General features: G+C 36.8%; 5 protein-coding genes across 6 annotated transcripts; 2 read left to right on the forward strand and 3 right to left on the reverse strand.

The window, feature by feature from the left end:
* Positions 1 to 6,509: 6,509 nt before the first annotated feature.
* Positions 6,510 to 13,884, reverse strand: LOC115435430 (E3 ubiquitin-protein ligase TRIM39-like). Its single transcript, XM_030157844.1, has 2 exons — positions 13,819 to 13,884; positions 6,510 to 10,402 (listed from the first exon to the last, which is right to left on the reverse strand). Exon 2 carries the CDS (start codon positions 10,398 to 10,400, stop codon positions 8,775 to 8,777), a length of 1,626 nt encoding a protein of 541 aa, XP_030013704.1. The 5' UTR covers positions 10,401 to 10,402; positions 13,819 to 13,884; the 3' UTR covers positions 6,510 to 8,774.
* A 1,169-nt stretch (positions 13,885 to 15,053) lies between these two features.
* Positions 15,054 to 19,815, reverse strand: LOC115435428 (E3 ubiquitin-protein ligase TRIM21-like). Of its 2 annotated transcripts, none has more exons than XM_030157842.1 (2): positions 19,709 to 19,815; positions 15,054 to 17,917 (listed from the first exon to the last, which is right to left on the reverse strand). In XM_030157842.1, the coding sequence occupies exon 2, from the start codon at positions 17,906 to 17,908 to the stop codon at positions 16,277 to 16,279; it is 1,632 nt and encodes a 543-aa protein (XP_030013702.1). In that variant the 5' UTR covers positions 17,909 to 17,917; positions 19,709 to 19,815; the 3' UTR covers positions 15,054 to 16,276. The 2 variants fall into 2 exon arrangements, with proteins under 2 accessions (XP_030013702.1, XP_030013703.1); XM_030157843.1 differs by having other exon boundaries at positions 15,054 to 17,935; positions 19,709 to 19,781.
* A 5,082-nt stretch (positions 19,816 to 24,897) lies between these two features.
* On the reverse strand, positions 24,898 to 30,050 carry LOC115435336 (E3 ubiquitin-protein ligase TRIM21-like). The gene is made up of 2 exons (XM_030157663.1): positions 29,960 to 30,050; positions 24,898 to 26,603 (listed from the first exon to the last, which is right to left on the reverse strand). The coding sequence occupies exon 2, from the start codon at positions 26,599 to 26,601 to the stop codon at positions 24,970 to 24,972; it is 1,632 nt and encodes a 543-aa protein (XP_030013523.1). The 5' UTR covers positions 26,602 to 26,603; positions 29,960 to 30,050; the 3' UTR covers positions 24,898 to 24,969.
* A 1,323-nt stretch (positions 30,051 to 31,373) lies between these two features.
* On the forward strand, positions 31,374 to 44,046 carry creb3l4 (cAMP responsive element binding protein 3-like 4). The gene is made up of 10 exons (XM_030157849.1): positions 31,374 to 31,548; positions 32,920 to 33,084; positions 35,270 to 35,531; positions 36,339 to 36,463; positions 37,126 to 37,215; positions 37,334 to 37,440; positions 39,246 to 39,314; positions 40,245 to 40,329; positions 41,118 to 41,211; positions 41,618 to 44,046. The coding sequence occupies exons 2-10, from the start codon at positions 32,923 to 32,925 to the stop codon at positions 41,926 to 41,928; spliced, it is 1,305 nt and encodes a 434-aa protein (XP_030013709.1). The 5' UTR covers positions 31,374 to 31,548; positions 32,920 to 32,922; the 3' UTR covers positions 41,929 to 44,046.
* Positions 44,047 to 50,632: 6,586 nt separating this feature from the next.
* On the forward strand, positions 50,633 to 60,475 carry slc39a3 (solute carrier family 39 member 3). Its single transcript, XM_030157858.1, has 4 exons — positions 50,633 to 50,791; positions 53,678 to 53,890; positions 55,226 to 55,356; positions 59,007 to 60,475. The coding sequence occupies exons 2-4, from the start codon at positions 53,707 to 53,709 to the stop codon at positions 59,688 to 59,690; spliced, it is 999 nt and encodes a 332-aa protein (XP_030013718.1). The 5' UTR covers positions 50,633 to 50,791; positions 53,678 to 53,706; the 3' UTR covers positions 59,691 to 60,475.
* Positions 60,476 to 60,948: the final 473 nt, after the last annotated feature.

Here is a 60,948-nt window from a genome sequence, read left to right on the forward strand (position 1 = left end):
AAAGTCTACAATCAATAGATGTAAATACAGAGGGTTAACAACAAGCTGGAAACCACTGGTAACACTCAACAACAGGGAAGACACATTTATCTATTTAACAGAAAACATGTAAAGGAAAAAAGCTGCCCCTTTCTGGAAAAACATAGGACAGATAGACAGATGAAACCAAGATGAGCTTATACCAGAATGATACACAAACAGAAACAGGTGATGAGCCATGGGAGAGCACATCATGTGTCCACCATGGTGGATCAGTGCTGAGGTATGGACATGTACGGCTGCAGTGGAACTGGGTCACTGATGTTTATTGATTTGGTGATGATAGAAGGAACAGAATGCATTTGGAAGTATACAGAACTAGAAGCACTCGGAGAGCGCAGACCTCCGCCAAGGCTGATCAGTGCCCCCCCCCCCCGTGGGCCCCCCCCCCCCCGATCACCACCAAAATTTAATCATTTCTTCCTCATCCCATTTCCAACAAACCCTGAAAATTTCATCCAAATCTGTCCATAACTTTTTGAGTTATGTTGCACACTAACGATCAGTGCCCCCCCCCGTGGGCCCCCCCACCCCCGATCACCACCAAAATTTAATCATTTCTTCCTCATCCCATTTCCAACAAACCCTGAAAATTTCATCCAAATCTGTCCATAACTTTTTGAGTTATGTTGCACACTAACGGACAGACAAACAAACAGACAGACAGACAAACAAACAAACAAACCCTGGCAAAAACATAACCTCCTTGGCGGAGGTAACTATCCTCTGCCCAGACTGGGACAAATACTGCAAAACTGATGGGATGATACTTTGCAGTGCTGATCAATAATGACCTAAAATATACTGCAAAAGTAACCCAAGAGCTTTAGAGGTAAAGAAAAGTCCTTCACAAGCACCAGCCGAAGGAAAAGCATCTCCAGGGGCAAACTCAGTACTTGGTGATGTCCATGTGTTAAGGACTTTAGGACATCATTAATCGGTTTTCCATTGGACATCTACGCAAAACTTTACCGATATTTACTAAATGTCGAAAAAACAGAAGTGCGTAATGTCGATTTTTCCATTGAATCACAAATGCGATGATTTGTTTATTATCACAAGATGACACGAGAGGTCATTCCATAAACATGGCGATGAACATAAATATGGTGTTGATTTATAGATATATTCATTATTATTATATATTACCCCTCTATCTCAAACTAAATTAAAAAATGATTGGGTTTCCTGGTGTGTCCACACATGACATGCTTCTTCTTCTTCTTCGCTTGTTGTAACATACGCCAACATCCGGTTCTTTAATTCACCTGACTCTAGTTGCGAAAAAAGGTTGTTCCATTGCAGTTTTGCGTGATATACCATTTGTGCTACGCCTGAAAACCACCTCTTGCCAGCGCAGAAACTTTTAATTGAAAAATGAGACTTTTGGCTAAGTTGTCGTTTTCCATTGGGTAAATTTTTATGTGCAAGTTATATTTGCGCAATTTGAGGGTCAGTGGAAAAGGAAAAATGGACCTTTGACAGACAAGGATTTTCCTCCAAGTAATAAACATAACGTGGATGCAGTTGAAAATTGCCTTCAGGCAGCACCAAAGTTTTTGCACATATAGACGGACCCCCCCTCCCACTCACGGCCAGTGTGGCTGAGGGTAAACACTGCCACAGTTTGCTTGGCTGCCGTCTCCTCCCTCACCTTGCCACACTTCATCAGCCACATCACTTTCACCTGGAGCTCCTAACTGCTGTCCTCTCCCTCACCTTACTTCACCTCATCAGCCATAATCAGTTGCACCTGTTTCTCCCAGCTGTACCTAATTAGTTGGCCAGAATATAAACTGTGCTGGTTCATTCAACCAGCGCCAGATTGGTAATGCACCAGTAAGATGGATGCCAACTGCTGTAAAACACAAAGTAGAGCCAGCGCCAGATTGGTCTTGCTTTATGCCTGACTGTCCAGTGTTGTTGTCTGACCTGACTCCTCGGTTCCAACCTCACCAGTGCTTGACCACGTTTCTTCGTCTCCGCCCTGGAAACCCAACCAGCCTTGTGCCTTGGATTAAGAGATCTGTTTTTGGCTTCACCGAGGTCTGTTTGAGGTCTGTCTGCGTTCTTGTCCATGTTGGGGTCTGTTTCCAGTCCACGTGTCAAATCCACTTGTGTCTCTGGCCCTGAGGTTTCCATCCTGCCTACCACATCAGAGACCCAGGTTTGAATCTGGCTCACACATCTAATCATCTGGATTTATCTCAACCCAGCAAATAACAGAAAGAACTGTCACTGTAACTCTGTTAGTCCTGCCTTCCTCTTACTGCCAACACATGCTCAGATCTAATAGACTGTTTCTGACGTCTTCCTGCGTGTCTGTGTTTGCACTTGGGTCCTCCCTTTACATTACCTGTTACAAAAAAGAATCTTCATCTTTGTATGACCTTCTGGAAATGGAGGACTTCACCCGAAATGGAATGTGATTCCTAAACATTTAACACAGTATTTTTTTGGTTAATCCCCTAAAATATAGCTTCAAGTCTGCACTTGATCACGTCTTTTGTTATTTATTCATCTATTGTTTCATTTCAGAGCCACTGTGGTGGTGTGCAGAGGCGAAATCACACAATTTTGGTCACTGTCCAAATACATGTATGGCTTTGACTGTAAATGTAGTTGAATGGACTACTCCAGTTTCTACTTTTGCTCATAATCTGTATGACAGTGTATGGTAGGATTTCAGCACGTTTCACTGCAAAATTTTCTCATGACACCCAGGAAAAGGTCTGAGGTTAGCATTGCTTTTACAGTGCAGTATGCTGTCATTTCTCCCTCAGTTTCACATCAGATGCCATCATCTTCAGAAACATGACAGTTTTGGAAGAGGTTGGAAGCATAGTGATTATGATGTTTCCCTCAAACACACATCATCATTTTAGCTCTGTTGCATTTCTCTGGTAAACCTCATAGCTGCTGCTGAAGCTGTAAAATGTCTGGAGCCCTATTAAGCATCCTTTCTTTGCCTGAAAGCAAGTCCAAAATAAGTGTAATTCATTCTTCTACAAATGTTAATATCACCAACTCATTTTTGTTTCATTTAGGGATTTTCCTCTTGCTTAATGTGATGAATGAGTACGTTCAGGTGGGATTTCATGTTTCCTGGCCCTGCAGCTCTACTTTCTGTTTTACATGCTGTTTTTAGATCCAGGAGAGGTGCCGTAGTGAGTGTTACATTGTTTATAAAAGGTGTTATTTTAACACAGTGTAGGTGTCATTGTTGCCTGTATACAGTACATCCTTCATCAACCTTCCTCTTATCTGCTATTACCAACAGCTCTGGTCTCTAATGTTCTGTGGAGGTTTTTGAAATGACCAATTGTTTGTTTTGTGATAAACGGAAGAATGAAGTGTTTCTCTTATGTGCATGTACCATCCAACCACTACTACTTCAACTAAAAATAAGATGATTGCTTGATTAAGTAACATGTTAATGGAGTATAGGCATAGCGTAAGTGATTTTTCAAGCAAAAATACATAAGTTGCAGATGTTTCTTCTCAAATATAAAGACTTCTGACTTTTCCTCAACAAATCTCAGAAAAATTAATAATAATAGGGATGTTTGACAAATGGCTTTATAAAATGGGTTACATAAATAGACATATTTCAGCTGTGGAGGATTAGAAACAAACTTTTCCCTATTAAAGTACATGTTAACTGATTCAACAAATGAGCTCAGTCTTCAACATGCACAGTGTAATTAAATATACTATACAGTATACAGTGTTGTATAATTAATCCAAAACTGCACATAACAGGAATCATTTTACTTAGTTTATTGTTCAGTTGTTCAATATAATAACTGGGGGGGGGGGGGTGTATGTAGTATACCCATTCCTCTGAGTATATGCTGAGATGTGTAGTATTTTTACTTTTAAAAAATTCATGTAATTTTTTATTAAATTAACATTAGGGCTTAGAATAAGGAGTTCTGAAGTTCTGCCAAAGACGCCAGAGGTATGAACTGAATTTATTTCAACCTCTGGGTTGGTGGATTTATGTGACCACTAGTAGTGAGTCACTGTGCCGGCCTCCCATTGTGGTGGTGTTTTCACCACTGCACACTGCTCTAAATGAAAAGAGTGGAATTTGATGCTGAAATGGCAGTGTTTATCCTACATAGGTGAGCTTGATTAGGAGGCTTATTGACTGTTGATCCATTGGTGGTTTTGGTAGTCTAAAGTGTGTTCTGGTAGGTGTTTGGCTTTACTTGATCAAACCTGACAGAAAACCAAATATTTTGGGTGTTTTGGACTGATGGTTGAATGGAAAAAGGGTTGAGGAATGGGGAATTACTAAGAATTTTCAGCATTTTATACCATTCGTCTCAAACATTCACAGCAGTAAAATATATAATATGCACAAAAATGTAGTAGTAAAAGGCATCGGAAACATCAGATATAGATTTAAACGCACACCAAAAAGAAAAGTCACTTTGATTCTTCTCAATTTAACCACATTTGGTCATGATATTTTCATTGAAAGATTTAAATGCAATTCTTGTTTTAGTTGTACAGTATTTTCACAGTGTATATGACTACCTTTTACTCAAGGAAATGATCTAATGGTGGGAATTGGCTGCATAGTAAAAAAAAACAAACAAAAAACACATCTTCAGTGGGAATGAAACATGAAAAATTAATGAGTCTAAAGACCTGCTGTCCTCTCAAGCTTCGGGGGAATCCGAAAAGAGGTAAAGCTATGATGTAAAAGAAACAGCAAGAGAGGAAGAACATAATCAATTATAGATTTCCTGCCAGACGGCTGGCGTTTCAACCTACTGGAAATGAACAGAAATAACATTCATTATGTTTATTTGGAAGTTATATAAGATATTTAAACACATATGGATGCTACGAGACAATGCAAAATGGCACATCAGATACAAAATAAGAGACAAATAGATTAATGAGCAGGGCTTCTCTCCTTTACTTTACCTGGAGCTCAGTTGCACATTTGAAGAAGTAACTCTCCTGTTGAGTAAATTCAGCATGTAGCCGTATTTGATCTTTTGTCACATTTGTAAGGATGTAAATATCAGGTGATAAGCCCAGAGTTTTGGTAAAGCACTTCACAGCAAAAGAATGATGGAAAGGTCAAAATCAACAGAGTAGACTGTAGATACATATAATTAGGTGAAATACGGTAGCTCCACACATGCATGTTTGATGAGCTTTATACAAAGTTTGTTGACAAAGGAGACACTGAACATTCTTTTCCATCTAACCCTGTTTTTTGCACATGGAGTACACTTATGGCTGAATTAATGTCCACTTGAGTCCAAATGACGCATCACTGAGTTTCCAAATGTCCTCCTGTCGATAAACTATCCAAGGTTTTCCAAAATCAAAACCTGCAGAATAAGTGACTTCCATATGGAAATAGATTGACCATTGTAATTTCACCAACATTAAAAGCATTTGTGTGATTTCTACAAGTTTGCAACATTCCTATATTAATACATTTTTTGATCCCTGTTTACATAGCTTTATTAATGTTAATGCAGACTCCCTCCCAGAACATCTGAATTATGTTGCATTTGCACAGGTAGTGAAACGCAATACCTACGTAAATTTTATATTCAGACAATTTGTAAAAATTCTTTCTTTTTTTATACTTACTGTAAAAATGAAATATAAATCAGGCCTGGGACTACAGCAGGATACCAGCCATGTTGACTAAAGCTGCCCTTTTTACTGTTATTGGTACAGTTAATTAATTGAGATTGTCCATGATATAATAAACCCCATGTGGGGTCGACTGGAATTCAAATGGGGTCGCCTGAAATTTCTAGTAATTGATAAAAATAAAACTTAAATAAAACTTACTTTTAAAAAATATATGGTGGGTCAGAGACAATGCCAATTCATAAAAGACATGACAAACTCTGAAACTGCAGCACTGTGGTACTGTTTATCTGTCAAATGTTCATTGTGGTCGGTTTCAGATTCTGCAGCTCTTTCATAATTCATAGTTTGAGTTATTGTTTGTTCAGTATTAATTGTCAGCCTTGTAAAACCAAGCTGGACTGACTGTACATGTCCTAACCAAGGAAAATCCAATTCTCCCTTTATGCAGTAATCTACACCTGGCTTTACTGCCTCTGTCCATAATAATATTCATTATATAGACTAAATGTCCTCTAAAATGAACGTTTATTTGCAACATAGTATAGCAAACTATTACATGATCAAAAACAAATTAATTTTGGCAAAAAAAATAAAAAGTCTCCATTTGGAATGTCTGCGGTCGCCAGAAATTTGATGTTAAAATGGGGTCACGAGTCAAAAAAGGTTGGGAACCACTGTAAAGACTAATAAACTAAAACTAAACATTATGCACAAGACTGTATTGTAAATCTGTAGTATTTCATTTTGAAATTCTGGAAGGCAACAGCACCATACTATCCTAAATAGAATAATCTATTACACATCTGAGCCATGTATGAGTCATTTTCTTCACCATGTTTTTTTTTTTTTTTTTTTTTTTTTCTGAACTCAAACAATGCATTGCAGAATAAAATGTTGCTATAAAGTGTATAAAATGCTCTCTATGGGCCAGAAAATGGATTGGTCATATTATGTTTCCTCTTTCCACATCTTTTCATCCAGCTCTTTAAATCACACACTTGTCACTGAATGAGTTTAATAAAGCACCTGCATAAATCACCTGCTCATTTATGTATCTCATTTCCACATATCGGTCATCCATCTTTAATCAGCTCTAGTGTGGAGTCTTTGCTGTATTTCGCTCTCCTGTGAACAGCTGCCATTTCAACAGGAAGGTGAAGAGCCCCCCCTTCAGGCTGTCAATAATTCATCACAAAAGGTTCTAAATATTCAGAACACACCACTGTCCCATTGATTAACTGCTGCACAGGCAAATACACTTCATTTTTCTGAGGTTTATGATTAAAGTTCACGTTGAAGTGGTTTGTGAAGCTGCAGAGTGAAAGTAGACTCATTAGATAACTTTAATAAAGAGGAGAGTCTGTCAACACCCAGAGCTCATTAACTATAAAACCACAACAGACTAAACAGGAACACATCATCTGCTGCAAAATGTCACAGCATCAAAACAATTTGTCACTCAATAACTTTGCTAATTTAATATCAATTGTGTCCGTCTTCTCAGTTCAGAGCCAACACAATCATTTATTTAACAAGAAAAGGTGAGAACAGATCATTTTGGCAACAGATAATGTACATGTATGGTATGTATAACTACACCATTTAATTAATAATAAACAATACATTTACTTTAATACACCAAAAAAAAACAAAACAACTTTATTAGACTTCAAAAATGACTAAAGACAATCATTTGTTTTGTTTTCTATAAGTAACTAAATTCACTCAGTCACTTTTTATTGTTAAGTTTATTTTATGCTTAATTTTGATGGTTTTACTTGCTGTATTAATAGACTCAATTTAACCATCACAAAACATGGACAAGTAAATCAGCTCCATTCATTGAGATGTGTGGGTGGGATTTCATAAGTTTTCTTCTACCCACTCCTTTTTGAGCAGTACATATTGAATTTATTTTGTTATTGCTAGTGTACATGGCAATTGCTATTTTGTCTTGATCATCTTTGTTTGTTAATGTATTTGCTCTGCTATTAGTTCCTTGTACACAAAGATGCTTGATTTTTTTTTTTTTTTTTTTTTTTTTTTTTTTTTCTTCTGCTCAAAACAAATGAATGAATGAATGAATTAATTAATTAAATGGGGTCTTTTTTTAGGTACAAATATTTGGCTTTTATTCATCCCCAAGAGCTTTTTTTCTATCACTGTCACTGTTTCACAATTGCAGATTCTGTATCTGTCATTAATTACTATTATGACATTACATCAAACTACTTCAAAACCAGCAATACCTACATTATTACATCAGATTTTACTAATGGGCAAAGACCTCAGCTCAAAACTGAAGCCAATGCAGAAGTATATTACACTGTAATACAGCTACAGTTGTGGTAATAGGTTCCTATAACAATACATTATTGGTACACTTTACCCCACCACCCTTAATGTTCCTGTAGTTTCACCTTTTTTTGCCCAAAAATGATCACTTCCGGCTCCATAAAGCCAATATAGTGATGTCCAAATCCCATATTACTGGCTTCAAAGTGACAGCTCAGAAACCAACGGGTGATGCCATGGTATCTTCATTAATTCCATGCAGTGTATGGATTTTCCCCTAAAGTGAAACTGGAAAAAAAAGTGGCAGCTAAAATTAGATTTTATAGTCATGTAAGCTATTGAAGTGCTTGCACATCATGATAAGATAACTAAATAACTATCAAGACCTGGTAATTAACATAATTAAAAGAACTGAGTTTAAAGAATAGAGAAATATAGATTTTTTTTTTTTTGTTATTTTTAATTAATTTTCTAATTTTTAAAGTTCTCATTGGTTTATAATGGGAAAAATTTCAAAGTGCTATAACTTCAAAACAGTTGAAGATATTGATATAATTACTATTGGCAATAGATAAGAAGTCACATATGGGCTTTCATTTGGTGCCATGACCTTTGACCTTTAAAAGTCACATGAATGTCAATTGTCTTTAGGACCCTTGGTCCAATTTTTACAAGTTTAGGTGCATAGAACAGAGATTCTGCCTCTCTAATGACATTTAAAGTATGCATCATCTAATGAAGCTTAAATTAAACCATTATTTATTCCTCTGTAAAGGTACTCTTATGGCAGAATGGTACCAAATTATCTACTCAGTGCTTCCAACAGGAGTGATAATCAGAGGAGCAGCATTTTTTCCTCCATCATTTAAACTAGGACCAAGGTATGGGAGGAGCTTCTCAGTGAAGCAGCAGCCCTTTAAGATATAGATTTGATCTGCAGTATCGACATCATAAAAGGAGACCAGACCCTCCGCATAATCCACAAACACCCCCACCTTCTGAGGCTGGGATTTCAGAGAAAGACTGAAAGCAGATGGTCCAAACACATTTCCGTTTCTCAAACAAATGGTCCAGTTTCCATACTGAGGACTCAAAAAGGTTGGTCCCTTCCTGATGATTGACTCTCCGGCCACTCCTACAACCCAGCCGGTCTTATCTCTGACCTGAACCTCGAAGTAAAATTTGCCTGAAGAGAAACTCTGCTTTCCTAAGACACAAATTACATTAGAAAATCTCTCTGGGTTGTTTGGAAGACTCTTCCATAGGTTGCTGTGATGTACCTGTTTATTATCATCAGACAGGATGAGAGTAGGATGTGCTGTATCAGGATCTAGAGTCACGTCCACTGCATACTGCTGGACTCGCTTCAGCTCAGAATGATACAGCTTCTGTATTTCTTTACTGAGTTTTACCTCCAGCTGAGACACAATTCTCACCGCAGTCCCTTCATACGATGGTGGACAGACGCTGACCTTTTCCCAGCTCTTCATGGCTGGAGCAGATTTAACAGATGAGAATCTCTGGACAAAGTGGAGGTGGTCTTCAGAGTGTGAGAGCTGCTCCACCTCAGTGCTTCTCTTCTTCAGCTCAGAGATTTCCTGTTCCAGCTCTTTGATGAAGTCTTCACCCTGTTTCTCTGTCCTTCTCTGTTTTTCTTCAATCTCCTCTTTCAGCTGGTTCAGACTTCTCTGAACAGACTCCATCACAGCAGTGAAGACCTGGACACCTTCTGCTGTCTCTCTATCTGCAGCTTTCTTACTGAGGTCCACTACATGTTTGATCTCCTGGATCTTCAGTTGTCTTTCCTGGATCTTCTGCTGAATTTCAGCATCTGTCTTCTTCAACTCTAAATTCTGTCCTTGATGTTCCTCCTTCAGATGAACAATATCATGTCTCTTGTGGTCTAAAATAGGACAGAGCATGCAGACACATGTCTGGTCGGTCTTACAGAATAGCTTCAGAGGTTTATCATGTTTCTCACACATCCTGTTTTCCAGGTTCTCCACAGCATCGATCAGCTGATGTCTTTTTAAAGGTGCTTTAGTCAGATGAGGCTTCAGGTGAGTGTCGCAGTAGGAGGTCAGACACACCAGGCAGGACTTCAGGGCCTTCAGTTTGCTTTCAGTGCAGATGTCACATGGAACTTCTCCTGGTTTGGCAGCTTGTTGTTCTGAGCTGCTGCTGTTCGCTTCCTGTCTGAACTGGGTGACCATCTCTGAGATAAAAGAGTTGATCTTTGACTTAGGTTTTGTTTGGAAAACTTCTTTACACAGGGGACATCGACAAGGGGTGTTAACCCTCCAGTGTTCAGTGATGCAGGTTTTGCAGAAGTTGTGTCCACATGGTGTGCTGACTGGATCAGTGAACACATCCAGACAGATGGAGCACAGAAACTGATCTTCAGACAGCAGACACGTGGCAGCAGCAGCCATATCTGTGTATTGAGAACAGAGGTCAAAGTGTAAACAGCAAAGCTGAAATCAGATCAAGAAACAACAGCCGATAAGACAGAAGAAGTGACAAATATTGTCAAGAATCCTGAGATGACACCATGCTATGCAACGATAGAAAGACTAAGTGGAATTTATACTGAAGGAGAAATAATCTGTGTGGTTGTTTCCATTCAGTTCCATGTATATAAGACAAGTGATCCAGAGAGTCTGTACCAACCCATGCTATTTACACCCGGTGTACAACCAACTACTGCTATATGTGCCCAAGTGTAAAGCCACTTTGTATTAATTTTTTCTAATACATAGTTAATGTTTACCCAGTCCTGAGACTAGAGAACATTTCTCTTTAGGTTCTTTTGTATTTTAGACCACATTATAATATTGCTGTTACTGTATTTAGCTATAATTTTTTACTATGTGGCAAACTTCAAACTCAAAAGTCACATCCCATGATTTCTTCTAAAGTTTCATGTACAGAACTGACATATACAACTGAAGTTACATCCAGTGTGTTCATATATAGCACTGCTGTGCCAGTACACCATTGATATAGTTGAAGGAGCATTAACTCCATCCTTAAATGACTGAAAATAAATGTATGCACAGCATTTTATTTACCTGTACAGAATTTTTGTGAAGCATTAAATTTTATATTTCATCTTTCCTAAATGATTTATTGCCATTTGTCATCTGTTACCCTATGTCTTTTCTGTTTTTCTGTGAAAATCCGGTATTTTCCTAGATTTGATCCACAGATCATGTAGATGTTTATAAAATATCAGATGCAACAGTTATTAAATTAGAAGAGGAAACTGAAAAAGTGAGTTTTTCAGCAAAAAATATCATTAAGTGACCATAAAAACAAGCATCTACAATCAGTCATATATCAAACTATATGGATATTACTGGTGAATCAGCAGAAGATGATGGCTTTCCATGTTTACAGAGTCTCTGAACATTGAAAAAAGACACATCTGATGGGGCTGAAAAGCTGAGAAATTCCATGTTACCTGAATTATTTAAACATATTGATAGGATTAGTGGTTCAAAAGTTGTGGTTCTGACTGGAGCTGGGAAATTTGATCATATTACCCCAGTGTTGGCCTCTCTTCACTGGCTTCCATGTCAGGTTCATGCTGATTTTAAGGTGCTTTTATTGACTTATAAAATTTTAAATGGAACGGCACCTTCTTACTTGACAGAGCTGGTTAGACTGTATGCACCTTCTCGTGCCCTTCGCTCTCAAGGATCTGGCCTCCTGACTGTGCCTAAAGTCAGGAAAAAGACTGTCGGTGAGCGAGCCTTTTCTTTCCGTGCACCAACACTTTGGAACAGTCTTCCTCTGGACATAAGGCAGGCATGCTCTGTGGATGTTTTTAAAGCAAAGCTCAAGACCCACTTGTTTACTCTGTGTTATAAGTCGTGATGGGCTTTTACTGTTAATGTTTTTAGCTTTAATGTTTTATTGTTTTATTGTGATTGATTTTATATCTGTACAGCACTTTGATTGAAAGCGCTTTACAAATAAATTTTTATTATTATTATTATTATTATTATTATTATTATTATTATTATTAAGACTAAACTTTTATGGAGTCTAGACTCATTTTAACTGGTTGATCTACATTCCTACCCTCATCTACGAGAATGGATGGATGGATGGATGGATGGATGGATGGATGGATGGATGGATGGATGGATGGATGGACCCTCATTTCAGACCAATAAATGTTGATGATAACCAGACAATTTAAATTGCTCCATTAGTAGCAGGTAAACATACATTAAGTGACCAGTATACATAGTAAAGATTATCATATAGGAATAACAACATTATAAATTAATACCTAATATAAATGTGTAAGACAAGTGACAGTAGTGTAGAAGTGAAGAAATAATCAGAAAATAAATGGCTGAAAAATCCCTGTCTCCAATTAATATTCAGTGTTTCCCTTGATACCAAGTGGGATACTTTTTTTATCTACAGTTGTATCGTGAATTTTTAGTTCGATTTTTGGTTTTGTTGATTCCATCCCCAGCCCCTGACATCAGTGGTTGTTGGTTGTAAACACTCTGGAACCAGATGAAAAGGCCAAGAGTCCATTCAATGTTGATTAAAAGGCTCTATTTCAACTAAAATGATCTTTTCTTTAACCAAACTGAGTAGTTTTTGACTGAAATAAAATTCCTCTGCAACTGGAAAATGGGGAAAAACATGTTGCACCTAAAATATACAATTATGACAAACCAAATATACTGAAGTATGTAGTGAAATTTATGCAACAAATCCATTCACACATCACATTTTGATCTTCTGGAGATTTCCATGGATATATAAATTTGTGTTCAATATTTTCCTGCTTAGATGTAAGTGGCCAAATCACTGTCATATGACTCACATGGCTGAATGACAGATTATCTCGTGAGGATGAAGTGCATTCTATACAAAAAAGAAAAAAAGATGTGGTTGAAGCTGACGTCTTTTCCCAGTTTGAGTTTATCTTGTGTTGCAAATTTTTGCTTGTTCCTTATGTAAAGAGAGAAGCCAAAAACAAACTTAAAAAATGACACGATAAATTTGTGGAGTAAAAATGGTACTTTTGATAGCTGATTTGTTTGTGTTATAAATCAAATTGTGCTGAATCAAATCACACTGAATTGAACTGTCCCATTAGAGGTGAATCATCTGATATTTACATGCTTTTTTTCCTTCAGTGCAATAATGTCCAATTCAGTTTTGTCCCAGTTCAAGAAGCCCATCAAAACAAATATCTACACCAAAGTTTGAGCCACAGAACTATTTACAATGTTACATAAACTGGCTTCTCTGACAATAGTAAATGGGTATTTAGTACTTCAGCAATGTTTCAGACAGTAGAGGCAGACTTTTTGTAGGTTTTACACAATTTATATGTGGAGCAAAACCATCTATGATCATACAACACCATGTACTATTTAACTTACAAGAATCAAAACATGGATTTTATTGAAACCAAAACTTAAAGTTCACTTTGAATACAGTGAAACTGGAATAGCTTCATCTTTCAAAGATTTGTAGAATGGACATGTACATATTTTTTGTCTTTTTGTCAAAGTAAAATTATTATATTTCAGACTAAAAATTATCATTTATCACATGTAGGGTGTTTTTACTGCTGTCAAAATGGGTTAAATTTGAGCTGAATATCTTAAAAGTTAAGGTGAATACAGTTATAAAATTATGTAATTATAATTCTAACTAACATTAAATTAACAAATCTACAAAACTGCACTTCACTAAGTAGTTCTTTTGACAAATTTGATGAAACTATAATACTAGCCCATGTTCTTTCTGAGTACAGCTGAAGTTTTGTGTTAAATCTTGCTGAAACCCAGTAAATGTGTCCTCTGTACTCACCACTGTTTGCAAAGATCCTGCTGAGTTGAGAAACATGGACTCAGGACGTTTTCTTTATAGTTCAACTGTCACATTCATCATGACTCAGCTCTTATGTGTCTTTGAATAACTTTTAGTTTCATTTCAGTTATATGACGTAAAATGATTCCAGTTCTTCCAGTTCTGTCCCGAATCATACGGGGCTAGAAAAAAGTTTTCAGACACCATGTATTTATGATATAATGAATTGAGTATCACTCTTAAGTCGTTAAACTTTGCCAAGTTTTGTTCCACTCTCCAAAGCAACATGCTCCCTTCTGCACATGCTCTGTTCCATCGAGGTCAAAATGATGTTTCAGCAGATAATAAAACACATCCACAGTCTGACATGTTGAAATTGTAAAGAGTTGTTTTTAGTTGTTTTTTTTTTCTTGTTGACAATAAACAAAACAAATGCATTTGCCTGTGTCTGTCTGATGCAGCCACACCTTTTGAAACACAGAAAAAACTTATCTGCAAATATGTCACAATAATATTTAGGCTTGTGTAAAATTTTAAGGATGCCTGAAAACTTTTTTTCCACCACTATACTTTAGATCTACTGGAGAAATTTAGACATGAATTATATTCTTAACAGTTCACTGAATTTAAAAGGGCTCTATATGTAGTATTGATATTCCAAACTCTCAACAGCAGGTGGAAATCAGCAGAACACAAAGATAATATCACATAACTTTATATCTTCATAAGCCTCATAATCAAACTCACCTGTGTAGAAGAAACGCTGTGATTTCATCATCAAAACTCTATTCTTTTCATTTAGTGTCCAGTGGAGAAAACAACAGTGCTTCTAATTTTTAATACTTTGTCATGTTCTTTGACTCTAAAAAGTGCACTTATTGATGCTTTGGTCAAAGGTCCTGTGGTGTTCGTTTTCTTCACCATGGGACACCAGCAGAGTGACTCACTACTCCCTCTAGTGGTCGTTGATATGAATAGATCTAGTTCAGATCTCTATGATCCAATACATTGTTTTTTTGGTGTAACTTGAGAGTACTTTATTCTAAATCCTCTGATGACAATTTCATATTTTTTATGTTTATTATATATTAATATTGTAATAACTCATGCTTGTAGCTTGTTCAGCTTTACATGATGTCAGCGGTACTTTTTGATACTATAGTGGTTTATTAAGAAAAAGCATCACACCACTTCAATATTTTGATGTTTTATTTAAACCATTTCTTGTTCTTGATAGCCCAACTCATACTTTTACTACTTTCATTACATTTTAGATTACATTTTCCTCAGAGTCTGACATTAATACAAGTAGTTATAACCACATACCCTGTGTAAATAACAATGTCAATTTAGTGAACAGTGTATGATTATGCTCATTATTTCATTATCACACTATTATAACACACTGAAAATTACTAACATATCCCCATGAATAGTCTGAGAATTATACATTGTATTGTATTTATAAAGTTTATTTGATAAGGACAATGTAAATACATAGTATAACTTCTACCTGTTACATACAAGCTGTAGAAACTGATGATTCACATAAAGAGATTATTGATAGTGTTAGTTTCCATCTCCAGTCCCTAGTCAGGCTTTTAGTAGAGAAAAAAAGAGTAAGAAAGAAAGAAAAGTAGAAAAAAAAAAGTTTTTACATCTTGTGTTAATTTTATTTCTGTCTGACTGCCCCATGGAGGTCTTTCAATGTGTCATTTTACAATTACCACTGGCTGCACCTCTGGTGTTCCTGCCAGTATTTTGTTTCATGGAAAATTTACATAAAATATCTGCTGCTAAGTTTTGTAAACATTTAAAAATCATTTTCAGGTTTGAGAATTTGATAAAATTATCAACACTGAGCAGATGATACTGCTTCAGTATCTGACAGTGATGCCATCTCCTGGGTTTTTTAGCCATTATTTTTAGGGCTTGGTTATACACAGAAGTGACAGGTTGAACCACAGTCACAGAGGTTTGGCTCCACACTGTGACACAATAAGACATATGTGAAAAAATCATTGCATGCATGTACATCATGTACAATATGCATGTGTAGTATGCGGATGAAAATAAGAACAATGTCTTCGTTGCCTTAGAATAAACTGTTTATATCTACAGAGGAGCAGGTCACCGTGAGTGGGTGAGGACTAGAGTCAATATCCACTCAACAAAAAGGACCAGGATGAACTAAATACACAACAGCATTACAGAGGGACTTCCACATAATTACATCCACCATAGGAGAAGTGGCTGCAATCTGCAACATCAACACTAGATATCACTAAGTATCACACATTGATCCTTTAAATTCAGGTATAATTCAACAACGGAAGTACAATCAGTGAGTACAACACATTGGAAAATTTAAATCCTCCTTTACAATGTTCCTATTGTGTATATTTGTTCCAATATATATTTGTTAAAAAAAAGGAAACCTTTCCATTTAAAATATTCTCTACTGTTTGACAGGAGTAATGATCAGAGGAGCAGAGTTTTTACCTCCATCATTCTTACAAGGACTGATGACTGGGAGGAGTTTCTCAGTGAAGCGGCAGCCCTTAAAGGTGTAGATTAGATCTGCAGTATCTACATCATAAAAGGAGACCAGACCTTCCTCATAATCCACAAACACCCCCACCTTCTGCGGCTGCGACTTCAGAGAGAGACTGGCAGTAGAGACAGAATAAGCTTTGTACTCATTTCTATTTCTCAGCCCAATGGTCCAGTTTTTATACTCAGGACTCAAGTACAGTAGGTCTTTCCTGTTGATTGACTCTCTGGCCACTCCTACAGTCCACGCACTCTTCCCTCTGACCTGAACCTCGAAGTAAACTCTGCCTGAAGAGAAACTCTGCTTTCCTAAGACACAGCGACTACAACTAAATCTCTCTGGGTTGTTTGGAAGACTCTTCAATACATCGCTGTGATGTACCTGTTTCTTATCATCAGACAGGATGAGCTCAGGGTGTGCTGTATCAGGATCTAGAGTCACGTCCACTGCATACTGCTGGACTCTCCTCAGCTTAACCGCCTTGAGCAACATCTTTGTTTCTTCACTGAATTTTACCTCCAGCTGAGACACAATTTTCCCCATAACCTCTCCATACGATGGTGGACGGACGCTGACCTTTTCCCAGCTCTTCATGGCTGGAGCAGATTTAACAGATGAGAATCTCTGGACAAAGTGGAGGTGGTCTTCAGAGTGTGAGAGCTGCTCCACCTCAGTGCTTCTCTTCTTCAGCTCAGAGATTTCCTGTTCCAGCTCTTTGATGAAGTCTTCACCCTGTTTCTCTGTCCTTCTCTGCTTTTCTTCGATCTCCTCTTTCAGTTGGTTCAGACTTCTCTGAACAGACTCCATCACAGCAGTGAAGACCTGGACACCTTCTGCTGTGTCTCTGTCTGCAGCTTTCTTACTGAGGTCCAATGCATGTTTGATCTCCTGGATCTTCAGTTGTCTCTCCTGGATCTTCTGCTGAATTTCAGTGTCTGTCTTCTTCAACTCTTCCTTCTGCCCTTCATATTCATTGATCAGATGAACAATATCATGCATCTTATGGTCTAAAACAGGACAGAGCATGCAGACACATGTCTGGTCGGTCTTACAGAACAGCTCCAGGGGTTTACTGTGTTTCACACACATCCTGTTTTCCAGGTTCTCCACAGCATCGATCAGCTGATGTCTTTTTAAAGGTGCTTTAGTCAGATGAGGCTTCAGGTGAGTGTCGCAGTAGGAGGTCAGACACACCAGGCAGGACTTCAGGGCCTTCAGTTTGCTTTCAGTGCAGATGTCACATGGAACTTCTCCTGGTTTGGCAGCTTGTTGTTCTGAGCTGCTGCTGTTCGTTTCTTGTCTGAACTTGACGACCATCTCTGAGATAAAAATGTTGGTCTTTAACTCAGGTTTTATGGGGAAAACTTCTTTACACATCGGGCATTCGCAAGGATCATTAACCCTCCAGTGTTCAGTGATGCAGGTTTTGCAGAAGTTGTGTCCACACGGTGTGCTGACTGGATCTGTGAACACATCCAGACAGACGGAGCACAGAAACTGATCTTCAGACAGCAGACACGTGGCAGCAGCAGCCATATCTGTGTACTGAGAACAGAGGTCAAACTGTAAACAGTAAAGCTGAAATCAGATTTACATTTATTTACATTTATGCATTTGTCAGATGCTTTTTTCCAAAGCGACTTACAGGGGAAAAACCAAAAAATAAAGAAAAATACAAGAAGAGATTAAAAACATAAAACAGGTGTACAATCAAAACCCTGCCGTACAGAAGAATAAAAAGCAAAATAATAGACTAAAATACAAGAATAAATTAAAAGAGACATAAAAGCAGCTGTACACTTAAAAACATTCATTCATTCATTCATTTATTATCTGAACCCGCTTTATCCTCACTAGGGTCACGGGGGTCGCTTGGAGCCTATCCCAGCTACATAGGGGTGAAGGCGGGGTACACCCTGGACAAGTCGCCAGTTCATCGCAGGGCTGACATGTAGAGACAATCACTCTCACATTTACACCTATGGGCAATTTTTTAGATTAACCAATTAACTTGTCAGTGCATGTCTTTGGATGGTGGGAGGAAGCCGGAGTACCCGGAGAGAACCCATGCAGACACGGGGAGAACATGCAAACTCCACACAGAAAGGTCCCACCCCCCTTCGGCTGGTGTTGAAATCGAACCCAGGACCTTCTTGCTGTGAGGCACAAGTGCTAACCACTGCACCACCGTGTTGCCCCACTTAATAAAAAAAAAAACTAAAACAAAAAAACAGTGAAATAAAAATACCAAGTAAAAACAACAGAATAGACATGATAATACAGATCAGGAAATGTGGCAGCAGCCATATCTGTGTACTGAGAGCAGAGGTCAAACTGTAAACAGTAAAGCTGGAATCAGATCAGGAAACAACAGCAGACATTTCAGATGTTAAAATCTCATTTCAATATCAGCAACAGAACTGGACTCAGTCTCAATTTACTGTCTGTTTCAAATAGATGGTTATGATTTAAGATTTCATTTTTGGGCTTTGTTTGCCTTTAGCTGAAGTGGACACCCTGGTATTCTGCCTTTGACAAATGGATTGAGTTTTAATTTCTCTATACTATGACTTATTTGAGTGACACTGGCTATGCATGAATTCTTCCATATTTCCTTCATTGGGCTTCAGAGTAAAGATTTAAAATCTATCATAAAATGTGACATATCCAGTGTGAGTATGTGTGAGCTGTAAGTTCCAGTTGGTTTACTGTACGACTTAACAGATGACTCATAAATAATGTGGCCTGATCTTAAACCTGAGCTTTTAAGGGGACACCCAGGTCATTTTTTATATTTTGTCAATTTTATGTGCGCCAGACAGTATTATGAAAACACTAGTCTGGAAAAGAACCAGGTGGATTCAGTCAGTCAGTCCCAACCCTACCCAGTGACAGTCCAGTGAGTTTTGTGTTAATATTGTTACGGCTGGGGCCGTTGGCTGTTGTTTTTTTCTTTTCCTTGTCTCCGCCTTCCCATTTCGGCTGACTGGAAACACCGGACTTCAATCACTGGCCTATAAAAGCCTGAACTCCAACCACAATGAGAGAGACGGGGTTCATCGCTGCCGTTCGTGCAGTTCGCTTTTTGTTTAACTGATGTTAATCTCTTTTGTGTTAAGTGACGGTGGCCATGTACTTTTTTTTTTTTTTTTTTTTTGTAATAAATTTTCCGTCTTTTAGTTACAACCGACCTGCTCTCCATGCTTCTCCTTTGCGGTCTCCCGGACCATCTTTTTCTTTTTTTTTTTGTTTTTGTTATGTGTCAGTACCCAAGACCTCCTGGCACGTAACAATATCAATAAACACAGTAGGTTAAAGGTCATTCTCTTTACTCACCAGTGTTGAAAAGATCCTGTTGAGTTGTTGAGAAACTATTTTATATCAAACTTTGCAGAGTTTCGTCTGGGCTGGACCTCCTCTGTGGCTTCAACGAAATGTTTCAGTTTCATTTCAGGGATGAGACGTTCGAGGAACCTCGTATTTCCACAGTCCCTCCCTCCACAGTTCTCTTATCATATCCTCCTCAGGCCCAGCAATGCATTTTTGTCTTCTGTAGAGGACAAGAGTTTCACAGCTTCACTTAACCCATAAAGACCCAAACATCCACAGAAGACCAAAACCATCTGCTGATCTAAACTGTCTATTTGTTTGTGTTCAGTTAATGATATATTTTACTGTAAAATTCACTTTTTCTTCAGTTTTCTCTGTTTCTGATATACTAACCCTCAACTTTGCCCTGAGCTTTAATTAACATCTACATGCTCAGTGAATTAAATGTTGGAAAATAACAGATGTTCACAAAAAAAGCAAAATAAAGAAGATAATATTACAATAAATGGTGATAAATCACATAAGGAAGGTTAAATGTAGAGGAAAAAATCATTAAGGAACTGCCACAAAAGTAGCACTGAGTCTTTATGGGTTACATAAAGTTAATACAGCTAATAATAATTTATGTATTTTTAATTTTTTATTGGATCAATGTTTTAATCAGTTTTGGTAAAAAACTGTTGTAGGTTTATTCTATTTTTCAGTCAGTTTTAACAAAATCCTATCTAAACAAACGAGCAGAGTGTTTGATAATGTGAGTAGAAATCGGATGGATATGTACAGTGTGTTGAATGTTGACATGAACGGACTGTAAAACCTAAAGAACTCTGTCACCATCTTGTGTATAAGTGTCAGGGATCAGGCTGTGTTCTGGGGCTTCGAGGGTCGTCTCAGTCACTGCTTATGATAAAGTGAAACTCACTGGTCATTTCAAATCATGAGAAATAAAAGCATCAGCCACCAGCAAACAGCTGCAAACACTGGCAGATACAACACCTGTGTTTTACCGGTGTTTACAACCAAAACTGTCTGTTGTGAACAGGGAGTTTTTGGAACAAATAAGGATTTACATTTTTCATAATGTGACATACAAGCCCACCATTTTAGAGAGCGAGAGTAAGTTAACCCTTTCATGCATGAATTATGAGAACCTTCATCAAGATTTTTTTCCTGAGCGTTTTTATTCCTCTTTAGGCATGAAAAAAAAACCAATGTGATTGAATTTTTTTTTTTTTAAATCAAGCTGTTTTTCATGGAGTTACAAAAATGTCCACACAGCTACACCATGAATTTTATTCTTGAAGCAAAGAAACATGTATTTAAAACCCAATATCATAAAGTGATCTGAAAACAGGGAAATGAAACCATGTTTAATGCAGCTAATCTGATGTTTTCTCACATTTTAACATATTCTAATACTAGTTATTACTCACTTCATGGAAATAATATGCAAAAAATAAATATTAACAATTGATTTCCACTCAAGAACCAATCAAGAACAGCAAAGTTACAATAATGGTATGAACTGCAGTTTATGAGATGATGCATAAGTGTCCACTGTGTTGGCTGATATGGAACTAAAACAACAAAACCCATGAATATACAAGAGTAAAGCTGTAGAGTAACTGTCCACTGTAGTGACCACTATGCATGAAAGGGTTAAGATAAGATTTCTTTTTTTTTTTTTTTTTTTTTAAATTTCTTTCATGTGTCCTAATGTAACATATTTCTGTTTGGAAGGCATAACACATCCAAACATGTTATTTTATTCATTTTTGTTGGTTATTTTGCCGATGTTTGACAATTTATTTGACTATTCTGTTCATTTTACATTCATTCTTACTCATTACTTTTGCCCATTTTTCAAATTTTGTTGGTTAATTTGTTCAAATATGTTAATTTCACAAGATCAAGCCTCAAAATTAAAACCTTTTTGTGGCTTTAATGCATGATCAAAATGGCAGATGAACACATTCAGATCCTTGTTCTTTTTATAAGCCTGTTAACTGAGTTTTCTTTCCTTTGTCACACACACAACCGCAATAAAACACCTCAATACAACCTTATCTCATACAACCCTAATTCATAAATTACATACTGTTGAATGTACAGTGAGATAAGCCTCATAATCAATCTCACCTGTGTAGACGAAATGCTGGGATTTCATCATCAAACTCCATTCTTTTTATTTAGAGCTGTGCCCAGTGGAGAAAACAACAGCAGTGCCTCTAACTTCTATCATTTTGTCTTGTTCTATGACTCTAAAAAGTGCACTTATTGATGCTTTGGTCAAAGGACCTGTGGTGTTCGTTTTCTTCACCTTGGGAGACCAGCAGTGACTCACTACTCCCTCTAGTGGTCATTGATATGAAGAGATCTAATTCAGATCTTTACAATCCACTACATTGTATTTTGGTGTAACTTGAGAGTACTTTATTCTAAATCCTCTAATGATACATGTATATATTATATTTATTATATGTTAATATTCTAATAACTCATACTTGTAGCTTGTTTAGCTTTACATGATGTCAGTGGTGTTTTTACCTACTATAGTGGTTTATTATGAAAAGTATCACACCACTTATTTCAAAATTTGGATGTTTTATTTAAACTATCACATTTTAAAAAACAACTCGAGCTATAGAGACATTCAGGGTTTTTGTTCGTTTTTTGTTATGATTCTTGATAACCCAACTCATACTTTTACTACTTTCATTACATTTTAGATTACATTTTCCTCAGAGTCTGACATTAATACAAGTAGTTATAACCACATACCTTGTGTAAATAACAATGTCAATTCAGTGACCGGTGTATGATTATGCTCATTATTTTATTATCACATTATTATAACACTGAAAATTACTAACATATCCCCATGAATAGTCTGAGAATGATACATTTTATTTTATTTTATTTTATTTATAAAGTTTATTTAATAAGGGCAATGCAAATACATAGTATAACTTCTACCTGTTACATACAAGCTGTAGAAACTGATGATTCACATAAAGAGATTATAGCTGTTAGAAAAATATAATATTAGACTATATTCTGTAAACACCAGGTGTCCAGAGCACGAGTCATGGATGGGTTATGATGACATTCTGTAAGAAAGTCCAGACATATCCACTCAGGATATTTCTACCATTTCTTTGCTATCTGCTGGTTTTCCATCCAGTTTGGGACCAGAGCAGCCTGCTGCCCTTGGGGAGGTCAGGCCATAGTGTAGGTGGGAGAAGAGTACAAACGTGGTCACTGAACCCATGCATCACTGTGTTTTGGATACCTAAGCCAATGGTGAACTTGATCAACGTCATTATGTTTGGACACTTGGACCAATGGTTGTAATATTCATGTTCTTTTATAAGATCTTAAACTTCCTGTTGTTAGTCAGTCAACTGCTGCATCTCGCTGTATGTACTTAACTCCCTGCAAGTAAAATCTTCTGATTCCAGAATCCAGTGACTCCATCTTTTGTCTCAGCATGTGTCACAGAATTTTTCTTTCAATAGCTAGTGTTAGTTTCCATCTCCAGTCCCTAGTCAGGCTTTTAGTAGAGAAAAAAACAGAGTAAGAAAGAAAGAAAGTAAAAAAAAAAAAAAATAGGAGAACATATAAGGTTGCATAAAATGACATAAGGTTAAAATATATATATATAGGAATACAGCATATGGTAAATATTTACATCAAGGTTACATAAAATTACACTAAATTCAGAATCATTCAAAATGCTTGCATCTCTGATTTTGTTTTAGCCAGCTTTTGACGTTTTTGTTAAGTTTTTATATCTGGTGTTAATTTTATTTCTGTCTGCAGTGTGTTCCACATTTGAGAGCCTTTAATACAGAACGTTAACTGCCCCATGGAGGTCTTTCGATGTGTCATTTTACAATTACCACTGGCTGCACCTCTGGTGTTTCTGCCAGTATTCTGTCTCATCAAAAATGTACATAAAATCTCTGATGCTAAGTTTTGTAAACATTTAAAAACCCTTTTCAGGTTTGAGAATTTGATAAAATTTTCAACACTGAGCAGATGATACTGCCTCAGTATGTGACAGTGATGCCATCTCCTGGGTGTTTTAGCCATTATTTTTGAGGCTTGGTTATACACAGAAGTGACAGGTTGAACCACAGCCAGTGAGGTTTGGCTCCACACTGTAACACGATAAGACATATGTGAAAAAATAATTGCATGCATGTACAACTGCAAAGTACATCCAAACACCCAGATTACCACCTCAAATTACCCTTTAACGGTTCAGTGTATAAGATTTAGAGGGATTTAGGGGTGTGCAACGACAGGAAATGGACACATGATTGTCATTTCATTGTAGTAGATGAAAATAAGAACATTGTCTTTGCCTTGTCGTTGCCTTAGAATAATGCCGCGTTTCCACTAAATGGAACCGGCTCGACTCGGCTCCGCTCGACTCAGGTACCAGGTACTATTCCTGGAGACCATTTCCATTACAGGATACTACTGACTTTAGAGTACCTGGAAGCTATAGCAATTTGGTGCGTTACTTCCATGTCATCTGCTCAGAGAGTTGTTGATAAATTCACTCGTTGTGTGTTGTCTCGTCAAGCTCATGCTGAATTTTTACATCTGAACCTCCTCGACCGACTGTGGTGTAGTTTTGTGGGCTGTCATCATGTGGATTAACCTACCGCTATATTTACTGTAAACTTCTACATCTTTTTTTTGTAAAATGGCGAGTGACAGAGACAACTCTCTGACCAATCAGTGGTCTGCAGTGTTCACACGTCACATTTTAGTATCTGTTCCCCAGTCTTGGAACTTTGGCGGGGGTGATACCAAAAAACTAGTACCGGGTACCAGATTCCAGGTCCTTTTTCGTAATGGAAATGCAAAAAGGCCAAGTTGAGTCGAGTAGAGCCGGTACCATGTAGTGGAAATGTGGCATAAGTTGTTTATATCTACAGAGGAGCAGGTCACCATGGACCAGAGTCAATATCCACTCAACAAAAAGGACCAGGATCAACTAAATACACAACAGCATTACAGAGGGACTTCCACATTTTTACATCCACCATGGAAGAGGTCGCTGCAATCTGCAACATCACCACTAGATATCACTAAGTATCAAACACTGAACCTTTAAATTCAGGTATAATTCAACAATGTAAGTACAATTGGTGAATACAACACATTGGAAAATTTAAATCCTCCTTTACAATGTTCCTATTATATATATTTAGTCTAATTAAAAAAGGAAACCTTTCCATTTAAAATTTTCTCTACTGTTTGACAGGAGTAATGATCAGAGGAGCAGAGTTTTTACCTCCATCATTCTTACGTGGACTGATGAATGGGAGGAGTTTCTCAGTAAAGCGGCAGCCCTTAAAGGTGTAGATTAGATCTGCAGTATCTACATCATAAAAGGAGACCAGACCCTCCTCATAATCCACAAACACTCCCACCTTCTGTGGCTGCGACTTCAGAGAGAGACTGGCAGTAGAGACAGAATAAGCTTTGTACTCATTTCTATTTCTCAGCCCAATGGTCCAGTTTTTATACTCAGGAGTCAAGTACAGTAGGTCTTTCCTGTTGATTGACTTTCTGGCCACTCCTACGAACCAGCCAGTCTTTCCTCTGACCTGAACCTCAAAGTAAAATTTACCTGAAGAGAAACTCTGCTTCCCTAAGACAGAGCGACTATGAGTAAATCTCTCTGGGTTGTTTGGAAGTTTCTTCTTGAAATCGCTGTGATGTACCTGTTTCTTATCATCAGACAGGATGAGCTCAGGGTGTGCTGTATCAGGATCTAGAGTCACGTCCACTGCATACTGCTGGACTCTCCTCAGCTTAACCGCCTTGAGCAACATCTTTGTTTCTTCACTGAATTTTACCTCCAGCTGAGACACAATTTTCCCCATAGCCTCTCCATACGATGGTGGACAGACGCTGACCTTTTCCCAGCTCTTCATGGCTGGAGCAGATTTAACAGATGAGAATCTCTGGACAAAGTGGAGGTGGTCTTCAGAGTGTGAGAGCTGCTCCACCTCAGTGCTTCTCTTCTTCAGCTCAGAGATTTCCTGTTCCAGCTCTTTGACGAAGTCTTCACCCTGTTTCTCTGTCCTTCTCTGCTTTTCTTCGATCTCCTCTTTCAGCTGGTTCAGACTTCTCTGAACAGACTCCATCACAGCAGTGAAGACCTGGACACCTTCTGCTGTGTCTCTGTCTGCAGCTTTCTTACTGAGGTCCAATGCATGTTTGATCTCTTGGATCTTCAGTTGTCTCTCCTGAATCTGCTGCTGAATTTCAGTGTCTGTCTTCTTTATCTCTTCCTTCTGCCCTTCATATTCATTGATCAGATGAACAATATCATGTCTCTTATGGTCTAAAACAGGACAGAGCATGCAGACACATGTCTGGTCGGTCTTACAGAACAGCTCCAGGGGTTTACTTTGTTTCACACACATCCTGTTTTCCAGGTTCTCCACAGCATCGATCAGCTGATGTCTTTTTAAAGGTGCTTTAGTCAGATGAGGCTTCAGGTGAGTGTCGCAGTAGGAGGTCAGACACACCAGGCAGGACTTCAGGGCCTTCAGTTTGGTTTCAGTGCAGACACCACAGGGAACTTCTCCTGGTTTGGCAGCTTGTTGTTCTGAGCTGCTGCTGTTTGTTTCTTGTCTGAACTGGGCGACCATCTCTGAGATAAAAATGTTGGTCTTTAACTGAGGTTTTAGGGAGAAAACTTCTTTACACATGGGGCAATGGCAAGGAGCATTAACCCTCCAGTGTTCAGTGATGCAGATTTTGCAGAAGTTGTGTCCACACGGTGTGCTGACTGGATCATTGAACACATCCAGACAGATGGAGCACAGAAACTGATCTTCAGACAGCAGACATGTGGCAGCAGCAGCCATATCTGTGTACTGAGAACAGAGGTCAAAGTGTAAACAGTAAAGCTGGAATCAGATCAGGAAACAACAGCAGACATTCCAGATGTTAAAATCTCATTTCAATATCAGCAACAGAACTTGACTCAGTCTCAATTTACTGTCTGTTTCAAATATATGGTTATGATTTAACATTTCATTTTTGGGCTTTGTTTGCCTTTAGCTGAAGTGGACACCCTGGTATTCTGCCTTTGACGAATGGATTGAGTTTTCATTTGTCTATACAATTAATTATTTGAGTGACACTGGCTATGCATGAATTCTTCCATATTTCCTTCATTGGGCTTCTTCACTGTGGTCAAGCCAGCCGTGATTCTCCTCTGCATGGTCAAACCAGCCGCTAGCGTTATTCTTGTGCACTACTCATTCAACAATTGCAATCTGCATGCACAGCTGCATGGAGCAAATGTGCCCTCCAGGCAACTAAAGTAAGGGCTCATTTATGCTTTACGTTAAAGACGCAGACGGATACGGATGGAGGGTTCTGTCCATCCTTTGTATATTACTCACATAATTCTGTCTGTTTTCCAGGAGCTTGCGGATGTGAACCCAGATGGAGAATATGGACCAGTACAACTGGGAACTGCGGAGGCAGTGTTGAGTTTTGAAGAGAATCATTTCCATGAAGAGATTTACTCTTCACAGAGCGACTGTATGAGTATGAGTGCTATGCACTTTTGGGGTAATCCTACAACAGATTCCCTTCCAAGCTACAAAAGTGTGTTTTTTCATCTGAAACAGGCTTTAAGACTAAATTCAATGAGTAATAAAATTATTTTTTTCCAACAAGTACCTCATGAATTTAGTATTTTTGGTATTAGCCCTTCATATACTATTAGCACATATACCATGAACTACTTTTACTGTGTACTTTTGAAGTAATCATACTCCAGATTCCATTCCAAGCTCCAAAAGTGTTAGTTTTTTTGGCTGAAATAGGCTTTAAGACTAAATTCAATGATGAATAAAATTATGATTTCCAATAAGTACCTCATGAATTTGGTATATTTGGTATTAGACCTTCATATACAATTAGCACAAATACTATGAACTACTTTTACTCTGTACTTTTGGAGTAATCATACTCCAGAATCCCTTCAAAGCTACAAAAGTGATTGTTTTTTCATCACAATCCCTTCCAAGCTACAAGTGTTTTTGTCTGAATTGATGTTTCTTTCTTTTTTTTTTTTTTTAAACTTCCAATTTACTAGGCAAAACACTTACGAGGGGCGTGGTTTGTTGTGACTGCCACCATTTGTTTTCTGTTTTGCTCATTTTATTTTTATGTGTGTAAATGTTTTGTTGTATATTTATAATAATGTACAGTTCAATTTTTAACTTAATATTTACACTGTTTGGTTGGATTTATGTCATGTTATATTTGTATTTGATATAAATAATTCTAACTAAACGACGCATGTATGTGTGTTAGTTTTTTGTGACATCAGAGCAACCATAGTCTTTTACCAATGAACCATGTTTTACAAATGACCAACAATCAAAACGTACAGTTTTTTTGTCGTAATTGTATAAGTAGTCTATGAAGTAAAACTTCCATAAATGCATACTTTTGATCTACTAATGGAAATGTATATTATCCCACATCAAAGTTAAAAAGCCTTATTTTCGGGTAAACTGGAAGTTTTATTGTCATTCCAGAGCATGTAACGCATAGACAGGTACAAAGTTCAGTACTCTAGTCCTGTTTTCCAAGAGTAATAATAGAAAATACAACAATAATAATAACAATTAGATAAAAATAAATAAAAGCCCTGAGTCACTGCATAATAAACATACTATAACAGTCAAAATTATATAGATATATAAGAGAAGGTAAAATATGGGTGAAGGGAGACACTTTGTCAGGTATCCTCAATTGCACAAGCGCAATGTTTACAGTGGCAGCATTACACAGGTAGCAGTACTTAAAAAAAGAAGCAGCATTACACACAGATATTGATTTGAAAAGTCTGTGTGAGCAGCACTTCAGTGGGACAATGGAGAGCTAGTGTTCAGCAGTCTCACATCTGAAATTCTCGTCTTTAGCCTGGTGGTTCTGGACTTGATGCTGTGCAGCCTCCTACCTAAGGGGAAGGGGGCAAAGTGTTCATTTGAAGTGTGGGTGGGGTCCTTCAGACTGCAGGAAGCCTTATTCTTGCACCCGCTGCTGTAGATGTCACTGATAGTGTGTAGGCTGCTGTCAGTGATCTTCCCTGCAGACACAACACACTGCAGTGCCCGTCTGTCTGCAGCGTAGCAGTGTCCGTAACATGCAGTGATGCAGGGAGTGAGGACACTCTCCACCACACACCTATGGAAGGATGGAAGGGCTGAGGTGCCAAGACCATCATGCTTCAGCATCCTCAGGAAGTAGGTGTTGGTGGGCCGCCTTTATTATGGTTGCTGTGTTACTTCAGGTAAGGTTATCAGCGAAGATCTTCTCTGGAAGGGATTCTGGAGTATGATTACTCCAAAAGTACAGAGTAAAAGTAGTTCATAGTATTTGTGCTAAGAGTATATGAAGGTCTAATACCAAATATACCACATTCATGAGGTACTTATTGGAAATCATAATTTTATTCATCATTGAATTTAGTCTTAAAGCCTATTTCAGCCAAAAAAAAAAAAAAGAAAACTAACACTTTTGTAGCTTGGAATGGAATCTGTTGTAGGATTACCCCAAAGGTACACAGTACTCATACTCATACAGTCGCTTTGTGAAAAGTATCTCTATTTATGGAAATGATTCTCTTCAAAACTCAACACTGCCTCCGCAATTCCCAGTTGGACTGTTAGATATTTTCCATCTGGGTTCACATCCCAAGATCCCAGAAAACGGACAGAATTACGTGAGTAATATACAAAGGATGGACAGAACCCTCCATCCGTATCCGTCTGCGTCTTTAACGTAGAGCATAAATGAACCTTTATTGTTGTTGTTCAGAGGGCACATTCACTCCATGCAGCTCATCTACTGTAACTGTACAATGAGTAGTGCACAAGAAAAACACTAGCTTCACTGTAAGGATTTCAAATCTATCACAAAAATGTGACATATCCAGTGTGAGTATGTGTGACCTGTAAATTCCAGTTGGTTTACTGTATGACTTAGATGACTCATAAATAATGTGGCCTGATCTTGAACCTGAACTTTTAAGGGGACGACCAGGTCAGATTTTATATTTGGTCAATTTCATGTGCGCCAAAGAATTATGAAAAAAACTAGTCTGTAAAAGAACCCTATCCAGTGACAGTCCAGTGAGATGTGTGTTAATATCAATAAACACAGTCGGTTACAGATCATTCATCATCATTCTTTACTCACCAGTGTTGAAAAGATCCTGTTGAGTTGTTGAGAAACTATATTATATCAAACTTTGCAGAGTTTCGTCTGGGCTGGACCCCCTCTGTGACTTCGACTAAATGTTTCAGTGTCATTTCAGGGATGAGACGTTCAAGGAATCTTGTATTTCCACAGTCCCTCCCTCTACAGTTCTCTTATCATATCCTCCTCAGGCCCAGCAATGCATTTTTGTCTTCTGTAGAGGATAAGAGTTTCACAGCTTCACTTAACCCATAAAGACCCAAACATCCACAGAAGACCAAAACCATCTGCTGATCTAACAGCAACATTATTCCATACAACCCACTTTCATCCACAGCTGTAGTGTTAGTGTCAGACTGGACCTCAGAGTGGGAAAACTACAACAAACCTGAGGTCCGGCGACTTGGTCTAAGTAATGTGGACTGCTGATTCCAACATCCATATTGGCAACACTACTGATGATGTGTCCCAAAATTTACATCCTTCCCATGTATGAGATACAGCTCCCATCCCCCTCTCAGCTTCAAGGCCAACCTCATGTGCATACCATCTATTGGCACAATGAACAGTTTAACATCATGTCCTGTGTTTCTTCATTCTGATTTACTCGTGAATGCACAATGAAAAAAGGCAAATAAATACCAGCTTTTTTGTCTATAAAATTAAGAACTGTAGGGAAGGTAGTTCTTATTTTGATAAATAAATAAGTAAATATTCAGATATTACATCAAAATTTATTTCCATATCAACGGTGAGGTCATGCTTCACCCAGTGATAAAAGTAGAAATGAAGGCCTGATTTTATTTTGAAAAATATCTTTTTTAATGGATGCAACATTGACTTAGTCATAGGACAAGAACTAATAGTCTGTATGACCTGAAAATCAGGGGAACTTATTGTAATATATCAACCTTATTTTATTTTATTTTATTTTATTTTGGTACTATTGAACCAGACGTTTACTTAAACATTAAACCCCACATTAAGTATTTATTGATTGGTTTCATTGTGATGTGTTGTGAATAGGGGATTAAACTGAAACTGAAGTTTTCCTTGTAATAAATAAATAAATTCCCATCATAAGTCAGAATCAGAATCTGCTTTATTGGTCAAGGTTGCGCACACAAACAAGGAATTTGATTCTGGCTTAACCATAGCCCTGTTATAGAATAAATATATGTAGAAACATATAGAGTAAAGATTTTTTATGAAAACTGTACAGCGGTGAGACCGAACAGTAAGCTGACACAGAAAGGAAACAGATGGTGAATAAAATTCCCAGAACCTTTGCCCTTAGTTTAATGTGTGCATTACCGCTGCACGCCACATAACATTTTGGCGCTAATGCTCCCAAAAGTTGTTTACAACCGCTGTTAAACTCAGAAGAAGAAGAAGAAGAAGAAGGAGCCAGTAGTGGAGGAGTAGAAGAAGAGGAGGAGGAAGCGGACCTGTTGAGTGTTTGTTATTTTGGTCTGAACGTGGGGAAAGTGCACTGAAATCACCGTGTTTTTGCGTTCATCTGCCACCGTGTGATGACGGAGCGGAGCCTGTGAGCCTCCAGAAGCAGCGACAGACCGGGACCTGCAGTGGTAAGTGCCGGCATGACACCCGGACTGTGTGGATCCTGTTGATCCGGATGGACCAGGATCAGGCCTGCAGACCTCAGACCTGACACACACACCTCAACTAACAACAACAACACACTATTAAACCACTACCAGCTGATAGAACGAGCTTAAACAGGGAGTTTTGAAAAGTAAAGAAGTGAAATCTATTAAAGTTTTAGTATAAGGGTGTATATTTAAGAGGAAAGAATATGGGTAGAAATACTGAAATATGCTGACAACAAATCCATCCATCTTTGTTATAACCTTTTTTATCTGTGAAATTTTTAACAGTGTCAACAAAATGTCACAAAATCATGTTATTAATTTAGTTTTCTTCACTTAGCAATCAAAAATGTTGAGATTTGGTTTTCTATTAAATACAGTGAAGAAAAATAGATACTTCGTGGTCTTTTTCTCTGTTTTTGCTGCTATAACATGAATTCTGGTAATAATAAACAGCTTGTGGTTAAATCTCATCAGCTCTGGTTGCTGACTGGTATCATCTAAAAATGTCAAAAACTCCACAGTTGTTTTTATTTTGCTTTATTTCAGCAGAACAGTCCATCCAAAGTTTATGTTTAACAACTGATTAATCATTTCATCTCTAAAATGTCAGAAGGATTAGACTTTTTAATTGTTTTTTTTTTTTTTTTTTTTTTTTTATTAAATCAATAATTAATTAATCACAGAGATTCTTTCCTCTGAAAAATGACAAATAATTGCAGCCATGACCCGCTCAGTTCTCCTGTTTTTGTTATAAAACTGTAAAATAAGTGTCCAAGCAATGCATCTTTTCAACTGAACAGTATTTATTCACTGTCTATACTTATAAATGACATGTAAAGCTTGATTTCTTAAAAAAGAGATTTTGTTTTACTGAAAGGGGAACACGTTTGGCAGCTTATCAGGTTTCTATTCAGTCTGACTGGTCTTGCATGTGTAGCAGGATATCCTCCTCCTCCTCCTCCTCTGTGTTGTGCCACATGGGTTTGGTCTGTGCTGTGTTTACTTTCTCTCATTACGCGTACTTTATGGCTGTAATTGAGCAAACAATATACTAGGGGGTGTTTTTTCTTGCATTGTTTTAGCAACATAGTGTAGAATGTGACTTGAAGTGGAAAGATGGCAAAGTACACTAAAACTGTATTCCTGAAGTTATGTAGTTAAAATCTATAATTAGAATATGATGTATGAATTAATTTCTCTTAATAAAATTGTATAAGATTTTATAAATGTAGACTCCAAAGCTTTGCTAAACACAGGGAAGAAGGAAGAGATGTTCCAAGAAAAAACAATGAAAAGTATGCAATAGAGAATAAATGTATGGGTACTGATGGATGTGTGTTTTTTCAGGTGATGGATAGAGAAAGTGGCTCTCTGTTTCTCAGCGCTGACGCTAATACTGACGTTGATGTGGCGGCTGACAGCTGGCATTTCGACCATCCGTTCCCCTGTTCTGAACTTATCCTCAGCGGTTCAGACAAACCCCTTCATGACTGGACAATGGACCCTGATGCTGTGAGTGTCCCATAGAGGACAGGATAGTGTGGTAGTAATCAAGGTCATTCTTGGTCTTGCCCATTTTTTGAAGGTGTTGGTGTCACCTCACACTATCGATTTACACACTGCCTTTTTTCAGTCACAGACAAAAACTGATGAAGACAACTGCAAGCAAATCACTGCTGATACAGATGAACTTTATTTAGCCCCAGGAGGAAATTCAGTTTCACTCAGTAACGTTAAACTCTATGACTAAACTCACTAAAGTGCCTTTGCATGGTTCTTCTTACCATCACTGAAAAAATGCATTGAAACTTTTCTAAGTCAGTTGTACACCAAATGAGTTTTAGTGTTTTAGTTACAAGAAGATTTAAATATTGAATCCAAATGTCATCAGTTAAATCCCTTGTGCAAGATGCTGACTTAATCCTAAATTTAACAACAAAATCTGGTTTGTGTGTTCTGTCTGTAGAGAAGTGATGTTTGTGCTGCAGATGATAAATGTGATGTTTTGCTTTTCCTCTGTGGTGAAATCATTACTGTAGTTTTAGCACCCCCTACAGACATGAATCTTGGTCATTTAAAGTGACACTAAACATGTTTTAGAGCTGTAAATGGAATGGTAGGACTCACTTTTAATGAAACACATCAGTGCTGAACAGTGACTTGTACAAATCTTGGTGTTTGTATGTGAAAACAGCTCAATTCTCAACCTATTTATGATGCTGAGTTGTATTTCTAGTAATGTTTTAGTACGAGTCTACATCATTAAATTTGTACCAAAAAATCAATCTTACTGCCTCTAATCAGATATGATCATATCACCTGTCCTTCAGTCAGATTCTACTAAAGCAACGGTCAGTCATTTTCTGACAGATTAAACTGAACCTCTCATATTGTTGTGTTCAGAAACACTGCACTCAGTGGAAGGCAGCGAGTGTGCATCATAAAAATGCTGCATCAGTTGTTTAATTTCATCTCATAGTAGAAACTTCAGTTCCCTTTTGGCTTTTTTTTATTAGATAGTTAAACCAGTACAAAAACTCAAACTAAGTCTGTCAGAGCCTCATTTAGTTCTGCATAAATGTCTGTCACACAGATCAACCTGAACTACTCCTGTCCCTCAACCTGAACTACTCCTGTCCCACATCTGTACCTGCACATTCAGACACTGATAACCCTCATCTCAGCTCCTTTTTGATTTTGTATCCATTTTCAGAATAATGTAGTGGGTAGAGTTAGACTCAGACCAGGGGAAACGTCTCCAGTATGTTTGTTTGACTGTTCAGATAAATATGACACAAACGTAAGCGTTTTATTCACTAAATCTTCAAATCTAATGATCTAAATTCTTACTGTTATGTAGAGATCAAGATTAAACTCACTGAAATTCCAAAAACAAAAAGACTCAGAAGACAAACATAAGTCATAGGGAATCTATTCATTCATTTTCTGAACCCGCTTTATCCTCACTAGGGTCAAGGGGGTCGCTGGAGCCTATCCCGGCTACTTACAGGCGAAGGCAGGGTACACCCTGGACATGTTGCCAGTTCATCACAGGGCTGACATATAGAGACGAACAATCACTCTCACATTCACACCTATGGGCAATTTAGATTAACCGATTAACCTATCAGTGCATGTCTTTGGATGGTGGGGAGAGGCTGGAGTACCCGCAGAGACACAGACACAGGGAGAACATGCAAACTCCACCCAGAAAGGTCCCACCCCCATCAACTGGTGTTGGAATCAAACCCAGGACCTTCTTGCTGTGTGGCACGAGCTAACCACTGCACCACTGTGTGGCCCATAGGGAATCTAGTTCGGTTTAATAATTATTGACAATGACAGATTCACAGTATTGGTGAGTATTTTAGTCTGTGACTAAAAACTCATCATCAAGTATTCAGTTGCTGTCACAGATGAAAGAAGAACCCAGAAAATATTCACATTTAAGGAGCTGGAATCAGAGAATTTTGAAATTTATGCATTGCTGACTCCTCTATGAGAATTATTTTAAGAAGCTGAATTTAATGTAACCAACTAATTGTTTATCTAAACCATTGGTGATGGAGTCATTAGTTGACAACTAGTCAGTTAGCCTTTGTGGCTCTTACTGCCTTTTGTCACAATGTGACGGTGTAATATCATCACCTGCATGAATTCATTGTTTGATAATCCAGAATCTGACTCTGACCCTCAGACGCTGAATGACAGTGAGTCTGAGGATGTCCTCCACGGTGTCAACCCAAATGAGGTGTTTCCCAGTGGCCCGCCAGCCGACCCCTCATCTGAGAGTGACAGTGGCATTTCAGAGGATCCTGTCATCTCTGAGAACACAGCTACCATGACGACCATCCAATCGGTTGCCCCAGCAACAGTGTACCAGGTGGTCTACGACATTGGTGGGGTGGAAAATGAAACTGGACAACAACAGAACGTGGAAGTCATCTCCATCGAGCTGGGTGAGAGTGGACACAGTGAGGATCTGTGGAATTCAGACTTTCTGACTAAAGACATAAGATCTCAATCTCTGAGTCACAGCCTCAGGGGTTTTAGACGGAAGACCAGAGCCTGATCCATTTGAATACAGATCTAGAGAAGTGGCTCAGTATCCTGAATTTTAAAAAAAAAAATTATTTAGTGTAAACTGCTGGTTTCATTACAGTCAAACAGCCTCTGTGGTGATTGTGGCTGCAACAAGGGGCTTTTTTTCACTGTCAATTCATCTGTAGAATATTTTATCAGTTATTTATTTGTTTGTTTGGTCTATGAAATGTCAGAAAATGGTTAAAAAGTGCTCCCAAAAACTTAAAATACTGTCCTCGAATTTATTGTTTGATCCACAACCCAAATATATTCAGTCACTGAAGGAGGAAGGAGGAAAGAAACCAGAAAATATTGACACTTAAGAAGATAGAAGATAAAAAGAGACTTTACCTTTTGTTTCTTTAAAAAAAATTACTCCAACCACTTATTGATTGATGGTTAATTTAGAAACCGACTAATCATTGCAGCTTGGGTGATGATTTTTAACATCTTATCTATGAATGCAAAAATGATCTCCCATCATGACTATGAAATCCACTCTTCTGAACCACAAGACTAACTGTAATAAACATTGGAAGAAGGTTTGGCACAGTCAGAGGCCTTTTACATTTGGTCTGTGACACATAATTAAACTTTAAGCTAATTAGCCGCAGGTTTAACAATGGTTCAGTCTGACCTCTGCAGCTTCGAAAAACTGTGATGTCATTTCCTGTCCTGTGCAGATGAGTGGAGCTCCCAGGTGTTGTTTTCAGACTCGTGCATCGTCAACGAGCTTCCTGTCGCTCCATCTCCTCATCTTGACGGCAGCTTGACCCCTCCGGACCCTCCAAGTCCTGATGGAGACCTGGTGAGACTTCCTGGGTCCTCAACTGCTGTTTTGTTAGAGACAATTATGGCAGTTTAGACTTTTTAGTGAACCACATAATTTTTTTTCTCTTCTGATTTCCAAAATGGCTCCTCATGTACGTTTAGAACTTTGGCCAAATTTATCTTAATTGACCAGCTAACCAGTGTAATCAAATTAAAGCTTGTCAGTTTAAAAAAAATGTAGCATTGCAATTAAAACATTAATGTAAAAACACCAAAAAAGACCAATTGATACCAAATTTTCAGATTATTGGTAGTGTATTGTATTGTTTTTACCTGATATGTGATCAGATACATGAATTTACTTCTTAATAATCTCTCCAGTTCCAAGTTGAAATAGACAGTTAAGGTAAAGAGTGTTTTATGTTTGAATTTTAAACAAATATTTACCACTCTCAGCCATCAGCCCTATTGTACAGATATGCATTTCATTTACAGTAAATGTTCACTCTGTCCATCTAGTCCTTATGCATTAATGTGTGTGACACCTTTTAATGCTTCTGTGACAACCACATCATATAAAATTGATCATAAACGATGCAAAACACAAACCAACTAAAACAGATTAAGCTATTGTTTTCTATTAATTAAGCAAAATCAGAAATCAGACCTGGAGGACTGACTCTTCTTCTACTATTGCAGCTTTTTCCAGATCTGCAGCTGACGGAGGAGGAGCAGAAGCTGCTGAATCAGGAAGGCATCTCTCTGCCCAGTAACCTTCCTCTCACTAAGGTCAGACCACTAGGGCTCCTGCTGCCTTCAAGGACACCCGAGAATCCAGAAAATATCGACTGTTTCAGTCCAGTGATGAACCAGCTGCCTCTACACAAACCCTGTGCTCTGCTTTTAGGCCGAGGAACGAATCCTGAAGAAAGTTCGGAGAAAAATCCGAAACAAACAGTCGGCTCAGGACAGCCGGAGGAGGAGGAAGGAGTACATCGACGGGCTGGAGAGTAGGTAGGAGGACTGTTGAATCTATTATTCTGGAATTTCACACCATCAAAATAAAGTAGAAGAGTTTATGGTAGAATGTGTTCCAAGGATGGAAACTGATCTGGACCTGACGTCACCTGTACGCTTTCCATTGTGTAATGTTATTGTTTATCCAGTGTACAATGTTGGTTTGTTGTTGTTACTTTGTTTTTTTATTGCTAATTGTTATTATTTACTTACTTACTTTTTGTAGTCATTAATATTGCTATTCCTGTAATCATTGCTGTGTTTCTGACAGTACATTCTGCAGTTGAATCTCTTCAAACTGACTTACAAACTGCTCTCAATAATCACAAACTGGTTCTTAATGCATGTAAAACCAAACTTATTCTTTTCATTAAATCAAAAAATATCACTTACAATAATCAAACTACCTCCGCTAGTAATGGTACAACTATTGAAAGAGTCTCTGAATATAAATATCTTGGAATTTGGATCAATGACAAAATTACTTTCAAACATCATGTGTCTAATCTGGTAACCAAACATAAGACAAAAAATACTCTTTTTACAGAAACAAATCATCCTTTCCTCTTCATTGCAGGAAGAAACTTAATCAGGCAACTTTTATGTCATTTTTAGATTGTGGAGACATTTTATACAGGCATGCATCAGCTACAGCTCCACATCCACTTCACACCGTTTATCATTCAGCCCTGAGATTTATTACAGACGACAGCTCCAACACTCACCACTGTGGCCTGATTTCTACAGCTGAATGACCCTGTCTATCTAACAGGCGTGGATTTTATTTGTTTTTAAAGCCCTCACTGGTTTTTATTATCTCATACTAATTCTTTAGTATCTTTTAATGCAAGTCTCGATCATAGATGCTCAAAGGACTGGCTCACACTGCAGGTTCCTTTAGTGCGTACTGAATTTGGAAAGTCCAGTTTTTCTTACTGTGCACCTGCAACCTGGAACATTCTGTAAAACCATCTGAAACTTACTACACTTTTATCATTAGGACAATTTAAGTCTGTAATTTCATCCTATTTTACCTCCAGCTGCTCGTGTGTTTAATTAGACTTTTCTGTTTTTAATTCATCTTTGTCACTTTTACTTTTTGGTATTTTTGATATGTTCAATGTATGTTTCAAATGTTTTGTGTTTTGTCTCGGCTATACTGTAAATGAGGCTGCTTCCTCAATATATCTCCGAGTTTAAATATAGGTAATGAATGAATGAATTGTTGTTATTGATATTACTGATATCGTTATTATGACTATTATTACTAATTACTTGTAATTACTATAATTATTACTATTACTTGTATTTTTATTTATTTATTTATTTATTTATATTGTTGTTGTTATTATTACTATTATTTATTGTGTGCAATTACCTGTTTTTAGTAGTAGTTTTTTTTATTAATTGTTATTGTTGTTATTATTTTTCTTTACCTTTTTTAATCATCTAATTCCTCTCATATCTGTACATATGGTGCTGTTCTGCTACTGGAATTGCCATTTCCTAAATTTTTCCACGATCAGTAAAGTTCTATATAATCAGACCAATCACAGCCCTCCATCCCTTCATATATTTCATGCAGTCCTCTTATGTGGTTTAAGAGGACACAAAACCTTTGGGGGTTTAAGAAAATCATAACCCAAGAATCCATCAGAAGTGTCTGTACTGCTCAGCCTGTAGCTGCAGTTGTTGAAGTTTAGCACTAGAAAACAGACAAATGTAAAATTGACAAATTCACTCTTTCACTGAGACGTTAAAGGTGACAAAGATAGAACTGACTGTCTGTTTGTGTGTTTCAGGGCAGCAGCCTGCTCAGCACAGAACAAGGAGCTGCAGAGGACTGTGGAACAGCTGGAGAAACACAACATGTATAAACGCTTTGATACTCATCAGACGTACTGTACTTTCTGTGATGTAGGATTCATGCAGGGAGTTATTGTGTCATCTTACATTTTTATAAAACTCTGAACTCATCCTTCTGCATCCATGAGTGCAAAGTACCAACCAGGCTCATCTTATTTATTTTTTTATCTTTAATGATAGATTACAGATGTAGTGGCATTTATTGATTCATCGTAGCAGCTGCTGTGAGACATTTACAGATTGTTATGGACACCTTACTGAAGTCAGATTAATGTCATTTTGCTCATATCCTTGAATAATTTCAGGGCCTAGTTTTACAAAACAGGTACTATATACTATAACTCTAAGTACTCACACATGCAGCAGCTTAAAAAGAAGTAGGAAGGGAAAAAAAATCATATTACTTCCTTCTTCCTTTATAATTATCAAACATAAATACAATCATCTTTGCCCCTTTTCTTTATTCAACTGTTTCTTGTAAATATTTCCTCTAATGCAAATATCACTTTAGTGTAAGTTTATAACATCTCAGTCTTGTCTATATTCATTTTTTTTCATTTAATGATAGTTTAGTAACATCAATTTTATTGTGCTATATGTTTGAATACTGATACTTCTTTTTATAATATAAGATAAATTCATTTTCTTATCTTCATCATTTCATTGTAATAAACTAATTTTCAGCTATTGTTTTTTTGCTTGGCATGTGACTAATAACTTTAAATTTCAACAGATCAAAAATTCTAGTGGTTTGTTCTATTACATCCACCTTCATCTTTTTCTTCCTTCTTCTATTCTGTAAAACATGCAGGATGTTTAGTTTTAGTCATTTACAGTACATGTTGCCATCTATGTGGGCATTTGGCCTAAAACTTCTGGTTCAGATATTTAATACAGTGAGTAAACAGATAACAGATGTTCCCGTCCATGTTTAGGTCTCTTCTGGCTCAGCTGCGACAGCTTCAGTCACTGATCAAACAGACGGTCAGTAAAGGAGCCCAGACCAGCACCTGTTTACTGGTACGACACTGGACATCACTCCAGTCATGTTTTCATCCAAATGTGCCACAAATTTTAACCATATTTTCAGAAAATCTGCTAAAGGAAATGTCTCCATCTACTACTCTTATATAAATATTTACAGCTAGTTTCAAAATGCTTCAATTTGATTTAGCTTTTCAGAAAAATAACGCACAACCTGAGCTGTTGATTGAGAAGGGGATAGAAGTGAGAGGTATTTAGTGAAAAGCCTGGTTTCTCTGAACTGTGCCTCTGGTCTAGATCATGTGATGAGGTTTCAAAGTCTTCCACAGTTTGTCACTAGTGGGGTTTCATTAGTTAGTTTTGTTCCCATCTAATATGTCATTTGTTCATTTTAATAATTCACTAAAGGTTACAGTCTCCCCTTCACATCCACACATGAACACACAGTTACTCTCAAAATGTGTTTCCTTTGACTAGGCAGTATTTAAAGGTTTTGGGGGTATTTCCTGAATTTTCAGTGTTTCAGATCAGGTTATTGAATGCACAACTGTCTGTTTAATATCAGGACTTATTGATGTTTCCTGTGGAGTTTGAGTTAGTTTTGTTTTTTTTACTTGCAACCAATCATCTGATCAAAAGGCTCTTCTTATCAGCTACTGTTTGGTTGATATGGTATCAGGGGCAGCTCTAATGTGCAAAAATTACAGATAACATGTATTTTTGAGATATTCACTCTGTTGAAAATGTACTTCACTATAAGCATTTTCTTTGGGCTGATGACCATTGATGATTTTAAGTGTATCTTATCTTCTCTTTTACCTCAGATCATCATCGTGTCTCTGGGTTTGATCATCATGCCGAGTTTCAGTCCATTCAGACGCAGCTCATCTGCAGACGATGACTACAGACCCATAGGAGGTCAGTCTGGTCCTCCATATCGTTTCCCCTTTAAAAGGTTTTAATAGATGAATATGATTGTCTTTTTTTATTTTGTCACTTTTGATGACAATTGTCTTGATAATCTTTGATCATAATATTTGTGCCAAGTAGTTTGAGTTCAGGTTAGTAGTATCATAGTTAGTATTATAAGTTGGATCAATGTGAAACTTGAAACATGAAAATTTACTGTATGTTCTGATAATATAAGTAATGATAAATGAAAGGTAGACCAGCCATTGAACTTGTATTCTTTTTTTGGTTTTATTTTAGTTAATAAACCTTTATTTACACATAGGTATTCCATTACTTTCTATTAATAATAATTTTGCTTCACTGTTTTATAGGTGACGTTTTGTAGAAATAATTCTTTTTTTGTCTTTCCCAGTTATTTCCAGAAACATTCTGACTGACCCCGCCTCCTCCCAGCCCGCTGTCGATGAGTCCGACACTCTGGCCGTCCAGTCCGACTCGCCACCTCCGAACTCTGACCTTAGCCAATCAGGACCTCCGGGCTCTGCCATCCTACAAGACACAGTAGAAAACCCTGAAAGCACAGTGCAGGAGGGGAGCCAATCAGATAACAGCTCAGCTCCGGTTACCGGGCAAACTGAGCAGCAGCTGGCTCTGGGTCTGAGGTCGAGGAGCGGGAAGGAAGGCCATGATTCAACCAAACCAGCACACGCTGATGAAATGTAGAGGAAACGGAGCAACTCACCCATGTTCAGACTCCACCATGGGGCTTCAGGTCTGGTGCCTTGCTCAAAGGACTCAGTAGTGTTCACTGAAGTCGACTCTGTTACAGGATGAGCTGTACGGCATTGAGGTGGGCCGAGGTTGAACGCTTCAGCTGAAAATCAGCAGATGAAACGAGGAAGTTTAACGCTGTTTTTAACCTGTAGTCGGTTCATTTTGAATCAGTCGATCAGTCTGTCATCTGCTGTTTTCTCCGTTTGGTTTGACTTCATTTCTAATTCAGGCTACTTCCAAAACAAATATGTTTAACTTTTGCTATGTTTGCACCTAGCATCCACATTACTCCAGTGTTTTAAGATTCATTAAACACAGACTTTGAGAATGCTGCTGACCAGGGCTGGGTATTGTTTAAGTCTTAGGGCTGGGCGATAGGGCAACAAATGTCAATTTTTGCAATATGTTATCATAAAATAACAATAATTGTCACATTATTATTATTGCCTAAACTTTAAGACTTATTTTTGTCCTGAGTCAAAGTTTGGGGAAAAAAAATTGATAAAATTAAATAAAATTTGTTTATTTTATTTAAAGAAATTGAATGCATTTAGAGTTCTTTACTGCAGAATACTGCATAAAAGACCATTATTTGTATTTTTAAGATATTATTTACAGTGATAATTATGTGAAAATGTTTGATCAACATTGAAATCTATGCAAAGGAACTTAAAATAGATAGCAAAACACTGAAACCTGTGTAAATAAAACAAACCCAAAGTAAAATGTAATAGACACTACAAATTTTTCATCTTCATATGAAAGTATATTATTGTAATTATTGATGTTCTGTCACTCAGCCCTAAAACTAGAATGATGCCTCTTGTTTGGTGTCAGTTCCTAAATGATACCAGTTTTCCATTTTAAATTAAACAAAAGTCACTTTACACATTAATGTATGAAACTTTACTTTTATTTATCAGAATGTCTCCATTTTTATACAACAAAACAGTTTCATAACGTAAAAAATAAACCTTTTTTATTCTGACATTTTTCCTCTGGAAACAGCTTTTCAACATTAAAGACAATATAAAGTTGCATAATAATTTAATATTAATAAACATATGTAAAAGCTGTACCTGCTCCAGCACTGATACTGCTTAGATTTACTTGAAATTCTGTATCAAATGACAACACATTTGCAGCTTTGAAAATGATTCCACTGTGACAAAGTAGGAAAAAGTCAACATGCTAATGTTAAGACCTCAGGGTTTTATTCTGTATAAAAATCTGGCAGAAGACAAATTAAATGTTTGTTTATTGAAGAAACTAACTATTAATGATGGCAACCCCCCCCCCCCCCCTTTGGCAAAGGTCAAATAACAGAACTTGATGCTGAAAACCTGTATAAATATAATTAATAGTCAACAAAATCAAAATGTTGTGTTGAATTGATTCTGAAAATCACAGGCAGAATGAGAATCATTTCCAAAGCTGTAAAGAGTTCGGTTGGTGCCATGAAGGTGTTGAAGTTCAGACTGAAATAAACACAATCAAACTTAAGTGTGTTCCCAAAAGGCGAGAACCTCTCCTCGTCTTTGTGCTGCTGACGCTGTTCATCCAGATCAGATCATAAATATAAAATACTACTGTTCGTTCTCTGTCAAACATGGCTTTTTGCAGCTTTTGCCGAACCTGCTATAAATGATCACATCTAAATGTTTATGATTGAACAGTTAACTCTACATTAGTGAAATAAACCAGAGTGAGAAGAGTTAAAAGGGTCTCTGACGCAACAGTTGAACGTTTAAGGCCTTGTTTATTAGCACGTAGAGCACCTCTGCCAAAATGGATCATGTGTTCATCATGTGTTTCAACAAGATTCTGCTTTGACTTTTTGTAAATATTGATCTTTGTTTTTTTCTCTGGATTTATGACTGTTTTAAACATATGTTACAAAGTCCCTGTGGGTTAAATTAATTTATTGTTTTTCATTAACAACGTGGGAAATGCGGCTGAAAATACAGCTTTAATTAGAATCTACCAGCTCTGTGTCTGACAGATTTGTGTCATTCATTACAGGCTATATTTTCATATTTACTCCAGTAAAAGGGAACAATCAATGGACTCGGTGATTATTTTAATTGTTAAAGTTTTGTGTGTTAAAGAGCACACATCTCACAATATGAAGTGATGGAGAGAAAAATATGGAATGAATATAAAAGGGACTTAAGAGGTGTTCACATTGTGCCCAAATGTTTGCACATGCTGCTTCTGTCTTTATATTTTTATGGTAATAAAATAAAAACTTTGATGGATCTTTTTTATGTGTTTAATGAGATGTCAAAATGCATATTTTATCATTTATTCCTGGTTGTTAAAACTTTAAGCATGACTACACATACGGTACTTTACCAAATAAAAAAATGTAGACAACCAAAAAAATATGATTCGCTACATATAGGACAGAAAAGACTAAAATATTTTAAGTCAGAAGTGCCTGCATAATCTGTTTTGTATTTTATTTTGTATATTTCATCTTCTTTTGTCTTACATTGCTTTTGTGTTGTTTCGTGTTTTATAAAATTTCTGATTTGTGCATTTTATGTTGTTTTCAGATTCAATTTGTTTTTATTTACCAAACATGCTATAAACTATAAAATAATATTTAGAGAAGAAACCCAACAAAAACCTCAAAGAACAACTCCAGGATGACATTGGGGGGGGGGGGGACATCCTATACCTCTTGTCTGTAAGACATTTTGTTTTGTCTGGTTTCATACATAAAGCTAGGAATCATCAGCATAACAGTGTAAACTTATGTCATGTTCCTTTATCGACTCATGACAGTATACATTGAGTAAAAAGAAATGGTCTAAGTACCAAGCCCCGTGGAACGCCATAATTAACATTAGCTTAGATGAATGACTGATACATTAACATGTATAAATTGGGATTTGTCTGAAAAGTATGACATGAAGTGCAGTTCTTTTAATTCCAGTAGCATGTGTAAACTCTGATAAAACATTTGAATCAGTCATATGAAATGCAGCCTTCAGGTCAAATTAGTAGGAGAACAGAAGTGGCTTTCACCAGAGCTATTTCAGTGCTATGGTTTTATCTCAAATCTGACTGAAACTCAAACAGATCATTCATGCGGCAGTAAGGTAAGGGATTAACAATAGCCTTTAATAGTTCAGATTTTAAAAATAAAGGGCAGGTTAGAATTGGGTCTATGGTTATTTATAGTTCATTAGAACACCTGGGTTGGAAGTAGACGTAACAGGTTTAATGACAGAAACTTAAACAGCCTGTGGCACATAGTCTGTTAATAAGAGTGTTTATTTCATTTTCTTCTTTTTGCAGCTTTTATGTCAGTTTCATCGTGTCGTATTGTTTGGATAGTTTTTGTCTCGTGTCTTTTGAAATGTTTTCATCTCGTTGCACCTTTTATGTTTCATTCTGTGTTTTAGATTTTATCAGTTAGCATCATTTTCATCTTGCATCATTATTATCTTGCTTCTTCGGTGTTGCTTTCATCCTACTGGGTCTTTTCATTTGTTTATGTTTTGTTATTATGTAATTTTTGAGTTGTTTTGTAATTTACATCCATTTTTTCATCATGCAATGTCATCACTTCAGGAATTGGGTATAAGCTGTTCTATTTTTGCACAATGTTAGAACAGTGTTTGTTTTCTTCTGCATTATATAGTTTTATCACAATAATCTACAATTCACTGATGTTTGTTTCTTGTACATTCATTTGCTTTAAATGTAGTGATTCAGTGTTTCAGTCTTTTTTTTCTTTTGTGCAGTTGTTTATATGGAGCTTGAGTTGTGTATTCAGAGCTGCCTATATGTGTTGATTGTTTGTATTTAATGTCACATGACCAGTGTCACATGACAGTTTGATAAGTTTAGTACACGGACACACTGACCTGGATTTTGTTTTGAACATGTATTAAGATGAAACACATCAGCTCATCCATGACCTAACAGTCTGTTCTGATCTCGCTCTCTCTTTTTTTTTTTTTTTTTAAATTGATTTAATATTTACTGAAATGTGAACTATCTAAAAGGATATTCTAGTTCTGGTCTAATGTACCTTGTTTTCTTGAACGTTTTCTTCTCTGGTCCTAAACCCTAAGTACAAAGGGGGTTGTGTTCTGCATACACTGCACAGTTCACTTAACTTCTCCACATGACAATTGTGTCCTAGTACATATTCTGGCCTTTTTAAAAAGTTTTTTATTGCGCGTCTTCAGGATAAGACTGTTTACAATCTCACATGACGGTCACACCATCAGCATGTAGTACTTTTCAATTTAATGCATCAGCACTAAAAGAGAAAAAATAAGCACGTGAATGACATGATTCATGAGTTATTCCAACAGACTTTGACCTTTGGCCTCTGAAACCTCTTAAAACAGAAGGGCAGGTTCACTTTAAGCTTCACTTTCTCATAAAAGATAAAGATTTCCGACATCATCACATACATTAAAACGCTGTTTCAGTGGGTTTTAGATGCAAATGTGTTTCACGTGAGTTAAGATTTCTGCTGTTTTTACACCGTGTGATAAAAAGGATATGTTTTATGATGGTTTTGTCGTGTGTTTGCTTTGTTGTAGTCGCCTGTAAACAGCCCCTGAAGTCTCAACATTATCAGAGTCCTCAGGCTGCAGATTTTTGACCTTTCACCTCTTAAATGACCTCAACTGGTATGCGATGGAAAGTGAGGATTGTTCCTGGATCTGTGCTCAACTGCAGGATCAGCTGCTCCTCCTCTTAAATAAAAATCAGAATCACTTTTAGAGACGGACAGGAAACACTCTGTTAAAGTAAAAGCATGAGGAGTTTGTAAAGGGCAATTACACAAAACTACAGTTTATGTTAAACAGTGAGAATAAGGAAATAAAAAAAAATATTATACCTTTAGATATTATTTTAGCATTTTGGATAATAAAGAAGCGAAAAATTTTCATTAATTGATGATAAAATAAAACCACAGTCTTACTGTTGAGACATTTAATTCTGCACCAACAGAAATTGAACTGTAAGTTATTTGTCAAGGTAAAATGTATCTTTAATATATCTGTTCTTTGTCCATTAATATAACATTTAATCTGATTAGTTTTGAGACTCAGAAACATATTTAACCTCCTGAGAACCAGGAAATATCAGCAAAGTAAAAGCTTTTTTTGTTTTTTTATCAAATAAGTACCTGTATTGGAAACATCATGACGCAACAGTTTTTTCAGATGCAGTTTTAAAAATTCTTATGGAATGTCCTTTGTGGTGGACAGTTTTCTTTTCTTTTTTTTGTATAAAGTTCTTTTATTTTTTTTGTATAAAGTGTCCACAAAACCCATAGCTGGGTCTTAGGAGGTGAAAGACGTCTTGTTGGGTTTTGTTATTTGTTAGTGATTTTGAGGTCAGAAAGATGATAAAAGCAGTAAGATCTGAAATGATGAAAATGTCAGAGGCAAGAAAATGGGAATGATATAAAGGACACAAGATGAGAAACTAAAAAATGCAAACAAATGAAAATGATGCAAATGATGAATACAGGCAAAAACAACTTGAATGACATAAAGACACAAGATGGTAACACAAAAGATGCAACAAGATGAAACTTTAAAAGGCATAATAAGACAAAAATAATGTAAATGGAGCAACAAGATAACAATGGCACACAAGACACAAGAAGAAAAGTAACACAAACTGCAAAATGATGCAAAAGACAAAACAGATGAAAGTAATGCAAAAGATGTAACAAGATCAACAAGAAGAAAATGACAGAAAAGATGCAACAAAATGAAAACATTAAAGACGTAACAAGATGCAAACTGTTTAATAAATGCAACCAGGCAAAATAAGACTAGATTAGATAGACAGACAGACAGACTGACTTTCTTACTTTCTTTGTTTCTTTTTTTAATTGATCCCAAAACTGGAAAATTGACCAAGGGAGCAACAACACAAAAATGGTGGAAAAGACACAACAACATAAAAATAACACAAAAGACTGAGGAGGATGAGAACAATGCACACAGCTGAAACAAGACAAAAATGAGGCAAAAGATGCAACGAGAAAGAAATGATACAACTATTCTAAAATGACGCACCAGATAAATCAAGACGGCAAAGATGCAAAAGACGTAACAAGACAAAAATTCTGTAAAATATGACAAAAACTACACAAAAGAAACAAGTTGAAGATGACAGAAAAGATGCAAAAATGATGTAGAAGTGTGCACCAGATGAACTGACAGTAAATGGAGACTGGATCATGATGTTTCAAGTTCTGTTGCGTACACTGAAAACTGATTTGCACAATGGCAGCACTATTCCTTGTGTCACCCAAAATCTAATTCTGTTAATCTATGTCATTATTACTCTAGACTCTCTCAATAGAATCGATAATATGTCCAAGTACACTTCAATATGCAACCAGACAACATATGTAGATTCAGAAAGAGTGTTGAGCAGCACTTCATTACAAAAACTGTGGAAAACTGAGGTTAAATTGCAACGATAAGGTCAAGGTCAGGGTCAAATTTATTTTTATGGCACATTTACATCAACCAACGATGCCCAAAGTGCTTTACAGCCATATTAAACATGCCAGTGCAGAAATTAAGAACAACACTTAATCAGTAAAAACAAATAAAAACAGGCAAATGAAAATAAATAAAAACAGATAAAACAGATAAAATGTCCCGGTCAGCTTGTGTTAAATGCCAGTGTCAAACAAATGAGTTTTTCAGGAAGATTTAAAAATATTAATAGACCGGGCTTTTCTGATATATGTTACATTGTCATTTGCCTTTTTACATTAACCTCCTTAGACCCAGTAAGTAAAAGTTTTGGCATTTTTACGTTAAATAATCATCTTGATTGGAAACAGTTTTTGCAGATTTATTCATTTATTTATTTATTTATTTATTTATTTATTTATTTATTTATTTATGTCCACTACAGTGGACAAAAATGCGTTGTTGTGTCTCAGAAGGTTAATATTTCACTACAGGAAAGAATCAATATTTCTATTTTTTTTTTTTTTTTTTTTTTTTTATCTCGGGGTCAAATGAGTGGCCATTTTTGTTAAAAAAAAAAAAGTTGTAAGAAATGCTTAGAACTGTGTTAAAATCATGCTAATACATTTGTGCACAGACTACTGATATTATTTGACAGTGGAAGCTATATTTTCAGAAATACCGGATTTTGAATAGCACGTGTATGTGAAAACTTTTGCTGGTGGACAGACGTGACATTACCCATGATGATCTGGTCAGTACCAGTACTTTATTAGTAATAAACTTATATACTTACTATTGCTAATTATCGTCTTATTCATAAATGTTAGTATTGTGGATCTAAAACAATAACAGCTGAACAAAAACACAAAATGTGTCAGTGGACGGATGTGACATGGTTGTTACAGATCCCATCATACTGATGCTCGGCAGCCATGTCACCGTTTCCAGAAATGATCCCTGTGCAAAAACTAGGATCAGAATTATTTATTGCATAGTTTATCATCATACTAAAGAGTAAATAACAATATAGAATTGTTATTTCTTCATAAAAATGCTTATTATTAGAAAACTGTTGATTTAAAAAGTGACGTGTGACATTCTTAATGTATGTATTGGTGTAACATAAGCAGGATGGATCAGCACCATACTCCATATTGCAACCTGTAAAAATAAAACATGTGATATGTAGGATATAATGTTGTAAGAAAAATTGGGGAATCTAAAAGAATAGAATATTTGTTTTTCAGGTAAATTCAATTCAAATATAACTTGGCCATTTGTGTCATGAAAATATAGCATTAATTGTGATGAAATTGGACATTTTTGAGCTGAAAACATAGTTCATATGACCATCAACATGTTGAACAGAACTGAAATCCTGTAAATTTGCAAAACTTGCATTTACCAACACAGAGTTCCTTTGGGGATTCACTTAGATTGATTTCTTATGCACAAAGACATAAATAAGACCTCTAAGCAAATTTTAGCCGATTTATTACCTCCGCCAAGGAGGTTATGTTTTTGCCAGGGTTTGTTTGTTTGTTTGTTTGTTTGTCTGTCTGTCTGTTTGTCTGTCCGTTAGTGTGCAACATAACTCAAAAAGTTATGGACAGATTTTGATGAAATTTTCAGGGTTTGTTGGAAATGGGATAAGGAAGAAATGATTAAATTTTGGTGGTGATCGGGGGTGGGGGGGCCCATTTCCAACAAACCCTGAAAATTTCATCAAAATCTGTCCATAACTTTTTGAGTTATGTTGCACACTAACGGACAGACAAACAGACAGACAGACAGACAAACAAACAAACAAACAAACCCTGGCAAAAACATAACCTCCTTGGCGTAGGGGGGGCCACTGATCAGCCTTGGCGGAGGTCTGCGCTCTCCGAGTGCTTCTAGTTTATTTATTTATTTATTTTTGTCCACTGCAGAGGAAAAAATGCCTTATTGTGTATCAGAGGGTTAATATTTTACTGCAAGAAAGAGTCAATATTTCTTTCTTTTTTTCTTTTTTTTTTATCTCAGTATCTGTTTTTATTATACTAGTAGTTCTACTGGCTCAAACTACTCCGGCTTTTATTTTGAAAACCGGAAGTGCCTTTGGTTCTCCAGGTGTGGTACTTGATGTTCTGTGTGTGTTTGAAGGCGGGATCAGCTGATGGGAACCCACTGAGTCACACTGACTTCCCGGATAACATGCATACAAACCCCGTCGAGTTCAGCGAAGAAAAACAACCCTGAGGAGGATTTTCTTTGTGTTTCCCAGTAGAGTCTGGTTCTACTGGGACTGAGGAGGGTCCGGGTCCGGGTCCAGGTGTTCCAAACCGAACCAGGTACGTCTGTAGACCAGAACTGAACCAGTAGAATAATAGAGAGAGAGAAAAAAAGTTTCCACCACGATTATATAGAAACACATGCGGATGGGTAGAGCTGAACACCACATTTAGGTTTATTTCATTTAAATCAGTTATTTCTGATGAATAGAGACAGTTATTATATAGAAATGATCATAAACAGGAAACAGAAGCAAAAGAAAACTGTAAACGGAACATAATCACAGCTGGTTAAAGAGGTGAAAAAAAGCTCCAATCTCTCCTTATATGTGTGTTAATATGGTTCATTTGATCATTTTAGAATTTTCACTCTTTTTTTATATAATTTATAACCTAATTCTTCTCTTTTCTTCTTTTATTTATATTCATGATAACATTTAACTGTATCATAAACATTTTAGGTCAAAATCATTTGCAATTATATGCTCATTGTGGTATTCATGTATTGCAGATGTAAATGTATTGTAAAATAATTAGTCAAGACCACAATTATAAACAGTCCACACACCCGTAATTACAATTAGTATTTTGTCATTTTCACCTTGTACTTTTATTACACCTTTAACAAATGATTATAAATATTCTTCAACTTTCATCAACATTAAAAAAAAAAACAGCCGTTTTACAATAATTACTTGACATTTATTATAATAATTGATGTTGACAAATATGAATGTTTTTATTTTAAATTATGTGCTCATTTTGGTATGTATTGCAGATGTTAATGTATTGTAATATAATTAATCAAAACCAAAATTATAAACAATCCATACAACTGTAATTACTATTCATATTATGTCATTTTCACCTTGTATTTTTACAAATAATTACTAATATTTTTCAACTTTCATCAACATTAAAAAAAAACAGCCATTTTAAAGTAATTATTTGACAGGTATTATAATAATTGATGTTGACAAATATGAATGTTTTTGTCATTATTTTTGGTCATATTGTCCAGATCTACTTTGGACAAAAGTTCTTGCTCACCTTAGAATAAATCCTGCAGACTTTAGTGTGAGAACCATGACTTTTATTACACATTTTACCCCTTGTATCACTTTAAGGCTTAAAGAATGTCTTTAAGGGTTAAAGTTTGACCCTTAAAGACATAGGACCTGGCCAAGCATCAGGGTCAGGGTCTATTTCTTTTTTCTCTAAAGCAATATTTTTGATTACTCAGCATGAAAGTCATATATTTGTAGTTTCTAAAACTGTGTTTATTTAATTTGTGCCTGAATTACAACTGAATATATAAGAAAATATATGAGAATACAGTGTAATTGAAGAACAGTAAAGGTTATAAATGAATGTATACAGCATAAATTCAGAATGTTAATAGCAATGTGTAAATAAATATGTTCAAAATATATAACTGTCTAATCTTGAATTTCATAATAATTAAATACTATAATGACTTTGAATGTTATTTATTATTTAAAAAAACAGCAGAAAGATGTGTGTTAAATATTATAATGAAACATATGTTTATTCCAAACCTTGAATAACTGCTGTATGTTTTTCTTCACTCTGTTGCTTTGTCAATGATGATAAATTAATGTTTTAATTAAATATTTGGTTATTATTCCTTAATGAAATGTTCAAGTACTTGCTTAGTCCTACAATTTGAGCTATTATGGTTGTTGAAAAAAAATAAAGGAAGGTCCGCATATTTTTTCTCACGTTCTACTTTTTTTGGGATCCTGCACACCTCTAATTTTGGATGTGCATGTCGTTCACCTTTTTTCACTATTATGGTTGTTGCTAAATTAATTTTTAAAAACAGATATGGAATGATTAATATTATTGCTACACAGTGCTCTCTCACTCCATTACTGGCTTGTCCAGGCCCATAGTTTTTTTCTGTGAGGCAACTTCCACAACAATTGTTTCTCAACATTTAACATTTCCTAAGTGATTCATCACCATTTGTTACAATATTATTCTCTGCATTTTTCAGTGAAAATCTGGTATTTTCCTTTATTTAATTTACCCATCATGTAGCCTAGACGTTCATAGAAACTCAGAGTTAATTCAGAGCTTATTAAAACTGAACAAAAGCTGACTCTTCAAAGTGCCTCCAACCAGTGTCATTTTGTCAAATTCCATGGGTTTTACTGGTGAATTAACGTTACAGAAGATGACGGTGTTTCCATGTCCACTACCGAGCCTCTGAACATCCAAATGGGTCATATCTGATGACCATGAAAAGATGACAAACTGCATTTTACTTCAATTCTGTAATGTGTTCATTAGTGGTTACAGAGTTATTAAATATTAGTTGATGTTTTTAGGTTTTTGAGGGTTAACCTTTGTTTTAAATTAGTCTGATCGCTCTGTTCAAATGTTAATTCTTAATTTAATATCATATCAGGGGATATTTTATTAATCTGATGTAATAATCTGTTAGAATATTAAAACTGTTAATTTAATCTGAACAATTTTAATCTTAAAATGAAAACTTGTGTGCATTAAACCTTCTTGTTTGATATACAAATCTTTTAGTCACTGTTTTATTCATATTTTTATTGTTTATATCATTTACATCTCCAATCCATTCCTTATTTTTATGTACATCTCTTATGTAATTTATGTCTTTACTAAACAAAGCGTCTTATGTGTTGATGCATGTTTTTTTTTTTTTTTCAATTATGTGTCAAATTAATTAAGGAATTTTATTGTTATGTTCATTCTGATATGTGATTTTTTTTGTATGAAAGCTGTTGAATTGAAGTTTTTGCTGAAATTCTGCATCAATTAATGAATCCCCCTTTTCTTCTGTAGATGTTTTTCTTCAGTGTGGACAAAGTTTTTGCCCCCTCCTAAACATCCGTAAACATCACGTCTGTCGTTGTGGCTTTAAGGTGCTGTCTTTGTTCTGTTTAGACTCCATGGCAGGTGTTTAACAGTCCAGGATGTCGTCCTCCGTCCCCCTGTCTCCTCAGAGGGACATGTCGGTTCTGCAGGTGAACCCGGCCAATGTCCCAGCGCTGGAGATCAAACTGGGAGCTCTGGTGGTGCTGCTGTCCGTCACACTGCTGTTTGGCTTCACCCCCCTCTGCATCATCAGGGGGGCAGGACGATGCAGCGTCGACCCAGGTGAGGACACGAGGACCCGGTCTCATCAAAGTGGCTCAGTCGTAGATTCATGGAAGTTTCATAAAAATATTTTTGACTATATACTGTAATAATTCAGGATAATGCTGTCCCAATGGCAACTGCATCACTATAGTAATAATGCTAACCTGGGTTATTGATAAAGCAGACTAACATTGTCACCATGGTAACAGCCAGTTAAGCCTTAAACACCCACAGCTATTTTTGTCACAATTTCGAAATTACTTTTGTTCTCTTTCTCAAGTGATTTATCACCATTTATCTCAGTATTATTCTTTGCATTTTATATTTTTCAGTGTAAATCAGGTATTTTTCTATATTTAATTCACTGATCATGTCGATATTTATTAAAGCTCAGGGTAAATTCAAAGGATATTATATCAAAACAGACAAAACTGAGGAAAAAGCGACTTTTTCAGTAAAATATATCATTAAATGAACATAAAAATAAGCGTCTGCATCCACTGTCATTGATCCAACTCCATGGGTTTTACTGGTGAATCAATGTTCCAGAAGACGATAGTGTTTCCATGGTAACTACGGAACCTCTGAACATCCAAATGGGTCATATCTGATGACCATGAAAAGATGACAAACTGCATTTTACACCAATTATTTACATGGACTGATAGAATTAGTGGATCAACATTTATTGAACATTTTATATCGGTAGATGTGTTTGGATGATGGTGGATGTTTCGGTCCCTTTTTATGGTGAAACCACTAATGATACAAAGTGACAAAAAGAAGGAAAACATGGGTCATACATTGTGTTTTTATATTATTCTATGGAAGCATTTTGGATACCACTGGCAAAATAACGTGTCGTGAATGAATTGAAGTCATTTCATTTAGATAGATAGATAGATAGATAGATAGATAGATAGATAGATAGATAGATAGATAGATAGATAGATAGATAGATAGATAGATAGATAGATAGATAGATAGATAGATAGATAGATGGATGGATGGATGGATGGATGGATGGATGGATGGATGGATGGATAGATGGATGGATGGAACTGGGAAATTACAGTGTAGCAGCGGCATGACACACATTCAATATCAACATAAAACCACAGCAAACATGAGTAACGATAAATATAGCATAAGAGCAAATACTATACACTGTACACTATAGATTAGGTGTATAAAATATGTGGGTAGAATCTGGATAATAACTGTAATGTGCTGAAATAGAACTTTTACTGTAACAGAGTACTTTTATAACATGGTATTCATATTTTTGCCGTAACAACAGTGGGTTTTTTTGTGCAGTATTCTCACTCTGCTAATGTTCTGGTCTTGTTGCAGATTTGCGTCGCCGGTTTCTGAGTCTGATCAGTTGTTTTGCCGGAGGTGTTTTCTTCGCCACTTGTCTGTTGGATCTTCTGCCTGATTATCTGGAAGGCATCACCGAGGCCTTCACCAATGCAGGGATCACTGTGAGTCCAACACGAACACACATTTCATCACTTAAACTCAACACTGATATAAAGAACAGTGGCGTCGGTAGTAGATGTATCTAAAACACACAGACTGAAACCTTTATTTAACCTTCACATCGCTATTTACATTATTTAAAGGAGCATCCTGGTGTTGATGGAGTCATTCCTGCTTCTGTCACGTTAAACTGTGAATGTGTGTTAGGGTTTTCCACATTGTTTCAGGTCTTTTTTTTTTTGCTAGATTTGTGAAAGAATGCTGGTAACACATATTGTACTCATAGTCACAAGTCTTTTCATATTATCTGCATTTTACTCAAGTTTGTGAAAGACTAAGGCTATGTTCAGACTGCAGGAATCCACAATCATGATCAAAGGAACACCTCTTGTTCCGCAACCAATGTGTCGTTTTGATGACATGTGCAACCCCCGCACCAGGGGGATTTAAAAATGAGTGTGGGCTGTGTACAGTAAACAAACATATCAAATTGACCAGAAAGATGTTGAACTGGGGAGATCCGTGAGCTGTTGGTACTTTGGGCGGAGGACTCTATCCATGCTAACATTTGTGGAACGGTGAAAGACGAGTTGACTCTGGAGAGGTTATGCTTGAGATATTTCTGACGTCCAAGTTATACGTCACACTGTGCTGCACTGTGTCAGCGCCCCTTTGACTCTGGAACGTAGGTCCGCTGTGTAAAAGTCCAGCCTGTCTCACCTCTGTTACTCCTTTGGCTTGACTGTGGAAATCAGTCAGTGATGGAAAAAAGGTGGAATCACCATCTCACTTTTTTCTGGGATCTGTGTAAAAGTGGCTTTTGACTCTAAAGGTTATTTCTTAGTGGACTCACTACTCCCTCTAGTGGTCACATAAATACACCAGCCCTCTTTACAATCAAATACACATTCTTAAACATAAAGCACACAAACCTGTAGGATATGCATATTTGACTAAACTCAGGAGAGAGAGGGTATCACTGTATCTGTCTGCACTGCTGCCATCTTATCAATCTACTGTAAATAAATTGATATGTACACTTTATTACTTTATTATCCGCCAAGGAGCGGCGGAGGTTATGTTTTCGTCGGGGTTTGTCTGTTTGTTTGTTTGTCTGTTAGCAAGATAACTCAAAAAGTTATGGATGGAGTTTGATGAAATTTTCAGGAAATGTTGATACTGGCACAAGGAACAAATGATAAAATTTTGTGGTGATGGAGGGGGGGACTGATCTGCCTTGGCGGTGGTCTGTGCTGTCCGAGTGCTTTTCTAGTATTCTGCTATATTTACTCTTCATACCATTTATTTATTCTTATTCAATTTGTATCTTTCTTTTTTATGCATGGTGGGAGAAACAGTATTTTAATTCTTTGTATTTTTTTGTGCATCTAGTGAACTGACATCTTTGAATCTTGGACATACTTTGGCATCTTTGTCACTTCATTATTCTAAACACTTAAAAGATTTTTTTTGTTGTTGTTGTTAATATTCCCCAGGTTTTGCCCACATCAACTTGGGTGCTTTGCCTAACCCTTGTAACATTAGGGAAAATCCTATTTGCAATGTCTACAGGAACTTTAAGCAAATCTGTGGTTTCACACATTTCAGTTAATTTCGGTGTCAGAGTAAACTTCAGACTCACATCTGTCAGGTCTGTTTAACCCCAGTGATCTCTGTATCCTCTTATCCCAGGTGATTATTGTTTTAATTTGGTACTTGTTGTGTGTGATCTTATGAAAACCTGTTAGAATGATTAGTTGGTGCAGGATGCGGCTGGAAACACACCGCTGGGAAACTGTGTTTGTAAAAGAGGGAGGGTAGGGGTGGGGGGGTTATACTGGAATCACACTGCCCTTTGTACTATTGAATTAACATCAACCTGTTTGAACAAGTAACATGTAAACTGTGTGTTTTAGAATTGTGTGTCTTTGTTCTTCACACACATTCTGCCTTCTTGTCCAAACTGAGCTCAGAGTTTTCCTTTTGCCTTTTTGTCATTCATGAATTCAACTCGTCCTGTATTATTACATTTTATTTTGATTGGTTTAAAACTATTTAAATTTTTTTGCAAAACACAACAAACCAACCACACAAAGTTCCCCACCAAACCAGAAAACCCCTGCCCATCCGAACTTGTTTCACTATTTGAGTGACAGTAATTAAATTTAATATAGGCTGAGATGAGCCCAGCCCACTTTCAGTTCCTTTATATGGTTTAGTTTTTACTGTCACACAGAAGCAGATGATCTGGATAATTAACATGTACACATTTATGGGTTTTGGATCTGAGCACTGGACTGTGTTATGTGACCTACATAGTACACACTTCAAGTACAATAAAGTACCTAAAAGCAGGCCCATGTGTATGCTTAAATAGCTTTACAGTACATTAAGGAAAACTGTTCCTAATATTTGTGAGTTTAAAAGATAATTTTCCAAGTTAAGGACATAATAACAGTAAAGTATAGTTTAGATAAGAATAAAAATGGTAAGGAACCATTTAATTTAGAATAAAGACGGTAATTTATCATTTAGTTTAGCACAAAGATGGTGAATTACAGTTTGATTTAGAGAAAAAGATATAAAAGTTTCATTTAATTTAATGTAAAGGCAATTTAATACTATTTAACTTTGTGTAAAAATGGCAAAATATTGTTTAATTTAGCATAAAGATGGTATAATCCTGTTTATCCTAGTTCAGTGTAGAGACATTAAATCATTGTTTAATTTAGGTAACAGACAGTATAGTACTGTTAAAAAGAGTTTAAAGTTTTACTTACTTCTTTAGAAACATTCTCTACCCATGTTTTGTTTTTTTTCCCTCCCCAGGTGTGTGTATGTATGTAAGTGTATGGATGTACGTTTGTGTTTATGTAAATGCGTGTATATGTGTGTATGTATGTGTATGTAAGTTTTTTTTTATTATGTAATTTTAATTTCATTAATTTTTTTTTTACTCATTTCTCTTTGTGCCTGTTTGTCCACTGGTTTGTTTAATCTGACGTATTTACTTGTGAAACAGAGCTGTTTTTTATATTATGCTTAGAAAAAATTTTGAAAAATAAAGTCTAAAAAATAGAGCTTAAAGTACTGTTTAATGTGAGACAGTTCACCGCTGACCACTGTACATATTTTTTGTGAGTTAAGGTCCTGTGGTGCTCCACCAAAACACACCTGACTGAGCCTCCCTATAGCTTCTACACAGAGCAGAGGCTCATGGGTATTGTAGTATTTAGCTTAACCTCTTACTGTCGACATTTATTTACAGTTATAAAAGAAATTGCGTTGTTGCTGTGATGCAGATCCTAAATGAAGTGACGATTGTTGAGTTGAATATATTGCCAGCAACAGCTATGATGCAGATCAGTGACATTAGGCATAATTAACATAATAGTTCTCAGGTATATAGATTATTTTATTGATTCTGCTATTGATCAGTTATTCCAGTCAACAATCCAAACAAAACAAAAATGATCCAAAAATCAGTGGAATGTAATGAAACTGATAACATCAGAGATCATAGACACCAGGTAACATCTGTACATTCACAGTGTTGAACAGCACGTCAATAAAAAACAAAACAGTGGAATATTGAGGTGAATTTGTGAACAAGGGTTAAAACAGACCAGGTTTTGTTCTTGTCTCGTTGCAGCTCCACTTCCCTCTACCTGAGTTCATTATGGCCATGGGGTTCTTCTTGGTCCTGGTCCTGGAGCAGATCCTCCTCACCTTTAAGGACCAGTCGTCTTTTCAGCGTGAGGAGAGGCGGGCCCTGCTGGTGGACTCCAGCGTCCAGGCCAACGACAGGAACGGTCGACACCATCACCGCCACGGATCTGACGAGTCGGACGGCGGACATGTCCACGTGGACTTCAGCTCTCAGTCGGCCTTACGCACCTTCATCCTGGTCTTCTCCCTGTCGCTGCACTCGGTGTTCGAGGGTCTGGCCGTGGGTCTCCTGGAGGACGGGGCCGAGGTCCTGGAGGTCTGCATGGCCTTGATGATCCACAAGAGCATCATCTCGTTCAGCCTGTCCATGAAGCTGGCTCAGGGCCGTCTGCGGCGCTCGGTGGTGGTCGGCTGCCTGCTGCTGTTCGCCATCATGTCCCCGGTGGGCATCGGGCTGGGCGTCGGCCTGACACAGACCAAGGCGTCGCCGCAGCATCAGCTGGCGCGGTGCACCCTGGAGGGGCTGGCAGCCGGGACCTTCATCTACATCACCTTCATGGAGATCCTGCCCCATGAGCTCAGCTCCTCCAGGAACCGCATCCCTAAGGTCGCCATGCTGTTGCTGGGCTTCGCCGTGGTAACCGGTGTGCTCTTCATCAAACTGTAACCATGGCAACAAGGAGGTTAGAAAAGAGATGCTGCAGTGAAAGCACATTGAATGCACCAAACAGATTCTCTGAACTAATATAATGTTAGTTATGAGGAGCATCACAAAATACTGACAAAGTATCTTAAATCAATAACAAAATATCACAAAATAATGACAAAATATTTGTAAATAATGACACTTACATAAAGTAAAGATGAAATATATCAAAATATTGGCATACTTCCTCTAAATAACATATCCTCCCGAGACCCATGAAAGTAAAAGTTTTGGCTTTTTTACATTAAATAGAGTCTTAGTTGGAAACAGTATGATGCAACAGTTTTTTCAGATACATTTTTTTTTTTTATGGAATATCCTTTGAATATCCTTTCCATAAGTAAAGCTGTGAAATTCTTGTTTCCTACAGAGGACAACCATGCATTGCTGGGTCCCAGGAGATTAAATTCATGACAAAATATCATCAAATAATGACAACATGTAGTAGATAATGCCACTCTGAAAAAGTAAAGACTGAATATTGTCAAAATATTGGCATACATCCTCCGGATATCATAGAGTAACATGCACACCTCATTATTTAGAGACACTCATCCGTTATTTTGATTCACATGTTGATGTTTTTTACTGGTCACCTGGTCAACGGGCTTCCCCACATTCACAAAGTAACATTTCAGAGTCTCCAAACACAGACTCGTGTAAAGACAGTGGATCATATTTGATTCATTTTATTGATTTTTTTTTTTTTTACATACATATTACTCCAACAACACACACAACAGCAGTAGAAACACAAAACTCATTAAAATCCCACCAGGAACCAACGACTGCAAAAAGATGACACTAGCAACATGTTTCTACAACATCATGTTTCTGACAGTTGAGAGTTAAACATCCTGTAAAGGGCTCATATTTAGCTAAACCCACTTTTATTAGTCTTTGGTTCATTTATTTGTGCATTTGGACGCTAATAGTTCAAAAAGTCTGAATTTGAACCCTCCAGGTGCTGCAAAGCTATATTTATATTCATTTTGGCAAAAATCAAGTGGATTTCTACAACCTGTTTCAGTTCCTTTTTTAATTTGTTCCGTCTATAACTAGTTACGTCACAACATTTGCACATATAAGGTCAAGACTTCTGACGAACATTTCTCTGAGTACGACATAATTGTTCGGCAGCAGCAGCGGTTGTCGTCCATACTGAAAATATGTCCAAACTTCGAACCGATTACCTAAAATGTTCAAGTGGCTGAACGGG

Source organism: Sphaeramia orbicularis, chromosome 16, assembly GCF_902148855.1.
Source record: "Sphaeramia orbicularis chromosome 16, fSphaOr1.1, whole genome shotgun sequence".
NCBI classification, from domain to species: Eukaryota; Metazoa; Chordata; class Actinopteri; order Kurtiformes; family Apogonidae; genus Sphaeramia; species Sphaeramia orbicularis.

Bases quoted from the DNA above. Each gene is read 5' to 3' on its own strand.
- creb3l4 (XM_030157849.1), top strand. From the start codon at position 32,923: ATGGATAGAGAAAGTGGCTCTCTGTTTCTCAGCGCTGACGCTAATACT. The intron at 35,532-36,338 runs GTGAGAGTGGAC...TGTCCTGTGCAG, and splicing joins AGTCATCTCCATCGAGCTGG to ATGAGTGGAGCTCCCAGGTG. The intron at 40,330-41,117 runs GTACGACACTGG...CTTTTACCTCAG, and splicing joins AGACCAGCACCTGTTTACTG to ATCATCATCGTGTCTCTGGG.
- LOC115435336 (XM_030157663.1), bottom strand. From the start codon at position 26,601: ATGGCTGCTGCTGCCACATGTCTGCTGTCTGAAGATCAGTTTCTGTGC.
- LOC115435430 (XM_030157844.1), bottom strand. From the start codon at position 10,400: ATGGCTGCTGCTGCCACGTGTCTGCTGTCTGAAGATCAGTTTCTGTGC.
- slc39a3 (XM_030157858.1), top strand. From the start codon at position 53,707: ATGTCGTCCTCCGTCCCCCTGTCTCCTCAGAGGGACATGTCGGTTCTG. The intron at 53,891-55,225 runs GTGAGGACACGA...GTCTTGTTGCAG, and splicing joins ACGATGCAGCGTCGACCCAG to ATTTGCGTCGCCGGTTTCTG. The intron at 55,357-59,006 runs GTGAGTCCAACA...GTCTCGTTGCAG, and splicing joins TCACCAATGCAGGGATCACT to CTCCACTTCCCTCTACCTGA.
- LOC115435428 (XM_030157842.1), bottom strand. From the start codon at position 17,908: ATGGCTGCTGCTGCCACGTGTCTGCTGTCTGAAGATCAGTTTCTGTGC.